The sequence below is a fragment of the Lactuca saligna genome, chromosome 6 (assembly GCF_052625555.1).
Source record: "Lactuca saligna cultivar CGN05327 chromosome 6, ASM5262555v1, whole genome shotgun sequence".
Lineage (NCBI taxonomy): Eukaryota > Viridiplantae > Streptophyta > Magnoliopsida > Asterales > Asteraceae > Lactuca > Lactuca saligna.
In genome coordinates this window covers 93,810,794-93,882,882 of record NC_136422.1, presented here as the reverse complement: position 1 = coordinate 93,882,882, position 72,089 = coordinate 93,810,794, and the positions used below count along the sequence as shown (strand labels likewise).

At 38.8% G+C, this 72,089-nt stretch overlaps 1 protein-coding gene across 1 annotated transcript; it reads left to right on the top strand.

Annotated features, from left to right (window-relative positions):
- Positions 1-50,768: 50,768 nt before the first annotated feature.
- Positions 50,769-62,951, top strand: LOC145001484 (regulator of nonsense transcripts 1 homolog). The gene is made up of 29 exons (XM_078960857.1): positions 50,769-51,463; positions 52,627-52,878; positions 53,048-53,218; positions 53,357-53,407; positions 53,533-53,625; positions 53,710-53,805; positions 53,943-53,993; positions 54,067-54,185; positions 54,480-54,588; positions 55,304-55,426; positions 55,514-55,585; positions 55,825-55,896; positions 55,990-56,056; positions 56,967-57,109; positions 57,205-57,276; positions 57,449-57,577; positions 57,704-57,859; positions 58,113-58,226; positions 58,299-58,397; positions 58,477-58,554; positions 59,461-59,595; positions 59,829-59,903; positions 59,990-60,122; positions 60,487-60,869; positions 61,026-61,085; positions 61,244-61,315; positions 61,395-61,526; positions 61,912-62,031; positions 62,166-62,951. Exons 1-29 carry the CDS (start codon positions 50,927-50,929, stop codon positions 62,286-62,288), a joined length of 3,837 nt encoding a protein of 1,278 aa, XP_078816983.1. The 5' UTR covers positions 50,769-50,926; the 3' UTR covers positions 62,289-62,951.
- Positions 62,952-72,089: the final 9,138 nt, after the last annotated feature.

The window sequence follows — 72,089 nt, the reverse complement described above, 5'->3', positions numbered from 1 at the left end:
CTCAGATCTGAAAGTAGAACTCCATGAATCACATCACAAATCCGAAAATGGCGTAGAAAGCCATAAATGCACCCAAAATCTGAGCCCTAAAGATGAACAACCAAAATAAAGACCAAAACAGGGGCATTTACCTTGCTTGAGCTAAAGATGGAATAAGATCTCTAGATCTACAAGCCCCCACTCGAATTTGTAAGCTTCTTCCTACCTTTCAAGCTTCACAAACCAACCACAAGCACTAAAATGGCCTTAGATCACACAAACAATTATGGTTTTGGTTATAGAGAGTTCTGAGGGAAATAGAGACGAAGGGGGGCGAATGAGATGTTTAAATGGGGTGCAAACCCCCTTAAATTAGGGTTTTATCAAGACAGTGCAGACTCGTCGAGTCCAGTTGTCGACTCGTCGAGTCGCTCACTTAACTCTCGTGTCCAATTCGCTTCTAGTCGACGAGTTGGGTCACCAACTCGCCGAGTCCCAGGTCAAAATAAGAAATATATTTGAGTAAAATACATACCAGGAATCGGGTGCTACACACCTGGCACTAGGTCGATCCTAAACTTGACCTGCCTCTCCGGAGGCACTCCGGGTAACTCCGGAAACACATGAGCGAACTCCCTAACTACTGGAACCTCTGAAACCGAGGGCTGATCCCTATCCCGCGTATCCACCACATATGCTAAATAACCCGCACACCTGTACTAAATATACTCCCAAGCCCTGGCAGTTGAACAAAACCTTGAACCCAACCCGGTGCCTTCACCATATACAACCAATTCTCCCCTACTTAGGGTTCGAACTACCAGTCCCTGACCCTCGCAGTCGATCATGACATTGAAGCGACTAAGCTAATCCATACCCACGATCACACACACATCCCCCATGGGAATCGGAATCAAGACTATCGGGAAAGATACCCCGAAGATCTCCAACACGCAACCCCGATAGACTGAAGAAGCGGAAATCCCATGTTCGTTGACGATAACAACTTGCAACGGACAATCTAGCTCTGTGACAACCCGATATTTCAACTCTTTATAATGGCCTAATAGGTCAAGTATTGTAAACATTTTTGAGTTAATAAAATTAACTTTGAAAATAAAATCTCCAAAAAGTTTCTATTTAAATTCTTCTATGTTTAAATATCATTAAACCATGATCGTACGTAAAAAGAACGCCCAAATCCGACTTCGTATATTGAAGTTATGATTTTTCCAAGTTCAGCTTAGCAACAGATAGCTAAAAACTCGAAACGGAGATCGAGCGACATTTGGCCGAAATGACCTAAACGAGAATCGAAGGTCTCGACAATGGTATTCCAACGGTAAAAAGTCTGGCAAAAACCGACGTCAGATAAAGAAGTAATGAATTTTTAAAGAAATTCCTTAATCACGTCATTTTAATAAATAAATAATAAAAATAATTTCTGAGTTTGCCAACGGAATCTAAACGAAAGTTGTAGATCGTAGTCTCACCTTCGTGGGGATATAAAGAACGTCGAAAACGGAGTTCGTATGAAGGAGATATGAATTTTTGAAGTTTGATAAATAATTTATATATAATTTTTATTAAAAATTTGGTATTATCCGAAGAGGAGTCAGCCTAGGGCCGAGGTACACGCCGCGTACCCTCGTACGCCCTGCATACTCGAGGCCACAGCCTCGGATCGTCCACGTCGCCCTATGCGAAGCTACCCGACCCGTCGTCCCATCCGAAATACGTAAGCGATGACGTACGGGTACACGCTGCTTACGCCCGTACGCCCCGCGTATGGAGGCAGTTCAGCCCCCTATAAAAGGGATGCTAGCCTTTCCAAAAAATTTGTTCATTTTCTCTCTTTCTCTCACGATCTTGCCTCGATTTCCATGCCCGTTCAAACCCGAAGCTCTGGTCTTTTTGCTCAAGTCCCGAGAGTCGATTTTACTCCCAAGAATCCCGAGAAAAATCCGTTTCCCGAGACGAAACTCTGCCGGGTTTTCGATCTCTCTATCTTCAAGCTTCCAAGTGAGTTCATACCCCTTTATTCAACCTTTGAAATGCTTTTAAATGTTTTAAATACTTTATGGGGGGAATACAAGTTAAACACTTATAGTTATTGCTTCGATCACATGTGATTGCATTAATCACATGTGATTAATAACTAGGAAACCAATGATTTTATCACTGTTCAAACTGTTTTACTTCAAAATGTTTTACAAACTCTTTTACTTATCAAATGCTTTATTGTAAACTTTGTTTTACTACTTATAAATTTGCATGCCCATATATGTATAGATGTATAAATAATGTTTAAAGGGCTTAGGAAAGCCACCTGTCCTATTTCCTTTTCCTCGATTTGGATGTGGTCTGGTGGAATTTCGGGTGACCATCCGAGGGTCGTTTCAATATTAGTTATATATCATATATACATGTATAGACATAAAAGTACTTCCATATTCATACTTATTAGTACATCATTAGTAAGTTACCATCGGGGTAACACAGGATCATACTACTACGATTTCTAGATCAACGAGTCAGTTCATTCAGGAGTCAATACTTATTACTAAGAGAACATATACAACGATACTAGAACAAGTAACATTATATTACATATACACAAATACGTTAACAATTGTGATCCACTGTATGGGAGCATGTCTTAATTGTCATGACCCGAGTTGTAGCCAGAGTCTCTTGGAGGGAGAGTGTGAGTTTGCGTATAGATCTATACTGGATTGACTATCCTACACCTCGCTGCTAGCTACAGCGGGACCGACAGGTCTGCGGGTGCCAAACGTCATACCTTATTTTTCGACTATACGTTGTCGTTGTTACCAGTCGATAGTATGGTGCAATTTATCACATGATACCTTAATATAAACCCCGTTTAAGGTAGTTAGTACAACAGTAGTTCCTATAAAACAAAACTACCGTACTACAATAATTTACCCATTACATTTTGGTGATAACCTCACTTAAACTTTAATGTACAAACTATATTTGTTAAATGATAGTTACACTTGGGAAATTACACACTTTTACATCAAACGAGCATACAAAACAGTTAAGCCTTGGTAGAGGGCTACTTTAACAGGAAATATAGGTTTTTCTGAGAGATTCAAACTTTTACAAACACTTACATACATTTACAACTCATACTTGCGACAGGTTCAAACGTTTTGATAACAAACCTCGACACTAAAATACTTATGAATTCACCAGCTTAATGCTGATAAACTCTTTCAAAATAACTTGTATTCTCAGGTCATCAGTAGACAGGTACCGATGCTAGCTTTTGAGAAGATGGAGCGCATTCAAGACTCATCATACTATTTTGATTTACATTATATTTTTGGTGTCTAAAACTGTACGGAACACGCTTGTATTAAAATTTTATATTTAATGCAGTGGATGATGTTGTTTGCTTATTTACATTTACTGTGTTGTGATACTTTACATGACGTCCTCCGCCCTAGAACGTTTCCGACATTCTTGGTTTTGGGGTGTGACAGATTGGTATCAGAGCATTGTTTATAGTGAAGCAAGTATATCAACCCATAAAAGATATACTAAACTATAAACCCATTTGGGATTAAAACACTCTGACCAAGAGTCTATACTTTAAATACTAAAATAGTTAATTAAGTATACTAGTCTGCATTCATACTAAAACCAGTGTCACAACGACAAGAACAAAAGTATTGTGATTGTTAAATATCACAGGTAATCTAGGGGATGTATGGTCAGTCCTGGGAATGGCATAGCCTGATCAACTATGCTGGTCCGAGGAGTGATTAGCATATGCCCTAGAATGGTTGTGATAGGTTAACAAGTCTAAAAACTTACCAACAATACCACAGGAAGATTAATAGAACTTAAACTTTAAAATACTATAGGTGTATTTTGTACTACTAGTTACACGTATACTATATTCCTATACCTCTCTTCTCGCGTAGATTTAAATGGCTAGATTCCATCACGACGACCCGTACTTTCCAAATGAAGGCAACATAGGAATGCTCGAAGTAGAGTCTGACGATGAACACCAAATTCCGTTAGATGATGTCTAGTACATCATTATCTTTAGGATTAAGGATTAGCCTTTAACATCTGTGCTCTAGGTAGCACTTGTCTGTAAAATATTCCTAACTTTCAGTACTCTAATAAGGAATCTAAGAACTGTCAAACTTTTCTATATGGTATGATGTAAGACCTACTGTTAGGTCGATTTTTCCTTGAACTTATTACATCAGTAATACCAGTATTATTGAAATCTATCTAAATTGTGGGAAAAATCTATACACTTGTGTTTTCCTACTAATATTTCTTGTTGTGATTTCAAACACTCATTCAACTGTTGGGCTATGGTTAGTTAGTCCATGTATCACTCTCACGTTGCTTACAAAATGATTCTTACCATTTTTCTTACCTTTATAAACTTATAGCTGAAAGATGCCTCCTCGCAAATCTCCCAGGAATAATCCTGCACCACCACCTCCTCCGCCTCCGGTCATCGATACCGTAGCACTGAATGCTGCCGTAACTGCAGCAGTGGCAACTGCCATGGCACAGTATCACTCTTCTGATGCCTGCAGAGGTGGAACCCCTGTGGAATCAATCCCGGTTGAAACCCCTGTGCGCTCGAGAGAGTGCTCTTACAAGGATTTCACCAACTTCAAGCCGAAGTCCTTTCATGGGACCGGCGGAGTCATTGCTCTCTCGCAATGGTTCGAGAAGACTGAAGCGGTCTTCGAAATTTTTTCATGCCCTGCTGCGAGCAAAGTGAAATACGCCGCATACACCTTTGAAGGAAAGGCCCTAACGTGGTGGAACGGCCACGTTAAATCTCTAACTCTCGTCGTAGCCAACGACATAGGCTGGGAAACGATGAAAGACCTCATGATTGAGGAATACTGCCCGAGGGGTGAGATCCAGAAATTAGAGCAGGAGCTTTGGAGCCTGACCATGAAGGGCACCAATATTGTTGCTTATACCGCCAGATTCAGCGAACTGGTGGCCCTCTGCCCTAATATGGTTCCCACTGAAGGGAAAAAGATCGAAAGGTACATATGGGGGCTAGTGCCTCCGTATCAGGGGAACGTCCTATCATCAAACCCCGCTACCTTCGACAGTGCCAAACGACTGGCACAACGACTCATTGACCATGGGGACAAAACCCCTACAACAACAACAATGCTAGCCATCTCAGAACCCTCCAAACCCGCTGACACAAAGCGGAAACTCTGGGAGGAAAGGAAGAAGACAAATCATGCTTCCAAAAAGCAGCAAATTGTGGCAGTGCATGCTGCAATAACCCCTGTTGCTGCTGCTACTACTGTTCCGATAGGACAATATGCTGGAGGTTTGCCCAAGTGCAACAAATGCAACTACCACCACAATGGCCACTGCCATGAAATGCAGTGCTCTAACTGCCACAGGAGAGGACACACAGTCCGTTTCTGTAAATCTCCGGCGAGACCGATCGCCCAAGTCCCCGGCTCTGGCGCGAGCCCGACCTGCTATGGATGTGGCGAAACAGGCCACTATAAGAGGGACTGCCCCAAGGCGAAAAATGATGGCGGAGCAGGGAGGGTACTAGCGATAGGCCACGGGGAAGCAGTTGCTGACCCGACAGTGGTGACTAGTACGTTCCTCCTCGATGACTCCTATGCATGCATTCTATTCGATAGTGGAGCGGAGCGAAGCTTCATTAACCATAAATTTACTCGCATGCTTAATCAACCACCGCACGCACTCAAAGAACTATTCACAGTAGAAATGGCTAATGGAAAAACTGAAAGTACAAGTAGCATATATTTAGGTTGTACCCCAACTCTAGATAACCATTCATTCCCAATCGACCTCATGCCAGTCTCAATAAAAAGTTTCGACGTCATCATTGGCATGGATTGGTTAAGCCTTCATCGTGCCGACATCATGTGCTATGAGAAAGCAGTCCGTCTAAACCTTCCGTCTAACGAAACTCTTATAGTCTATGGCGACAAACCCGGTGCAAGTCTTTGCATCATATCAAGTATTCAAGCACAGAAGTATCTGCGTAAGGAATACCATGCATTCCTTGCTCACGTCGTCGACACGAGCCTCGAAACGAAAGAACTAAAGAACATCCCTGTAGTGAGCGACTTCCCCGACATTTTTCCAGAAGAACTACCCGGGTTACCTCCGCAATGACAGGTCGAGTTCAGAATCGACTTAATCCCAAGAGCTACCCCAGTAGCCAAGTCGCCCTACCGTTTAGCACCAGCTGAGATGCAGGAACTCTCTGGTCAACTTAACGAACTGCTCAGCAAGGGCTTCATAAGACCAAGCTTCTCACCTTGGGGAGCACCGGTCTTGTTCGTTAAGAAGAAAGACGGATCATTCCGTATGTGTATTGACTACAGAGAACTCAACAAACTGACGGTCAAGAATCGTTACCCTCTGCCTCGCATAGATGATCTATTCGACCAACTACAAGGGGCGAACTACTTTTCTAAGATTGATCTGAGATTCGGATATCACCAGTTACGGGTACTAGAGGAGGATGTTCCAAAGACAGCCTTCCGAACTCGTTACGGACACTACGAGTTCGTGGTGATGCCATTCAGATTGACCAATGCGCCAGCAGTCTTCATGGATATGATGAATAGAGTATCTCGACCTTATTTGGATCAGTTCGTCATCGTTTTCATTGACAACATCCTGATCTACTCCCGAAGTAAGAAAGAGCATGGCGATCACCTGCGACAAGTTCTAGAGACATTACGAAAAGAGAAGCTTTATGCGAAGTTCAAGAAATGTGAATTTTGGATCCGGAGAGTCGAATTCTTGGGACACGTGGTAAGCGAAGAGGGAATCCACGTGGACCCATCCAAAATTAAAGCCATTGAGAATTGGTCAGCACCTAAGACGCCTACAGAAATTCGCCAATTTCTAGGTCTCGCTGGCTACTACCGCAGATTCATTCAGAACTTTTCTCGAATAGCGAAACCTCTTACAACCCTAACCCAGAAAGGTGTGGTCTTTGACTGGGAAGAGAAACAAGAAAGAGCGTTCCAAACACTCAAACGAGCCTTGTGCACTGCACCAATACTATCCCTTCCCGAAGGAATAGAAGACTTCGTAGTCTATTGCGATGCATCGAACCAAGGGCTCGGGTGTGTCCTGATGCAGCGAGGTAAGGTCATCGCCTACGCCTCGAGACAGTTAAAGACACATGAGGTTAACTACACGACCCACGATCTTGAACTAGGAGCAATGGTGTTTACTCTGAAGATCTGGAGACATTACTTGTATGGAACGAAGAGCACTATCTTTACCGACCACAAGAGTTTACAACACATTTTCGATCAAAAGGAGCTCAACATGAGACAACGACGGTGGGTCGAACTACTCAGTGATTACGAATGTGATATTCGTTATCATCCGGGTAAAGCCAACGTAGTAGCAGACGCCCTAAGTTGGAAGGAATATTCTGGTCGCAAAATCAAGTCATTGTCAATAACCATCCATTCACACTTGTCTAATCAAATTCAGACGGCCCAACTTGAAGCCATGAAACCTGAAAATGTGACGAGTGAATCCCTCAGAGGAATGGACAAGAATTTAGAAGCCAAGGGTGACGGAGCCTTATATTTCATGGATCGGATATGGACACCGAGACACGGTGGTTTCCAAGACTTGGTCATGACCGAGGTGCACAACTCTCGGTATTCCGTCCACCCAGGTTCAGATAAGATGTATCTGGATCTTAAAAAGCTATACTGGTGGCCTAATATGAAAGCAGAGATTGCAACCTTCGTGAGTAAATGCCTTACTTGCGCAAAGGTTAAGGTCGAGTACCAGAAGCCCTCTGGTTTATTGCAACAACCAGAGATCCCGGAATGGAAGTGGGAGTGGATCACTATGGATTTCATAACCAAGTTGCCCAAGACAACGGATGGACTTGACACCATATGGGTCATCGTTGATAGATTAACCAAGTCTGCACACTTCCTGCCTATCAAAGAAACCGACAAGATGGAGAAACTTACGAGAACATACATTAGGGAAATCGTACGGCTACATGGTGTACCTATGTCCATTATCTCTGATAGAGATAGTAGGTTCACCTCCAAATTTTGGCAATCACTACAACATTCCCTAGGAACAAGGCTGGACATGAGCACAACCTACCATCCACAGACCGACGAACAGAGTGAGAGGACCATCCAAACTCTGGAAGATATTTTGCGAGCCTGCATGATTGACTTTGGGAAGGCATGGGATACTCACTTACCCCTTGTCGAGTTTTCCTATAATAACAGTTATCACACGAGCATCAAGGCTGCTCCATTTGAAGCCCTCTACGGCCGAAAATGCAGATCCCCTCTGTGCTGGGCTGAGGTGGGTGATACCCAATTAGCCAGGGGGCAAGCTTCCGACAGTACTTTCACCGGTCCGGAGATCATTCGGGAAACGACAGAGAAAATCGTTCAAATCCGTGAACAATTGAAAGCCTCTAGAGACCAACAGAAGACCTACGCAGATAAACGAAGGAAACCTTTGGAATTTCAGGTGGGAGACCGAGTCCTTCTCAAAGTCTCACCCTGGAAAGGCTTGATACGCTTCGGCAAGCGTGGGAAGTTTAATCCAAGGTACATAGGGCCTTTCGAAATTCTTGTAAGAGTCGGCCCCGTAGCTTACAAACTCGATCTACCAGTTGCAATTCGTAACGTACATTCTACATTCCACATATCTAACTTGAAAAAGTGTCTATCCGACGAGACTCTCGTAATCCCACTCGAAGAGATCGAGATCAACGAGAGCCTCAATTTTGTGGAAGAAGCAGTAGAAATCATGGACCGAGAGGTCAAGCAAACAAAACAAAGTTGCATACCCATCGTGAAGGTTCGCTGGAACGCTAAGCGGGGACCTGAATTCACATGGGAACGCGAAGATCAGATGCAACGCAAGTACCCACATCTGTTTCCCTAATCCACGAGTGTTCTCTTACTTTGAATTTCGGGACGAAATTCCCTCTAACGGGGGGATGATGTGACAACCCGATATTTCAACTCTTTATAATGGCCTAATAGGTCAAGTATTGTAAACATTTTTGAGTTAATAAAATTAACTTTGATAATAAAATGTCCAAAAAGTTTCTATTTAAATTCTTCTATGTTTAAATATCATTAAACCATGATCGTACGTAAAAAGAACGCCCAAATCCGACTTCGTATATTGAAGTTATGATTTTTCCAAGTTCAGCTTAGCAACAGATAGCTAAAAACTCGAAACGGAGATCGAGCGACATTTGGCCGAAATGACCTAAACGAGAATCGAAGGTCTCGACAATGGTATTCCAACGGTAAAACGTCTGGCAAAAACCGACGTCAGATAAAGAAGTAATGAATTTTTAAAGAAATTCCTTAATCACGTCATTTTAATAAATAAATAATAAAAATAATTTCTGAGTTTGCCAACGGAATCTAAACGAAAGTTGTAGATCGTAGTCTCACCTTCGTGGGGATATAAAGAACGTCGAAAACGGAGTTCGTATGAAGGAGATATGAATTTTTGAAGTTTGATAAATAATTTATATATAATTTTTATTAAAAATTCGGTATTATCCGAAGAGGAGTCAGCCTAGGGCCGAGGTACGCGCCGCGTACCCTCGTACGCCCTGCATATTCGAGGCCACGGCCTCGGATCGTCCACGTCGCCCTATGCGAAGCTACCCGACCCGTCGTCCCATCCGACCCGCCCCATCCGAAATACGTAAGCGATGACGTACGGGTACGCGCTGCGTACGCCCGTACGCCCCGCGTATGGAGGCAGTTCAGCCCCCTATAAAAGGGATGCGAGCCTTTCCGAAAAATTTGTTCATTTTCTCTCTTTCTCTCACGATCTTGCCTCGATTTCCGTGCCCGTTCAAACCCGAAGCTCTGGTCTTTTTGCTCAAGTCCCGAGAGTCGATTTTACTCCCAAGAATCCCGAGAAAAATCTGTTTCCCGAGACGAAACTCTGCTTGGTTTTCGATCTCTCTATCTTCAAGCTTCCAAGTGAGTTCATACCCCTTTATTCAACCTTTGAAATGCTTTTAAATGTTTTAAATACTTTATGGGGGGAATACAAGTTAAACACTTATAGTTATTGCTTCGATCACATGTGATTGCATTAATCACATGTGATTAATAACTAGGAAACCAATGATTTTATCACTGTTCAAACTGTTTTACTTCAAAATGTTTTACAAACTCTTTTACTTATCAAATGCTTTATTGTAAACTTTGTTTTACTACTTATAAATTTGCATGCCCATATATGTATAGATGTATAAATAATGTTTAAAGGGCTTAGGAAAGCCACCTGTCCTATTTCCTTTTCCTCGATTTGGATGTGGTCTGGTGGAATTTCGGGTGACCATCCGAGGGTCGTTTCAATATTAGTTATATATCATATATACATGTATAGACATAAAAGTACTTCCATATTCATACTTATTAGTACATCATTAGTAAGTTACCATCGGGGTAACACAGGATCATACTACTACGATTTCTAGATCAACGAGTCAGTTCATTCAGGAGTCAATACTTATTACTAAGAGAACATATACAACGATACTAGAACAAGTAACATTATATTACATATACACAAATACGTTAACAATTGTGATCCACTGTATGGGAGCATGTCTTAATTGTCATGACCCGAGTTGTAGCCAGAGTCTCTTGGAGGGAGAGCGTGAGTTTGCGTATAGATCTATACTGGATTGACTATCCTACACCTCGCTGCTAGCTACAGCGGGACCGACAGGTCTGCGGGTGCCAAACGTCATACCTTATTTTTCGACTATACGTTGTCGTTGTTACCAGTCGATAGTATGGTGCAATTTATCACATGATACCTTAATATAAACCCCGTTTAAGGTAGTTAGTACAACAGTAGTTCCTATAAAACAAAACTACCGTACTACAATAATTTACCCATTACATTTTGGTGATAACCTCACTTAAACTTTAATGTACAAACTATATTTGTTAAATGATAGTTACACGTGGGAAATTACACACTTTTACATCAAACGAGCATACAAAACAGTTAAGCCTTGGTAGAGGGCTACTTTAACAGGAAATATAGGTTTTTCTGAGAGATTCAAACTTTTACAAACACTTACATACATTTACAACTCATACTTGCGACAGGTTCAAACGTTTTGATAACAAACCTCGACACTAAAATACTTATGAATTCACCAGCTTAATGCTGATAAACTCTTTCAAAATAACTTGTATTCTCAGGTCATCAGTAGACAGGTACCGATGCTAGCTTTTGAGAAGATGGAGCGCATTCAAGACTCATCATACTATTTTGATTTACATTATATTTTTGGTGTCTAAAACTGTACGGAACACGCTTGTATTAAAATTTTATATTTAATGCAATGGATGATGTTGTTTGCTTATTTACATTTACTGTGTTGTGATACTTTACATGACGTCCTCCGCCCTAGAACCTTTCCGCTATTCTTGGTTTTGGGGTGTGACAAGCTCTCCTACTGGCAAACTGAACTCCCTACTAAATCTATGAGAGACTAACGACCGACTCGCCCCCAGAGTCGAATAATACCAAAGCAGGTAAGGAGTTCACTAAGAATGTACCTAACATGGTACAACACACATAAGCATAAAACAAATGTAATAAGTAAGATAAAGGATAGAAACATACCACCAACCACGTCTGATGTTGCCCTGCCCTCCTCTGCTGTAAGCAGGAAGGCACGTCCCTGACCCCTCAAATGCGCTGCTCTACCCTGACTCCCATCAATGATCCTCAATGTAGGCGGCACTGGAGCCTACACCGACCTGGTAGTGAGCTATGGACAGTTGGTCTTCACGTGACTAACCTGATGGCAGTGTTAGCAAATCCTCATATCCTGAGTCGGGGCTGGCTGCTGGAAATCCTTTGCAAAAATGCCCCTCCTTGCCACATTTGCGTCACGTACTACCAGCTCTACAAACCACCGAGTAACCCTTCCTGTACTGGCCACAAGTGCGGCTATGTTGGCCTCCCGACTGATAATCAGTGGTCTTGGACCGCTTTGGCGCCAGCTGTGACTACACCAGAGCCTGCCTCTGCTCTCTCAGTTGTAACTCAATCTCAAGCTCCTGCCGCCTAGCGGCCTCTTATATTCCAACAAAGTATCGCATCGTTGGGTAGCAACAAACTGATGAATGTCAGTCTTGAGCATGCTCAGATAACGTGTCATCTGATCCATCTCAGTAGCAAACTCCGGGCAAAACATCACCCTCTTAATAAACATACGGGTGAACTCCATCACTGTCTCAACATCCTGTATCAACTCTAAGAATTACTGAGCTAATCGGCTCTTGCTCAACCTGTGGAATGTAATGAGCGCCCAACATATCCTTGAATTGCTCCCAAGTAATTGCAGCTCTCTGATCATCAGTATACGACCCATTCACCAACCTCTACCAGTCATTTGCCCTAGACCTCAGCAAGTTCAGGGCACATCTGACCTTCTGGTCAGCAGGACATGAGCACATGAAGAAACATCGCCCCACGTCAGACAACCACCTTATGGCTATGATCCTGATAATCCCGACTGGCTCCTCCCCCTGCCGCTGTTATAGTTGTTGTAGCTGCTGCGGCTGCCGTCTCAGCAAGGGCTACATATTTGTCATTAAAATACTCCATCATGGTTGTCTTAATCGACCCAAACATCTCTGGAATCTGACCCTGGACAATATCGAACACCTCCTCGCGGATGATCTCCCTGACATGATCCTCTGTCAACACTGGCCCATCTTGGCTAATAGTCTCGGGCGTTGTCGGTGCATCCTGACCTCCCTGCCCTGATCCAGATCCGGATCCAGTCATAAATCACCTCGTAACCACCATATTGAAAATACACCAGGAATATATCAGATAATCCACATAAATAATAGGGGAACCAACTCCCAACTAAACCCTAGGGGTAGTGACTTCCTTGATACGCGTATGGGTCCTGTGCTTTCAGTGGTACAGGCCCATACTACCTTCCACGCCTATCCATATTTGTATCAAGTATCACCACAACACCCTAATATATATATATATATATATATATATATATATATATATATATATATATATATATACACACACACACATGGTGAGCGCTCAATCCTCATTCCTAGAGGAAGGCTAAATATCTCACAACTGGCCTACTGACCCTTCACAACTCACCCATAAAACTTCCAACAACCCCGCAACACTCGTGCATGCTAGCCATACATAATGCTGGACCCTATAGACTTGGGAATACCCAATCCTACCCTAAGCCCTTCATCAAACAAGAACATGAAATAAGGCCAAATCAAACATTCTCAGGCTAGAAGATCTTAATTATATATAGCCGTGATGCATACACTAAGCAACTACAGTAATGATGTCAAATTCATAAAAGGAAAACCCTAGGCTATCAAGCATCATATAACCAGGCAATTGTATCATGCAATTCATGAAGATCCCTAGCCTAGTACTAGCATGTTGTTCCAATCATATCACAAAATCAAATAATCTGTAAGGTATTTTAGGGTCTACTTACTGGCTCCGCATGATCGTACACTTGCATCATCCCTTAGTATTTTGAAAACCATTTGAAAATCATTTTAAAATCTTATCATTAGTTTGATACTATAGACACACGAGTGTTTCCTCCAATTCACTTTAACCAAGGCTTTGATACCAACTTATAACATCCATAAAATTCAGGCCAATTTAAAACTTTTTAAAACATTCATAAACCAATAATTATTACAAATTTGTTTTCAAAATGGTTTCATGTCAGAGTATCCCCATAATCAAATCATAAAAACATAAGGAGGTGGACGATCACGCCTTCACCTTGCCACAATCATCAGAAGTACCTGAAACATAATCAACAACTGTAATCCCGAAACTTACCGAGTTCCCCCAAAATATCAACGTCGTACAAATATAACCATATCATAACAAACAAACATCATGCATATAGAGACTACATCACGATTGGACCGCACGCACCGAGCCTACAATATATCTGACCCACTCTCAGAACCTTCAACATGTATGGACCACCTCTCTGGGCATTCAGCCTGTCTGGACCATTCTCTGGGCCTTTGGTCTGACTAGTTAGCCCTCATGAGCCTGCAGTCTATCCGGTTCGCCCTGGGTATGTTTTACTTCAACACTAAGCAAGTTAGCCTCAACCCAACCCCTAATCAAACAATCACGTCCACATAAATATCATACGCTAGCATAGTTAAACCGATATAACATATCACTAATCATAACAACATCGTATAACTAATACCGACCTAACTGATCACTAACATAGCATTATCCTACATACCAGAATACCGGCCTACCAGGTCAATAAACATATCACCATCCTAACTACCAGGATGCAAATCAATAAGCATAACATGCGATAAAACTAGATATAAACCCGAAAAGGGCCGACATTGGTGCCTTCGACCCTTTTAGTATAGTGAGGACAACTCACCTCACAAGTAGCTCAAGATAATAATGTCAAACTCCTCCAAATACAGCTCCAATTCAAACACCTACATCCACCAATGATCCACTTCCATAAATTCATAAATTACTAAAAATACTCCTAGAAGTCAAACTGGTTAACCCTTGGTCAAAGTCAAAGTCAACGATCAAGGTCTGTCACACCCCTAATCCAGAATGGCGGAAACGTTCGGGGGTTTGGGTGACTTCATCTTTTAATACCATCACAGTGTATATAATTGAATCAAGACAACATCATCATCACACATACAATATTACAACCGTCATTGTTTACATCAGTGTTTTGGTTTACAAATTACATTCCCAAAATATAAGTGTACGATGATAGCAAAAATACATCAAAATCCATGAGTTCTTAAAGGCCAACATGCTTAACGATTTCTTGAGAATACAAGTTATTTTGAAAATGGACAACATATACAATGTTGGTGAGTTCATAAGCATATTCGTATGAAAAGTTTGTACCACTTTGTAAACACCAGCAAATCCGATATTTTCTATGAAAGAAATAAATGGTTTGAATGCTTTGTATCAACTCTTGTATTAAAGTATGTGTGTTTTTGTTTTGAAAATGTATAAAGAGTGTATTCCAGAATTCCTATGTTTTCTGTTGTAAGTAGAAGGTAATGTATAATTGTGTGTTTTCCCATAAAATCCGATATTTTCTGTTTATAAAAGTGTTGTGGTCTTAAAACCCTAAAACCATAGAATGGTGTTTGTATAGTATCGCAACTGCAGAATTGTTTATGTATTCCGTAAATTTTACAGTGGATTTAATTTCTATGTTTTATGTTATAAGTAGAAGGTAATGTATAATTGTGTGTTTTCCCAGAAAATCCAATATTTTCTATTTATAAAAGTGTTGTGGTCTTAAAACCCTAAGACCGTTGAATGGTGTTTGTATAGTATCGCAACTGTAGAATTGTTTATGTATTCCGTAAATTTTACAGTGGAGTTAATTTCTATGTGAGTCGTTATAACCATACTTGATATGACTGATCTACCTGTCATGATGTTTTTCAGGCGTTGCTTGTTTAAGGTAAGACGTTTGTCACCCTAGACTGACCTAGTCTAGTTGTAGCGAACAGCTCGGGCGCAGGGTTGTCAACCCCGTATAGATCAATACACAAATTCTTACTCTCTCTCTCTCTCTCTTTCTCTCTCTCTCTCCAGGAGACTCTAGTTATAACTATAGGACTTAAGGGTACTAGGTAGGCACGAATGAAAGAACGTCTCACAAGAACCTTAACTAAATTTACGTGAACAGTGTATCACATTGTTTACCGTTTCAAAATAATGTTTCTGTGTATGTATTTAGGTTATAAGGTCCAATAAACATGAAATAAATATACAAGACCTATCAAGCATGTAAATGGATCACTAAGGCCCAATGACATGTGATGAAAGTATCAGGCCCAATAAGCATTTAACTGGATCATTGAGGCCCAAAAACATGTAATGTATATTCGAGGCCTATTAAGCATGTCAATGGACCACTAAGGCCCAATAAACATGTAAGGTATATTTCAGGCCCAATAAGCATGCAAATGCACCACTAAGGCCCAATAAACATGTAAGGTATATTTCAGGCCCAATAAGCACGTAAATGGACCACTAAGGCCCAATAAACATGTAAGGTATATTCCAGGCCCAATAAAAGTGAAAGTGACGTATTTAGTCCGTTTGTTATTACGTTGTTTATTTTAGTTCAATTGTTTAACAAAATGACATAAAAGGATCACTTTTTGAAATGATGACATTTTTTGTCCATTAAGCGGAAAATTTACAATTAAGGCACATTTTTGGTAAAAATGACACTTTGGGTCCCATAGGACCAAAAGTTTACATTTAAGAGATTATTTTAAATAAAATAACATTTTATCCCACTTTTGTTAGAAATAACATTTTCCGCCCAATCTTTGATGAAAACTGACAATTGCGACCTACATGTATAGAAATTTACCTTTCGGCCCAAGTTTAATAAAATTTACATTTCCAACCATTTTAATCGAAAATTTACATTTTTGGCTGAAATTTATTTAAAATGACAATTTAATCCACAAAAGTCAAAAGTTTACAAATTAAGACCATGAAACCGTGAAGGCCCAAATTTAAGCCTATTTTGTGAATATTAACACTTTTGGCCCTTTTAAAATCATGAATATCATAAGTATCCATTTTTATTTAAAACGACTCTTTTGGTCCCTTAAAATCATGAATTAACATAAAGGTTTTACTTTTTGTATTTTTTGTCAAATAAGGCCCCTATTACGGTTTTGTTTAGCTTATAACATTCTTAACATGTTTTATCCTTACAATCTCATGGTATGTGCATAAGTTATTTAGTTTGCAAAGATCACCAAGTTTTGGTAGTAATTTCGAGTTTCATGAAGTTTCAACACAAAATCAGAACATATAATATGAAAAACACACATAAAATGCACAAATACATAGATCTAACACAAAAGCAACTTGTATCCTCCCCTAAAAACAATATAAAACCGAAAACAAGGGGTATGAACTCACTTTGGGAGATGGATTCGGTTTTGGTGAAGAGATGAAAGGAAATGATGTTGTTTTCGGTCTAGCAAGCTCCTTGAAGAGATTTTTTAATCTTGATGGTTCTAGAGAGCTAGAACACAAAGTGAAGCTAGGTAAAGAAGATTTCTTAGCATATAATGGAAGATAACAATTTGTATAAGATGACAACTTACTAAGAGGTAGAAACCTTGGTGAAAAGCCCTTGGTAGCACACCCAAGATCACGAAACTAGCAAGTGACGGAGGAAGGAAATCTTCTTGTGTTTGAGAGGTTAGGAAAACTAAGTGAGAAATTTTGAATGGAGAGTGGTGGTGGTGTATTCTTGGCTATGAATAAGAAGTGAGAACAAAGAAGGGTTTTATAACACCCATAAAAATCATGCCAAATTTAAACTTTTTCAAAACATGTAAAACCATTTAACAAACCATTTAACATTACATAGTTTGTTTTCAAAATAATTAATATTAGAGAATCCCAGTATCAAATCATAAAATCATAACAGCAGGAGGAGCAGTATGATCATGCCTTCGCCTTCCCGTGATCTCCAGAAGTACCTGAAACAACAAAATGAAGCTGTAAGCCCAAAATCTAAGTAAGTTCCCCTAAAATACTGTCACACCCCGAAAACCGAAGGCGAAAACATTTCCGGGGTTGACTCCACATTGAGTATCAAATCCAATGCACATAGTAAGTAAAGTAAAGCAACCATACATTACATAATAAAGTTTTACAGTTGTTTCAAAAGTAAAGTTTGTACAGTTGTGATACATAGTATATATAAACAAAAGAAACGGGTCTTCATGTACTCCATCTTCTGATCAAAAAGGAATCTTCGGGTACCTGTTCTAACACTGACCTGAGAACACAAGCGATTTGAAAATCAGCATAAAGCTGGTGAGTTCATAAGCGGTTTTTGTTTGTGAAAATGTTGCGAGTTTCCTTTCTGTTTCTGAAATGTTATATGCACCAAGAAAATCCCATATTTTCTTAATAGTTGGTTATTGTTTCACAATTGTAAAGTATAGTAAGTTTGTACACTGAAAACATGTCTACTCATGTGAAAATGTATAGTTGGTTATCTGACTGGTTAAACTGTTCTGTTTACTTATCATGTGTTACCAGGAAAGTCCCATACTTTCCTTATTGTATGTTACAAATTATAAAAGATGTAATGTTATCCAGTTTGTTACTCTTTCTAGTTATGTAAGTGTTACCCAGGAAAGCCCCATGCTTTCCTGCATGTTGGTTTCTAATGTAAACGATGTTAAAGATGTAAAAGATGTAATCATGTTTATGTTCCATGTTTTCCCCAGGAAAGTCCCGTACTTTCCTGCTTAATAGTTACTATAAGTGAAAGATGTAAAAGATGTAAAAGATGGTTCATTATTACTATAAGTAAATCTCTGTTATCCTAATTGCGAGTTCCATAACCATACATTAGACTAAAACCTGTGGCAATAAGTAGTCCACATGTGGCAATAAGTCGTCCACATACTTATAACTTTCATCACCCTTGAACCATTTCGGTTCGGCTGTAGCTAGCAGCCAGGTGTGGGGTAGTCAGCCCCGTATAGATCTATACACTCAAGTTACGCTCTCTAAATACCAGAGATTCTGGTTATGGGTGTAGTCCTCCACTCGCGTATCTCGGTGGAGTGTTCTCCGAGGACGTGTCTCCAATCATACAGGATTAACAAATTTACTAGTAATAATATGATAGTCCTCCACTCGCGTATGTGTGTGGAGTGTTACCGAGGACAAAACAGTGTACAGGTATTATGTTCAAATGTTTAATGTCATGCTTTTAACTGATAAAATGTGGAAAACCATTTGTGAAATATATGTAAAATATAACAGTTTAAAGACCTATTTCACAAATATATGTTACTTGATCTGCATGTTCAAATGATTATCAGTTGTGGTAATCAGTTATAAAAGCATATGAAATATGAAACACACATTTGAAAACATGTTTTGAGTACAAGAATTCCCTTGTATTTTGCTTGTGTTCCCACCCCCCTGAAAACAGTGAAAACAGTGAAAAAGGGTAGGGGTATGAACTCACCGGACTCGGAAACGTGTTGGTTTTGAATACTAGACGTTGGTTTGGGGTTTGATTACTCACGATGTTCCTATGTAAAATGAAATAATGTCCGTATATATACAATTAGGGATACATTCACTAATCATATGGAACATTACACTCCAATGAGGTTAAACACCTCGAAACGAGCGTTTGGAGTGACCCGGGTGACATCTTCGGACGTGTAATGGCACTAGGGACTTGGGACTTGAGTTTACTCCCCAAGAGTAAACATTTTAAAGAGTTTACAGCCATTGAACACACACATACATGAGTTTACGGCCGTAAACTCATGTGGGTGTGATTTTGGTTGTTTAATGGCTTAAATGGACATGGGGATTGTTGGAATGGATTTCTACAATGCCTTGGAATGGATTGCATGATATTATAACACTTAAAAGGGAGTTTACGGCCATACCATAGGAGTTTACGGCCGTAAACTCACCTATGGCCAAGGAAAATTGATTTGAGCTTCAAAGGACAATCACATGTAATTCTAGTTAATTTTTCCAAGCTTTGTCATGAATTTAAACATCATTTTGCATACATTTTGGAGTTTACGGCCTAGAGTCATGTTCTAAGGCCCTAAACTCTATTATACCCAAGAAAAGTTAGTTTTTGATGCTTAAAACAATCACATGTGATTCTAGAAATTTGAACAAGCCATTTGGGGTGGTTTAATGCATCATTTGACAAAGTTTCATGAGTTTACGGCCAAGGTTATGCTCCTAGGTCGTAAACTCTTATAAGTGATATTTTTTTGTGTTTCAAACCTTTAAACCATTTTTAGATGCATCTAGATTTTACCACAAGGCCATTGGTTGAGTTTCAAGGCATTTGGACAAGTTTTAAGGCTTTAAATCCCCAATTAAGAGGAGTTTACGGCCCAAGAATATGTCTTGGCCGTAAACTCTCTTTTGTCCCCCAAAAATCATGTTTAAGGTGTTTAAATGCTAAAACCAATGTCCCACAAGTCATATATAAGTCCCAACAATGCTAAGGAGGGGTTTTAGGGCTTAAAAACCCCATTGATAGGAGTTTACGGCCCAAGCTAGTTCCTTGGCCGTAAACTCATGTTCTTGGTCCCAAAAAACAAATTAAACACAAAATTGAAGGCTAAAGAGGTTGAATAACAAGTTAGGGGTGTTACCTCTTTGATTTCAAGCCTTAATTCTTTGTTTTGGACCTTGATTTTGGGTTGAGGAGAGAGGTTGTGAGTGTTAATTGAGAAATTGACCAAAGGCTTCAAATGGAGTCTTAAACACATTTATATAGTGTTTAAGTTTTGGACAGGGTGGAATTCTACCCGATACCGACGTTAGACGAGGCTTTTGGTCGTACCCGATTGAGTTACCGTAACCCGGTACGGTAATTTCTAGAAATATTCCGATCACTAAAGTTGGGTGTTAAAATGATTTCTAAATGTATTAAGACACCCATTAAGTCATTTTGAATGTGTACTAATTAATGACTTAATTATCCGAAAGATCGGAAATCGAATTTGGAATGACGATTGGTTGCGCGAATTGTACTACGAAAGAGTTACAATAAATGATACGAAAATTTCGGGTTGTTACAAATACTTATACCCACAACAATACACATATAATCATAAACAACATACTATGGGTCCAGTCAACCATCGGGTTGGAATACCCCAGGCCCTCAACCAATCGGTTGGAATGCCAACATATTATGGGTCCAATCATCCTCGGGATGGAATACCCCCAGGCCCACAACCAACAGGTTGTAATGCCCACATACTATGAGTCCAATCATCCTCGAGATGGAATACTCATGACCCACAATTAATAGGTTGGAATGCCCAGGTCTATTGGCTTTTGCACAAACCAGATAAGCCTTAACCGCCAAACAAACATGTGCACATATAACAGATAATCACATAACAGTCTATAGACAACGAACTGATCAAAAAATATCATACCACATAACACATAATACCATGCTATCTATCAAGATACCAATCTAACATATCATACTAGCATATGACATAATACCATCCTATAATCAGGACACCGACCTAACCAGGTAACTAAGCATAAACATAACCTCATCCCTAACTACCAGGATGCAAACCAATAAACATACCATGCCATAACCAGATACAATCCATAAATGGCCGACCTTGGTGCCTTAGACCCTGTTGATATAGTGAGGATAACTCACATTGCTAGTAGTGTTGAAATACTGTAAATCTCTGACTGATGTCTCGCCGAGAATCCCAAACTTATAGAGATTCTTGAGCACAAGTTAACTTTAGATCTACAAGATTGATCTTCTTCTCCAACACTTTGATTCAATACCTTCCTCTTCAAGCACTCAAGAACACACCTAATAAGCTTAAACACACAAAGGAAAGGCTAGGGTTTGGGGAGGATGAATGTAATCTATGGAGGCTGAGGTAAGGGAGGTTTAATACACAACATGTTACTTATATATGCCCCAAACCCTAAATATTAGGGTTTTCACCCTGACATTAGTACGTTGTAACGCCCGCAGATCCGGGCTAGTCAATTTAGAGACAATAAGCATCAAAAATGAGTTTTTGATGGAAGATTATTTAGAATGATTAATATTAACCAAGTTTTAGTATATGTTACAAGGGTTCATTACATATAAAGAACGCCAAAATCCGAGTTATAACGAAGAAGTTATGACCTGTCGAAGTTTTTCGGCAAAACCGGCACGGCCCGGGAGACGTAAGTAGTGAATTTACGATAGATGACTTTTTTGCCTTAGAAATCTAAACAAAAGTATTAGAATATGTTAAACTAAGAGTGTCCATAAAAATAACGCCCAAATATGACTTCATATGAGGAAGTTATGAATTTTCTAACATTTGGCATAATAGTGCACGATCTGAAACTCAAATTTTAGTTCGAGCGGTTTTTGGCCTACGCCCTAAATGAGAGTTGAAGATCTCATTAATAGGAAATCAACGGTAAAAAGACAGACAAAAACGGAGTCCGTATGTAGAATTTATGAATTTACACAAATCTTTCTTAGAAAGATTCAGCGACGAAGTTCTGCCCCTGCAGAGCCCAACTCCTAGCTAAAACCCCCTTGTAAATAAGTTATGCTTACCCTATTGTAATATAGCTTATATTTTAAATTAGTATTGTTATTATGAACTTATAATAAATATTTGAGCTATTATTTATAAGTGTCATTTTAATATCTTTTTAACTACTCGCGATACGGGGAATCTTGTTTAAAGGGCCGCATAGGGTTGTTGGATTTCAGAAGTGCTATATGCCCAAATGGTCCTCCCCTCCGGTGTTTTATGTATGGCCCCTGTCTGTACATAGTGGTTGGAAAGTATCGTTTAAATGTTTATATAATAATAATAAGACTAATAATTAGTCACGATAAATATTATACTAAAATCTAGTGGTAATAATACTAGGTTTCATCGAAGGAAATTATTTTAAAGTAAACGAAGCGTTGTCCGAGTATCGAGTCACCACCTTATCAAGTGAGTGCATGGTCCCTTTCATCTTACACCTAAATATGAAGTATTTTATATAAACTACGTGCTATGTGTGCATATTATCTGTATGATTGCTATCTATGTTGGATGAACGATTTTATACAAGTTTTATATGATTTAAAATGTATATGTATTTATATCTATAATATGTTGGGTAAAACATGGGTAGACGAAATATTAGTTGGATGATGAGTTGAGAGGTGATATAAACCATGAGGTAAGGGTGAGAGGTGGACGATGTGAGAAGCCTTGTTCCTAAATATTGGCCCCATCATCTAGCAGAGTATGGATGACAACCACGGATTATTCTAGACAGTCCAGTGGAACACTAGCAGGATCGCAACATGTAGGTGTTGTGAACGATGTGTTCAGCTGATGTACTCTAAACATTGGCGATCATTGCAAACTTGATGCCTAAACCCTGGTGACTATGCAGACTTAGTGCCTAAACCTTGGCGATTATGCAGGCTTGATGCCTGAACCCTGGTGACTATGCAGACTTAGTGCCTAAACCTTGGCGATCATGCAAACTTGATGCCTAAACCCTGGTGACCATGCATACTTGGTGCCTAATCCCTGGCGACTATGCAGACTTAGTGCCTATTGTGTAAACAATGGCAATGATGGACTTCGTGTCGATTCCTTAGGATGATCCTTAGGAATAAATGAACGAGGAATAGCTGATTCTTAGGGTAGATCCTTAAGAGTAAAGAAGATAATGGGGATAGGTAATTGGCTTGATTGTTTGATGTTTAAACATAATAGTTATATTATTGTGGGTTGAAAACCCTATGTACTCACCAGGTTTCCCAACCTAACCCACTCAGTTTATTTATATCACAGGTGTTGATATGAAGTCACATTACACTGAGAGATTAAGGAGATATAAATCACTAGTGCTAATGAATGTAAGTTTTGTTTATGCTTATGTTTCTATATTGATGATAACATCCCCAATGTTTTTAAAATGAATAAAAATACATTTCTTCAGAAATGCTTTGATAAAGTATTTATCATGTTTTACTGGGAACAAATTCCGTGACATTTTTATTAAAAGAGGTACTCTAATTTTTATAAAGCATAAACAAAATCGGTATTTTCTGGCCGTGAAAATAGGGATGTTACATACGCCCAGCATACACAAGTGTACGCCCAACGTACTAAGGCGGACCTTAGTACGCTTAGCGTACTCGTATGTATGCGCAGCGTACTCCCTCTTGGCCCAAGTTTGCAAACTTGGCCCTTAAACTTATCTTGGCTCTTCACATCTAACCCCAAGGACTATAAATGACAATGTAAAGATAGAAATGGGTTCGGGAATAACTGCCAAATCTCGGGATGTTACAATTCTCCCCCACTTGACTTAGACTTTGTCCTTGAAATCTGTTACGGCAAAAAGATCCGGGTAATTCTCCCGCATCTCGGAATCGGGATCCCACGTCCACTCGAATCCCCTCTGATGCTCCCATTGTACCTTCACAAAAGATATCTCCTTGTTCCGCACGTAATTCAGACGCTCATCGACCTGAATATCACCCAACGATACCACTGCCTCCCGATCCATAACGCACTTTCGCAATTACGAAACGTGGAAAGTGTTATGGATCCGGCTAAGCTCCTCCGAGAGCTCTAGCCTATATGTCACCTTGTCAACCCTGGCAATAATCCTGAATGGTATAATGTAGTGGGGGGCCCAATTTCCCCCTCTTCCTGAAGCGGATCACACCCTTCCAGAGTGAGACCTTCAGGAGTACCATATCACCCGCGTGGAACTCTAACTCAGATCGGAGTCTATCGGCGTAACTCTTCTACCGACTCTGAGCAGTCTGCAACTGCTGCCTAATTTGCTGAATCTTCTCGGTAGTCTGCAAGACTACGTTCGTCCGTCCCATTACCCTGTTTCTGAACTCACCCTCACAAACCGGGGTGCGATATCTCCGCCCATACAATAGCTCAAAAGGCGGGGCGCTACTGCTGGAATAGTAATTGTTGTTGTAGGAAAACTTTGCAAGGGGTAGGTGGTAATCCTAACTCCCACCGAAGTCAATAACACACACCCTCAACATATCCTTGAGGGTCTGGATGGTCCACTCACTTTGACCGTCGGTCTGCGGATGAAATGTTGTACTAAAATGCAACCGTGTGCCCAGTTCCTCATGGAATTTCTGCCAGAAATGGGAGGTAAATCTAACGTCTTGGTCGGAAACAATGGAGATCGGAACCCCATGGCGAGCGAAGATCTCACGAACATACACGTCGGCCAACTTCTTGGCCGAAGAACTCTCCTTATAACTAAGAAATGGGCACTCTTGGTCAATCGATCTACGATGACCCATTTAGCATCAAACCCCTTCGTTGTCCTCGGTAGTTTAGTAATGGAATACATTGTGATCTATTCCCATTTCCACATAGGAATCTACAGGGGCTGCAGCATACCATGCGGCCTCTGATGCTCAGCCTTGACCATCCTACAGGTTAAGCACCTCTCAACGTACCAAGCGATTTCTCGCTTCATACATGGCCACCAGTAACTCAAACTCAGGTCATTGTACATCTTGGTGGCCCCCAGGTGAATAGAGAAAGGAGACTTATGATCCTCCTCCATAACTGTGTGTCTGACCCCATCAGACATTGGAACCCACACCCGACCGCATCGGGTCAATAATCCTTGACTATCATGCACAAACCGGGTGTTCTCGCTCCTGATCCTCTCCAGATTCCAGTTCTCAAGTCGCATGCCCTCAACCTGAGCATCTCTGATCAAACTCACAAGTGGAGAATCCACCGATATCCTCATATATATCGTTGTGGTGGAAGACCCAAATGACTTGCGGCTCAAGGCATCCACTACAACATTCGCTTTACAAGGGTCGTAAAGGATCTCGCAATCGTAGTCATTGACTACATCCAGCCACGTGCGTTGCCTCATGTTCAGGTTCGGCTAATCCATGATATGTCTTAAGCTCTTGTTATCCGTGTATATGGTACAACGGACCCCATATAGGTAATTTCTACATATCTTGAGAGCAAACACCACCACTTCTAACTCTAAATCATGCGTATGGTATCTTGACTCATGCGGCTTCGGTTGTTGTGATGCGTAGGCTATCACCCATCATCTCTGTATGAGGACTGCCCCAAAGCCTGTGATGGATGCATCACAGAACACCACGAAATCCTCAACTCTCTCCAGGAGAGTCAAAACTGGATTCTCGCACAAACACTGACGGAGGGTCTCAAACGCCCTTTGCTGCTCAGGGCCCCACCGGAAATCCACCCCTTTCCTCGTCAGGTTAGTAAGGGGTACTGCAATCCTGGAGAAATATCAAATGAATCTCCGGTAGTACCCTGCTAATCCCAGAAAACTACTGATATATTAGGTAGATCTCGACACCTCCCACTGCATGATTGCCTCGATTTTAGCCGGGTCGACCAAAATCCCCTCCTGATTAACAAGATGCCCAAGGAACTGGACCTCTCGTAACCAAAACTCACACTTCGAGCACTTAACATACAATCATTCTCGTCTCAGAACTCCCAATAACTCCTTTAGGTGCTCCCCGTGCTGCTCTCGAGTCTTGGAATATACCAAGATATCATCAATAAACACTATGACCGAGCGATCAAGCATCGATATGCAGACCCGATTCATCAGGTCCATGAATATTGTTGGCACGTTGGTGAGCCCAACAGCATCACCACAAACTTGTAATGACCATAACGAGTCTGAAACGCGGTCTTCTCCACGTCCTCCTCTCTGACCCGGACCTAATGATACCCCGACATCAAATCTATCATGGAGAACCAAGATGCACCTTGTAACTGATCAAAGAGATCATCTATCCTCGGGAGTGGATAACGGTTCTTTACCTGACACTTGTTCAACTCCCTATAATCAATGCACATCCGGTACGAACCGTCCTTCTTCCTGATGAAGAGGATCGGTGCTCCCCATGGAGAACTGCTAGGTCGAATGAACTGCTTGGCCAACAATTCTTGCAGCTGTGATGACAGATCCTGCATCTCGGGTGGTGCCAACCGGTATGGAGCCTTGGCGACATGGGTCGCATCAAGAACCAAGTCGATTCGAAACTCGACCTGCCTCTCCGGAGGTATCCCAGGCAACTCCTCCAGAAAAACATTAGCAAACTTCCTGACTACTGGAACCTCTGAAACTTAAATTTGATCCGTGGCTCGAGTATCCACAACATACACCAGATAACCCGCACACCCGTGCTGAATATACTACCGAGCCCTGGCAGCTGAATAGAACCCTGGTCCCACTCTGGTGCCCTCGCCATATACAATCAGTTCTCCCCCACTTGGGGTTCGAACTACCACTCACTGGCCCTCGCAATCTATCATGGCACAAAATCGACTAAGCTACTCCATCCCCACAATCACGCATACTTCCCCCAAGGGAATCATAATCAAATCTATCAGAAAGGACACTCCGAAGATCTCCAACTCGCATCCTCGGTAGACCGAAGAAGCAGAAACTCCATGTTCGTTAGTGATAGAGACTCGCAACAGACACTCTAGCTCGCCTACTGGTACACTGAACTCCCTACTAAATGTCTGAGATACAAAAGACCGACTCGCCCCCGAGTCAAATAAAACCAATGCATGCAAGGAGTTCACTAAAAACGTACCTAAACACAGGTACAACAGATAAGCATAACAAAAATATAATAAATGAGATAAAGGATAGAAACATACCAGCAACCACATTCGGTGCTACCCTGGCCTCCTCAACCGTAAGCCGGAAGGCACGCCCCTGAGCCTTTGGAGGCTCTACCTTAACTGGCCTCCCATCTTCAATCCTTAATGTAGCCAGCGCCGAAGCCTGCACCAGCTTGGCAGCTAGAATAGGACATTGGGCCTTCATATGGCCCACCTGCTCACAGTGATAATAAAGTTTGACTTCGGAAGCTGGAGTCTGCTGCCTGCAATCCATGGCCAGATGGCCCTTCTTGTCACATCGGTGGCACCAACTCCTTGATCGGTACGTCCCTAAATGAGGCTTTCCGCACTTCCAACAAGTATGGCCTGGCTGTCCCCCAATCATGGTACTAGCGGTCTTAGACCGCTTCGGCACCAGCTGCGATTGTGTCGGGGTCTGCCGCTGCTCCCTTAACTGCAGCTCGATCTCCATTTCATGCCGCCTCGCGGCCTCCTGTAGCTCCAGCAGGGTATCACATCGCTGAGTAGACACAAATTGTGGAATGTCGGCCTTGAGCATGCTCATATAACGAGTCATCTGAATTTGCTCGGAAGTAAACTCTGGGCATAACATCGCCCTCTCTGTGAACATACAAGTGATCTCCGTCACCAACTCCCCATCCTGTCTCAAACTCATAAACTCCTGAGCCAGTAGTTCCGGCTCAACCCGTGGAATGTATCGAGTGAGGAACATATCCCAGAACTGCTCCCAAGTAACAACTATCTGATCATCAGTGTACGACTTTGTCGTCAACTTCCACCAGTCCTTGGCTCCAGACCTAAGCAGGTTCAGAGCACACCTGACCTTCTAGTCAGTAGGATATCAACAAGTAAAGAAACATCCATCCATATTGGAAACCCACCTCATAGCCTTGACGGGGTCTTGAGTCCTATCAAAAGTAGGGGCTTCGTGTTATCGAAGTCCCTGTACTGGAAGCCTCGACTGGTAAAAAGACAGATAAAAACGGACGTCGGATGAAGAAGTTATGAATTTATAACAGAGTTTCTTATCCTGGCCTACTAAAAATAAATAATAAAAATAAAGTCAAAATTATCCAACGGAGTCTAAACGAAAGTTGTAGAGCATAGTCTCACCTACGCGTGGATATAAAGAACGTCGAAAACGAACTTCGTATAAGGAAGATATGAATTTTTGAAGTTTATTAAATAATTAAAATATTAAATTTAATTTAAAATTTTGATATTATCCAAAGGAGGGGGGGAGTCAGCGACCTTATCCAGGTTACGCCCAACGTAACTAAAGATTACGCCCAACGTAATTCGGGGTTTCAGCCCCTATAAATAGATGTTGAGTGCAGCCGAGTTTTGGTGCTCCATTCTTCCCTTCTCTCACGTTTTTACCTCGTTTTGCATGCAAGAAATACCCCGAAGCCCGGGTATCATTCCCGAGACCCGAAGCAAGTCCCAAAGCCTCGAAGATCCCGAGAAGTGAAATTCCTGAGCCAAAGCTCTGCCCGTGAGAAGCTAATTTTTGTGAAGATCTTCCAGATCTACCAAAGAATACTACTTATACAAGCCGTAGTGCTGTCCGATCATCTTCTGATCAAGTGAGTGTATAGTTTCTTTCTTCTAACACATAAATATAAAGTATTAGCTATGAAATACGTGCTATGTGTTATATATTATTTGTCTACTTGAGATGGGCTTGGAATTGATGTTTTTATATGGGTGTTAAATAATTTAAACTGCGTTTGTATTTATATCTACAAAAATGTTGGGTAGAACATGGGTAGATGGAATAGTTGGTGACGATGCAACTTCGTGCCTATTGAGTAAGCCTTGGTGACGATGCGACTTCGTGCCTATTTGATAAACCTTGGTGACGATGTGACTTCGTGCCTATTGTGTAAACCCTGGTAACTATGAGATGTAGTGTCTATCGTATGAACCCTGGTGACTATGTGACATAGTGCCTGTTATATAAAGCGTGGTAGTAAATGGACTTTGTGCCAGTTCCTTAGGTAAATCCTTAGGAATGAATGAATGAAGAATAGTTGGTTATTAGGGTAAACCCTTGAGAAAATAAAGGAGATATGGGGATGAGTATGTGGGTTGATTGTTTGATAATTGAATATAATAAATTTATTATTGTGGGTTGAAAACCCTATATGCTCACCAGGCTCCCAAGCCTGACCCACTCAGTTTTCTTTGCATTACAGGTAATGGCACAAGAGTATAAATTGTTGGACTTGACGAGAGATTTTGGATTATAGATGAGTAGTTACAAATAACTGTTGTAAGGTTTGTATTGTACTGTTTATGATTTTGGTATCTATCGGAACATGACATCCCGAGTTTTTATTATTTAATGAAAATACACTTTCTTTAATAAATGCTTATGATAAATTCTTATCATATTTTGTTTTTGGAACAAATTCCGCAACCGTTTTCTTTAAAAGATTTAACTGATTTTAAAAACAAAGCATAAACAAATCGGTCTTTTCTAACCTTGAAATTGGGGATGTCACAATTAGTATCAGAGCATTAGTTTAAGCGAACTAGGAATCTGTAGGATTTCTAGACTTAAACTTAGGATTCTAAGCGATGACTGTGAGTTGAATGTGTCTTTTATATTTTAGGTAGTACACCTAAATTGACATAAGCACTAGTTTTTTTAGGAATGATGCCTAAAATGGTTTTATGTGCTAAATGTTATATGTTTGCCATATATACTATTATTTGTTTGGATCTATGGTTTGTTGCCAACCGGATCTGGAAATCTTATGTGTTTAGGATTCTAAGAGTACGACTGTGATATTAGAACTAGCATGTAAACGTTTCGGAGTGATAAGGAGATTTATACGTGTATCGTAAGTAAAGCTTTCTTATCTTAAATTCTTGCCCGGTACACCGAACGTCTGCTTGGGTGTCTGAAAGGTCATGGTGAAGACTCATAGAGAATTGAGTAAATGGAGGAAATGAAAATGCTTATGATAGTGAATGACACCTATCGGAAGATATCGTATGAGTGGTATCTTGCCTTTAGAATATGTCTGATATAATAACGGAACAATTAGAGGAGTACGTTACGTTTGAAGTACACCTTCGATTGACAGGATGATGGAACGGTTGGTTTAATTCTCGAAGTTGTCCCATCGTCTGGAATTTCCATCACCAACTGAGTTGGAGTAGAATTGATGAGTGAAGATGCGCATGGAAGAAGTCCTAGTAGAGTCTAGGAAAATTTGTATGATTAATTGGACACACTCGTATGTGTTAAATTGTTTTGTGATTTTAGGACTTGGGGATTGCGAGACAATACTTGGGACGAGTATGAATAGGTGTGAATAGTAGTAGAGATCTATACTACTAGAAGCACAGGACTCACGCTTGAATAAGGGAAAGTCACAAGGTTACCAAGAAGCTTGTAATTGAGCTCGTTTTTATTCAAGTATGTCGTTACTATCGTTTAAGTAATGACTAAGAAGATGATTGATATTCTGACCCTAGTGGTCATATTAAATTGAGTCCGACTACGACGAGTTTGTTACGTGGTTCAGAGAACCTAGTTCGATGTAGTATTTGATTTAAGCTAGAAGATTGAAATCAATGCGATCGATGGCATCGCACTAGTTGTTAAGGAAGCTTGTAGCTAGAAATGCTACACACAAAAATGCAATTATATCACATTAGAATATGAAGGAAGGTATATTCCATTCCGGAATTTGACTCTAAGAGACTTGAGTCTAAGCGTTACATCATACGATGAGAGGTAATTAGAACATGACCCATTGGTCTGTTACAATAGATAAAGGAACGTATTTATCCTAAGAAGAAGAAGGAGTCCTCAATAAGGATTTATTTTGTAACTCGAAGGTTACGATTGAAAGTCGAACATAGTACGAAGAGCAGGTGCAAGATTGAGCATCACAGTGATTACTTAGGATGGAAGGATGACGTATGGAATCATTATACCAACCCTATTTCGTTGATGATTATGGGACGTAATCATCCCAAGGGGGAGATAATTATAACGTCCGTAGATTAGGGCTAGTCAATTTACAGACGATAAGCGTCAAAAATGAATTTTTGATGAAATATTATTTAGAATGAATAATATTAACTAAATTATAGTATATGTTACAAGGATTTCGTACATATAAAGAATGCCAAAATCCAAGTTATAAGGAAGAAGTTATGACCTGTCGAAGTTTCACGACAAAACCGGCACGATACAGCGCGGCGTAAATAGTGAAGTTACGTTAGAGCAATATTTAGCCTTAGTGATCTAAACGAAAGTCGTAGAGTTCTTTAAACCGTGAGCGTGCATTAAAAGAACGTCAAAATCTGACTTCGTATGAGGAAGTTATGATTTTTCTAAGTTTCGACTTAGCGGTATGCAGCCCAAATACTCGATTTGAGATCGGGCGGTTTTTAGTCAAAACAATTTAAACAAGAATAGATCTTGTTGATAGTAGTGCAACGGTAAAAAGACAGACGAAAACGGACACCGGATGAAGAAGTTATGAATTTATAACAGAGTTTCTTATCCCGGCCTACTAAAAATAAATAATAAAAATAAAGTCAAAATTAGCCAACGGAGTCTAAACGAAAGTTGTAGAGCGTAGTCTCACCTACGTGTGGATATAAAGAACGTCGAAAACGGAGTTCGTATGAGGAAGATATGAAATATTGAAGTTTATTAAATAATTAAAATATTAAATTTAATTATAAATTTCGATATTATCCAAAGGGGTGGGGGAGTCAGCGACCTTAACCAGGTTACGCCCAGCGTAACTAAAGATTACGCGCAACATAATTCGGGGCTTCAGCCCCTATAAATAGATGTCGAGTGCAGCCGAGTTTTGGTGCTCCATTCTTCCCTTTCTCTCGCGTTTTTACATCGTTTTGTGTGCAAGAAATACCCCGAAGCCCCGGTATCATTCCCGAGACCCGAAGCAAGTCCTAAAGCCCCAAAGATCCCGAGAAATGAAATTCCCGAGCCGAAGCTCTGCCCGCGAGAAGCCAATTTTTGTGAAGATCTTCCAGATCTACCGAAGAATACTACTTCTACAAGCCGTAGTGTTGTCCGATCATCTTATGATCAAGTGAGTGTATAGTTTCTTTCTTCTAACACATAAATATAAAGTATTAGCTATGAAATACGTGCTATGTGTTATACATTATTTGTCTATTTGAGATTGGCTTGGAATTGATGTTTTTATATGGGTGTTAAATGATTTAAATTGCGTTTGTATTTATATCTACAAAAATGTTGGGTAGAACATGGGTAGATGGAATAGTTGGTGACGATGCGACTTCGTGCCTATTGAGTAAGCCTTGGTGACGATGCGACTTCATGTCTGTTGTGTAAACCCTGGTGAGTATGAGACGTAGTGCCTATCGTGTGAACCCTGGTGACCATGTGACATAGTGCCTGTTGTATAAACCGTGGTAGCAAATGGACTTTATGCCAGTTCCTTAGGTAAATCCTTAGGAATGAATGAATGAAGAATGGTTGGTTATTAGGGTAAACCCTTGAGAAAATAAAGGAGATATGAGGATGAGTATTTGGGTTGATTGTTTGATAATTGAATATAATAAATTTATTATTGTGGGTTGAAAACCCTATATGCTCACCAGACTTCCAAGCCTGACCCACTCAGTTTTCTTTGCATTACATGTAATGGCACAAGAGTATAAATTGTTGGATTTGGCGAGAGATTTTGGATTATAGATGAGTAGTTACAAATAACTGTTGTAAGGTCTGTATTGTACTGTTTATGCTTTTGGTATGCATCAGAACATGACATCCCGAGGTTTTATTATTTAATGAAAATACATTTTCTTTATTAAATGCTTATGATAAAATCTTATCATATTTTGTTTTGGGAACAAATTCCGCAACCGTTTTCTTTAAAAGATTTATCTGATTTTAAAAACAAAGCATAAATCGTTCTTTTTTGGCCGTGAAATTGGGGATGTCACATTCAAACATATCACATAATCAAATAACTATATGGTGTTTTGGGGTTTACTTATTGTCTCCGGCTGATTGAACACCCTGTATCCTCCTTTACTTATTTTGAAAATCATTTAAAACCATTTTGAAAATCTTTACTCGATTTAAGACTGGATTCACACGGATGTTCCTCCAATTCACTCAAACCAAGGCTCTGATACCAACTTATAACACCCATAAAAATCTTGCCAATTTTAAACCTTTTCAAAACATGTAAAACCATTTAACATTACATAGTTTGTTTTCAAAATATTAAATATCAGAGTATCCAATATTAAATCATAAAATCATAACAGCAGGAGCGGTAGGATCATGCCTTCGCATTCCCGCGATCTCCAGAAGTACCTGAAACAACAAACTGAAACTGTAAGTGTGACAACCCGAAATTTTTATGTGTATAAATTCCACATTTAAGCATTTCAAAAATTAGTCAAGTTCATCTCAAAACATTTTTGTCCGGATTTAATCCCATTGGAATATTTTAAATAATATTCGTCAAGCGAACCAAAAATAAGGAAATATAAATTTAGAGTTGCCGCGTTTAACGTAAGTCGTGAAACTCCAAAAATTTGGAGTTTACGGACGTAAACTTTGAGTTTACGACCGCAAACCCCTGAGAGTATAAATATGACACTTAGTCATTTTCTCTCATTTTTCCAACTTTCGCCTCAAGAACACTCAAGAAATCCTCTCAAGTATCATATTTCTTTTTCGTCAAATCCGCAAAAACGCAAGTGTTTCTTGCCTAGATTTGTTCATATAACACTTAATCTAGTGTTTTTACAACACTTCATCCATGGATTTTCGATTTTGCTTAGATCATCTAGTGTTCATCAAGAACACCAAGAACACACTAGTGTTTTTGGGTCCTAAAACACCCTTGCAAGCTTCCTCTAAGTAAGTATACCATTCCTAGCTAGTTATCTTCTTATTGTGCTTACAAATCCATGAAATAAACCCAAGAACATGTGTTTACGGTTTGGGAATCCCAAAACCGTAAACACCCCAAAAAGGGGTTTTGATGCCCCAAACTCCTCCCAATGCTTGCCTAATGAACTAGGGACTTGTATAAATGATCTAAGGACCCTGAAACACGAAATGGATGGGTTAACCATGAGTTTACTGCCGTAAACTCATGGGTTTGCGATAGTAAACTCCCATTGAATGTTCAAAAACCGTAAACACCCTCCAAAGGGTGTTTAAGTGCCCTTGACACCTTCCTATGCTCGTATAAGTGACTAGAACCTTGCATGCATGAGTTAGAACCACCTAAACACAAGAGAAATGGACAAACATGAGTTTACGGCTGTAAACCCACGTGTTTACGACCGTAAACTCCCAAGGAAGTGGTCCAAAGACCGTAAACTCCAAAAAGTACCCATTTTGAGCCCTAGTCCCTTAGCCCTTGATTCGAGTCTAGCATAATTCCTTGAGTGAGATAAGACCTTTAAACACCCCATGGCACCACTACCATGAGTTTACGGCCGTAAACTCATGGGGTTTATGGTCCAGAAACCATAAACACCCATAAGGGCCACCATTTGAGGAGTAAACTCCAATGTGAGGCCATACTCTATTTATATGCAACCCTCGGTACTCCTAACACTTGTGGTAAAGTGTTTCATTAAACAGCGTGGACTCGTCGAGTTCAACGTGAACCCAGATGATAATCCGCGACCTTACTCGGCGAGTCTAAGCACCAACTCGCCAAGTTCCTTCACAAATTCCAAAAATAAAAAATTAGAATAATATACCGGGGATTTCAGATGTTACAAAATTATTATTCATAAGTTTTCCAAAGGTTTTTACTAAATTTTCTTTTATGCTTCTATATTATAAAATGCATTCCCGTTTATGTATAGTTATATGAGTAATGTTTAAAGGACTTGGGAAGGCCAGCTCGCCCTACCTCTTTTTCCTTGTTTGGATGTGGCTCTAGGGTATCGGTTATCCGTCCGAAGGTTGTTTAAATATTAGTTATATATCATGTATACATGTATGGTCATAAAAGATCTTTCAGCCAATTCATCTCCTTTGGGTAGCAAAGGCATCCTTCCATTATTCATATTTCTAGAACACTAGTAACTATTATAGGAATAGTTAGGAGATTCTATTTACTCGCTCACTCTCTCTATCTCTCTCTCACTCACTTTCTCTCTCTCTCTCTCTCTCTAGTACGAAAAATTACTCTGGAGTCAGTTCATTCGTGAGTCTATACTATTATTATAATATTTTAAATGGAATGTGACGCACTATTTCTCGATACGACGCTTCATAGCGCCATCGCCGTGTAACCAGAGTCTCCTGGAGGGAGAGCGGACATCATGTGTATAGATCTATACGGGACAGACACTCCCGCATCCTAACTGCTAGTTATAGTCCGAGTCGGTAAGGCCCATGGGTGACATAATGTTACTAACTCTACGCGTGACCTGGAGGGTCATCAAGGATTCGATCGTCAATCAGCATGGTTACATACGAGTTCACATTCACCCTTTTATTCTCTTTTAGACTGAGTCAGGCGTATTGTGTTGGATAAGGTGTCTAAGTCCATAACTTATTTGGTATATACTTGACCCGACCGGCATGGTCCATTTGGGTTGCATCTCATCCAAACTATTATGGATAATTTTATGAGAGTTATACACATATGTTTATTAATATATTATGAGTTATAATATATTAATATGAAGTTACGTTATTTAATTAGTTTTAGTCTTAAATTAATCATGGATTAATTTAGAGATTAAAAGGAATACTAATTAAATTATGGGCTATTTGTTTTATATAGTGTGGGCTAATACTCATTTGTTAATGGGCTAGGCTTATGTGGAAGTCCATGGATGATCCATGGAGCTTTTAACCCATGGATCCTTGGAAAAGGAAAAGACATGGGTTATTAGGGTTTCACCCTAACCATGCATACCATATAAGCATGCTTATGGAGCATGAAAGAAAGCCTAAGATAGCCTAAGAGAAAGCTAGTGATCTAGTGTGTGTGTGCATGTGTGTGGCCGATTTATACAAGGTGTATATACTCTCTCAAAGTTTTCCAAGAGTTTGTGGTGTTTGTGATTCCATTTGAGGCATTCACACTATTGGTGCTTGGCCCTCAAACTCCTAAGAACCCAACACACCAAAAGGTATGTAATCTCTTCTAACTCTTTTATGTTGAAATGTTCCCCATGCCATGTTAGATAGGTTATAAACCTTGGAAAATTATTATTTTGCATGTATTTAGACAAACATAGATCCAAGGTTTATTAGGGTTGCATGCACACTTAGGAAGTGTTAGATTGCTCAAAACCCAACAGTGGTATCAGAGCCTAGGCTTGCTTGTTTGATACTTGATGCAAAATAGTGAAAAAAGTCGAAATCGTTGCTGTCTGCATGCTAGACTCGCCGAGTCCATTGGGGGGACTCGCCGAGTCCAAGGCAAACTTCAACCTACTCGACGAGTCCGTTCGTGCACTCGGCGAGTAGGATCGAAAGAATGCAGAATCTCGACTTTTGCTGCTGGAAATGGACTAGAAACATTACCCTAAATTGTTTTGGTGTTGTAAAACTTATTTAGTTGGTGTAATGGTTGTTCTAATCCATTTACAATAGCATATATCAAAATTCCATGATTTTATGTGTTCATATATTTCTTGAATTTTGATGATCATGTTCATGTTCTTATGAATTTAGAAAATGATAGGAATTATTTGCTGAATTGTTTAGGATTAATTCTTTATCATTTATGTGTTTTAATGGAGTCCATAATTTGTCCTCAAGTTATGGATTACCAAAGGTCACTTTCATTTAACACACACTTAAAACACATAAGTTACATGAAAATGAAGAGTCTTCATTTTTATGAACCTTTAATTCATAAGTTATGAAATGAAGAGTTTTGCAAAGTTACAAAACTTGCCCTCAAGTTTTGAATTTGTAAAGTTTCACACACTTTAATAAACTTTAATTCCAAACCTTAGAGTTTTAATAGTTAAAATTCAACCCTTATACTATTTATAACATTAATGGTTAATTATTATATATATGTATAAGAATAAGTCGTTTTACCATTAGTAGGCCTCATTCACGAAGCCGGTCTATAAGGTGGGTATAAGGTTGTTGCCTATAAAATGGCGACTTAATGGGTGTATACTCTCACCCACCGCTTGCTTGACTGGTGGAGGGTCGTTAGCCGAACGGGTAGGACAATGACTTTAAATTCTCCCTTCATTAAAAGTATTAATGATAAATACTAAAGTAACTAAAATCTTAATAATTCCCAATCTTAGTTACTTTAGGAAAAATGTGAATTTGGTGCTAACCCATGGAATTCACACTTTGTACCTTACCAAGTCGTTGGTGGAGCGTGTGTGGTTAACCGGCACACTAACTTGGACTAGTAAGGACCACGAAGGGTGACTTAATGTTTTTCATAGATCAATGGAGCGTGTGTGGTTAACCGGCACATTGATTAGGTGATAATATTAAGGGTACCAAGTGAATTGGTATGGTTATTCACACCTTGTTTTGTGATCCTCGGCATCCCAGTCACAAAATTTGAGAGGGCACACTCGAGATTGAAACATGCCATTGAAAAGTTCAATGAATCTCAAAAGATCTAGGAATTTCAAATCCAATTAAAACCTAATAAATTATTTCGTTTTTCATGGTGGAAATTGGTGAATCGTCATTCGCCTACCTTCAAATATTTTATAGCTTGGATTACGGCATCCCTCTTCTAAGTTATAAAATAGTTTGTTGGGTCCTAGCCTTAATATTTCATATTGGGTGTCATATTAAGGACTTTAAATCAACTATCTTGAATATCTCCCAAAACATGTCTGGTTTAGACATTTATGATCTTCCCAAATCTCTTGAAGATGATGTTCCTCAACATCATGCTTCACTTCCTCTATCTCCTCCAATTATTCTCCCTCACCCACAAGTTCTTGAAAAGTTTAAAGTCACTCAAGCCCTATTGGCAAGTTAAGGTCTTGGTGTGGTCACATCTTGGAGATGTAGTCACATATTGACAAGACGGGAGAGTTGGGTGTCAAAGTCTCGTGAAAGTTGGATGTTCAATCACTTTCTTAGTAACATAGCGGGTCACTTTGGGACTACTATGAGACAGACTATGACACGAGCCTTAATGATCTTATCTATTTGCTTTGTGCTGTGGAATCAGAAATGATTTGGAACACTAGTAAAGCAAATTTTGTTAGAAGATCAACTTCCCAAACCTTAAAAGGACATTGGCAATGGTAGCATTGGATATCTAGAAAAGCATTTCTCTTCCCAATGGAAAGGGATCGGCCATAGTCAACTCGGTTGACCAAATGGTAAAGAGAAAGGCTAAGTCTGAGATAGTCTCATGTGCCATTATCAAAGGGTCTACATGTGTTTTGTTGCCAAAGGAAGGGGCATTGGTTGCAAAGCTGCCATAATTTACCTAAGGATGTTAAAGTTGATAAGATTGACTCTACTTCAGGTAAAATCCACTGTCTAACTCTATTAAGTTTCTATTATGAGATTCTTGATACATGATGTGACTGGGTCACATGGTGATGTTTTAAGAATCAAAAGAAAAGATAGGAAGCTTAAAGAAGTATATGCTGATTTTGATTGCGAAGATGGGTTTCGATCGCATGGTTCGGTAATCAGAATTTTGAGCTGTTGCTTAAGAATTATAATATATTGCTTATGAATAGATAACAACAAGTTTTTCATGTGGATTGTAAGGATAAGTTTTTCCGCAAAGTTTTAAAATAAAAGAAAAAAAGGTTTTAATTTTATTTATTTTAAAAATATCCTTACAATGGCATCGGTGGAAAATTGTTGCTTATATGTTTCCAGTAATAGCAATATTGGAAAGTGGATTTGATTCTTTCATTTGTGGTAGTGTCTGAATTTACCAAAAGAAGAAAGTTTTTCATCACCCAAGTTTCAATTGGACAGAAACTTGGAATCATACAAGTTGTATTGTATGATGAATGAGAATTTTCATCTTTGAAAAAATTAAGACTAATTCTTTGATCACATGTATATGTGAGTCAATTGAAGGACTAAGGAATTAGGTACACTGGGTGTGCGTTGGTCAAGGTCCACCACAAAGATTGATTTGTCATGATTTACTAAAGATTAGTAAATATGATTATACTTATAAGGTTAAGTATAATTTTGTAACATTGGAAAGGATACAATGTATGACAAAACGAATAAGAAGAATCAAATTAGGCAGAAAGATAAAAGTTTCTCAAATCTGAAAAGACGGGAGAGTACTTTAGTATCAGTTTTATGATCATCTTAATGATTTAGAAACCATATCACAAATTCATACTCCAAGGTTGCCTTAGTGCATTGTTATGGCTAAGAAGAGAAATCATGAATTGTTGGATTGGTTAAGATCAAGAAGATGAGTCATACTTCGTTCCAAAACAATTCTTAGAGTCATACTCCAAGATTGTAACATTGAGTGACATAAAGTAAGGTTTAAAACACTTATCAAATGTAGTGTGAAATGTTTCTACTCTTGTACATTTGAGATTGGTAAGTTGTGATGTCTTGGATGAGACAAAGACCAACTAAGACCAATTGTGTGAAGTGTTAGTCTTGATAAGAATCCGCACTATCCCTTGAATATTTGTTTTGTCAAGGAATGGTTCTTGACTAGGAAAACTTATATGTCAAGAGGACAGTGGGAGCCTTAAAGATCCTGAAAGAGTTTCAAGATTTAATCAAGAGTGAAACCTGTAATTTATCACTAGCACACGACTTAAGGTTTGCAACCTATCGTGTTGACATAATTCTTATTTCTGTACTTACTTCAAATAAGTTGAATTTACATGTGAGTTATCAGAGTTCAACTTGGAAGCATTGGTGGGCCTTGTGTTACCAAGGTGACAAGAAACTAAGATTGAATAAGTTTAATCCATGTAGGGCTGAATTTGTCACTAACCTTATCTTGTGATTATGGTTTTGACAAATTCGCATGGATAGGAACTCATACACTATAAAATCTAAGTGTCATAAGGTTTCTCTCCGATTCATGAAAATGATGGTGAGGAAACGCTTTCACTAAATAGATTTTAAGTAGATATCAATTGTGTCATTTGCATTTTCAAAAGTCATTAGTGGAGCGCGTGTGGTTAACCGGCACACTAACATGGACTTGTGAGAAATGGCAAATGCCTAAGCAATTGAGACTATGATTACGGCATCCCTTTTCATAGTTCTGAAAATTGTTTAGACACACATGTGAGCTATCTAAGAAAGGGTGTATGAATCTAAATTTCAGAAGTCCAGCAGATTTCTGAAAATATGTCAGAGCTAGTGGGAGCATAAGTGTTATGCTGATAATCATCATGTTAGTGGGAGCATGATTATTATGATTAGTATTGCAAGCTAGCAATGTTAATTATAGAAAACAAACTTTCAATCCGTGAAGTTGCAGGGGTTGAAAAGTTGTTTTGCTATAATTAAGGGAGAGGAAATTATACTTCATTTCAATTCTAAAGCTTAGATTGAGATTTTAATCAAGAATATATATAAGAATTTTATGTCTGAATGGTTCGACTTAAGAAAATTCTATATATATTGCGTTTTCAAAGTTCGGTTATGATTACGGCATCCCTCTTCATAGTTAAATTTTGAAAACATGGCAAATGAAAAATATTGTAGCAAAAGACTGGTCTAGTATCATGTCTTTATGTGTATCATGTCTTTATTTCAAACATCATGAATCGTGTCCCATATGCTTCGGATATAGGATCGATTTCACGTGCTATAATATTCATCCTTTCTAAATTTTCCAAATGCTTAAGGCATATAGAAGGGAAAAGTCTAGAACTGGATATGACTAAAGTGATTAAGCAATTGTCGAGGACAATCTGAGGTTCGCCAAAGATTGGTTGCTCAGGGACATTTGGAAGTCTAGTGTTAATTTTGATAGGACCATATTGACATTTTCTGAAAAGAGGTAACTCTTGTTCGGAAGTGATAGTCAAATGGGACTATGGAAATGTCTCCATAGGTGGAAGTTATTCAATTTATGTAAGATTAGGAAACTTAATGCAAGAAGGATGTTCCCAAGGAGCTGATCTCCTTTGGAATGCTCTGTAATGGTTGATGTCAAGTCTTTCTGACTTCGTGCATAATCATTACAAGAGGATCAATGCATATAAGTTTAGAATCTAACAGATTTCAGTAAATGACATGAATTTGGAATTCTTGCATTTACAATAAGGATTTGGGATTGTGAAATGTGTATCATTGGAATCATGTTCAATTGATCTACATCACAATGTAAGGATCATAGACAAACATAGTGTGCATACTTGGGGTATGGCATAACTATTGTTTAGAAAACAAAGTGTACATGCTAGGAGCATGGGACGACTGTTGTTTTTATTCAAGTCTTAAGTTGATTATTTGAAACATTGAATAATGTGTAATCAATATGGTGATAAATAAAAGGTGGTTTTATTTATATTCAAAAGGGTTCTGAGACCATATTAGATTCGATTATTATTGTGTTTCACTTTGCATGTTTTGACTTCCAAAATAGCTAGGTTATTCTTTTCGAATGACTAAGTTATTTAAACAATCCACAGTCGTTCATATGTTGGAAGTAGGTATGAATCAAGACTGTCATGAATCGGGTTTGTAGATGGCTAAATGAGTTTAGACATGGCAATGGTTGCTGCAACATTCATGAGTACTCATAAGTTATGAGTATTGGTATAAACCCACGCTCACTTGTATCACTTCATGGAATTTATCTCGAGTGATCGTGAGACGATAACATCATATAAATCTTTAAACCTAGAGATATGAGTTGTTACCTATGAGTTGGTTGTGCATTGATTGCACGTAAACGCATCAGTAACTTGATGTTATAAAACATGCCTTTGTGTACAATTCAATAAGTAGTAGAACAAGCATATGAGTCGAAGTTTATCTGTTCCTTCTAGAAATAGAAGCGATATCTGGGCCCCTCGATGATTTTGTTGTGACCTCTGTACCGGCCGGTCAGAACTGAATTGATGTGTTCGATTAAGTTCTTTGTCAAACAAATCGAAAATCGGGAAACAAACTGCTGGACAATAAGTACGACGTTGTTCCATGTATTTGTCCGGCTGATATCATGAGAACAGAGGATTATGTGATCACTTATCTAAAATGGCGCTTCATAGTTCGACAGAGTCTTCACTGTTCGAGGGAGTTTTCGAGAGCTACGATTGTTGGTTGGTTCCTGAAGTTATAGGCAAATATAGTTATTAGACTTATCCAAATGGGAGTCTGTTGGATAAGGTGTCTAAGTCCATAACTTATTTGGTATATACTTGACCCGACCGGCATGGTCCATTTGGGTTGCATCTCATCCAAACTATTATGGATAATTTTATGAGAGTTATACACATATGTTTATTAATATATTATGAGGTATAATATATTAATATGAAGTTACGTTATTTAATTAGTTTTAGTCTTAAATTAATCATGGATTAATTTAGAGATTAAAAGGAATACTAATTAAATTATGGGCTATTTGTTTTATATAGTGTGGGCTAATACTCATTTGTTAATGGGCTAGGCTTATGTGGAAGTCCATGGATGATCCATGGAGCTTTTAACCCATGGATCCTTGGAAAAGGAAAAGACATGGGTTATTAGGGTTTCACCCTAACCATGCATACTATATAAGCATGCTTATGGAGCATGAAAGAAAGCCTAAGATAGCCTAAGAGAAAGCTAGTGATCTAGTGTGTGTGTGCATGTGTGTGGCCGATTTATACAAGGTGTATATACTCTCTCAAAGTTTTCCAAGAGTTTGTGGTGTTTGTGATTCCATTTGAGGCATTCACACTATTGGTGCTTGGCCCTCAAACTCCTAAGAACCCAACACACCAAAAGGTATGTAATCTCTTCTAACTCTTTTATGTTGAAATGTTCCCCATGCCATGTTAGATAGGTTATAAACCTTGGAAAATTATTATTTTGCATGTATTTAGACAAACATAGATCCAAGGTTTATTAGGGTTGCATGCACACTTAGGAAGTGTTAGATTGCTCAAAACCCAACATATTGTTCATTCGATACTCTCCTGGAGTCTATGTATTATTCTCTTTTAGACTGGACCAGGCGTATTGTCCATTCGATACTTTCCTGGAGTCTATGTATTTATTCACCTTTTTTAGACTTTGCAAGGCATCCCGCCTAAAGTCTATGATTTATTTACCTTTAAGCTTTGCGAGGCGTCCTGCCTGGAGTCTAGGTTTTAATTACTTTTGGCTAGCAGTGTTTCTGTTGAGGTAAAATATTATTTTTCCTTATTATTTTTACTTGTGACTTTTCTCACAATTCCTTTAAAGTAAAAACTATATTTTGATAATGATAGTACTTTTGGGGAAATTACTCCGTAAACATAAAACCGTCGAGTCTTGTTAGAAGATTGCTTTTAATAGAGATACTCCTTGGTTTAAACACAAAACAATTGGGTCTTGGTAGAAGACTACTTTTATTTAGAAAATATAGGATTTTCTGGAAAGAATTCTAATACTCTGTAGATTCTAAACTACCATCTTTCATGATGTTATTTTGAATAAAAATGTGTATCTATACTAATGTCATTAAATACTTATGAATTCACCAACATTATAAAAATGTTGATACTCGCTTTCAAAATAACTTGTATTCTCAGGTCATCGATAGACAGGTACATCCCGGGAGCTATTGCGAAGTCAACCTAGAACCAAGTTGCATCTATGTTATGTTCTATATTTACTTTGACGTTATTTTATAATGTAACCTATGTAAAATTATTACTATTAATGCAATGGTTGTTGTACTTTGATTACTATACTGCATATGTTGTGATACTTGACATGACGTCCTCCACCCCATAACGTATTTCGCCGTTCTCGGTTTTGGGATGTGACAGTAAGCCCGAAAGCTTAGTGAGTTCCCCAAAATACTCATACCCACGACAATACACATATAATCATAAACAACATACTATGTGTTCAGTCAACCATCGGGTTGGAATACCCCAAGCCCTCAACCAGTCGGTTGGAATGCCAACATACTATGGGTCCAATCATCCTTGGGATGGAATACCCCCAGGCTCATAACCAACAGGTTGGAATGCCCACATACTATGAGTCTAATCATCCTCGAGATGGAATACTCACGGCCCATAACCAATAGGTTGGAATGCCCAAGTCTATTGGCTTTCGCACAAAGCAGATAAGCCTCAACTGCCAAACAAACATGTGTACATATAACAGATAATCACATGACAGTCTATAGACAACAACTGATCAAAACAGATCACACCACATAAGACATAATACCATACTATCTATTAGGATACCAATCTAACAGATCATACTAGTATATCACATAATATCATCTTATAACCAGGACACCGACCTAACCAGGTCACTAAGCATAAACATAACCTCATCCTAACTACCAGGATGTAAACCAATAAACATATCATGCCATAATGAGATACAATCCATAGAGGGTTGACCTTGGTGCCTTAGAACCTTTTGATATAGTGAGGATAACTCACATCGCTAGTAGTGTTGAAATACTGTAAATCTCTGACTACTCTCTCGCCGGGAATCCCATACTTCTGGAGCTTCTTAAGCACAAGTTAACTTCAGATCTACAAGCTTGATCTTCTTCTCCAACACTTTGATGCAATACCTTCCTCTTAAAGCACTCAAGAACACACTTAATAAGCTTAAATACAAAAAGGAAAGGCTAGGGTTTGGAGAGGACGAATGTAATATGTGGAGGCTGAGGTAAGGGAGGTTTGATGCTCAACATGTTACTTATATAGGCCCCAAACCCTAAATATTAGGGCTTTCACCCTAACAGTAGTACGCCCAGAGTACACAAGTGTACGCCCAACATATTAAGGCGGACCTTAGTACGCTTAGCGTGCTCATATGTACGCGCAACGTACTCCCTCTTTGGCCCAAGTTTGCAAACTTCGCCCTTAAACTTATCTTTGCTCTTCACTTCCAACCCCATGGACTATAAATAACAAGGTAAAGATAGAAGAGGGTTCGGGAATACCTGCCAAATCTCGGGATGTTACATGTTTGTTGGTTAATACATGATGGATTAGGGTGTCCTAGCTTATATATATATATATATATATATATATATATATATATATATATATATATATATATATATATATATATGAGGCATAATACCTAGATTACCACTAAATAATAATTAGGTGTCAAGCATTTAAATTACTTCGATTTTTTTTACTAATATATAAAACCGAGAATGAGAAGGAAAATGAGAGAATATGGACCATTTAGGCTCACCATAATTTTTTACGGCCCATTAAGGCCCATGAAGGGTTTTGTGGCCGAAAAATCAATTACTTAGTGAATGTTGGTCCAATTAGGGCCTAAATGAGGTTTCTTAACCCAAAATAATCAAATCGAGATTTTATTGGCCAATTAGGCCCAATAAGAGGGTCCTGGTCCAATAAAAGTTTGAACCAGAAAATTAGGGTTACAACCCAAAGTCGAGTGTATGAAATGCATTGAATTAGGTTTTGGGCTTCTCGCGTGAGTTTTGATTTGAGCAGTTGCTTTTGAATTGAATAACATGAATAACTTCAAGATTCACCAAGAGTTAATCATACATAGATAGAATTTCATAGCCAAAAATGCTAGTTGTGACAAAGTCAATAGTCCATGTTGACCAAACTCGTCGAGTACATCTCATTGACTTATCGAGCCCTTCCAAAACTCGAGAAATCGTGAAAACCCTAGTTGACTCACTGAGTTTCCAGACAACTCGTCGAGTCCATGCGAGTCCAAATGTCGGGAAAACCCTAACTGACTCGTTGAGTCATCTCGCTGACTCATCGAGTCCATGCAGAAACCAACAACGACCAATCTTCATTTGACTCGACCAGTTGGACCATGCAACTCGTCGAGTCCTTTTAGTCTATTTCTCATTCAGACGTTTTTAAGCTACCCCAAAGCTCAAAATTACAAATCTAACCTCCTTAGGCATGGTTTCCACGTAAAGTTGCAAACTTTAGGTACATGCAAGGTCCTAAATGGCAAAACCAAGCTAAGGGAGAGGTTTTAAATAAGGGGAAGGCCATAACTTGCCAAAGACTGGAACTTTATGATTGTAAGGGCTTAAAGGAGTCCAGATCTAAAGTTACAACTTCAAAGCATGCTCAATACCCGAAATAACCCACAACTAACTAGAAAATGGCTCTAAACCTTTTCATGAAGAGATCTAGCTAAAGATAAGTCAAGGTAATGACTTGTTACCTCCAAGATGATGCCAAGATGAAGTAGAAATCAGATCCACAAGCTTCTCCTTGCTCCAATCTCCTTAGACTTCAAGCTTTCTTCACAAATCCACTTTCCAAGCTTCTTTACACACAAAAATGGAGAGTAGGAATGATTAGGGTTTTTTTAGCTCAATTGGGACGGTAAGGGAGGTAGAGGGAGGTTAATGGCCCTTTAAATAGGATGTAAAACCCTGGAAATTAGGGTTTCATTTTCCAGCTCCTACTCGTCGAGCTGGGGTACTCCAACTCGTCAAGTAGACCCCTTAAATCCATACGGCCTGAATCGTTTCTACACGACGATTTGGGGCATCCAACTCGTCGATTAGGTCCAAGAACATGACTATAAGCTTTAGATTTTTATACCTGGGAGTCGGGATGTTACATGCCCTATCAATGTGAATATAAACTAATTAAATTTATTCGTGGGAGTCGGGATGTTACAAAACTGAATAACACACTGCTCTAAAATCAACTATACAAGTCTCATTTATAAGTTTAGTGAGATGATCTCATAATACATATCAAAATACCCAAAATATCCCTAGGCCAAATATAGGTCAAAGTCAACCGAGTCAACCTGGTGAGTAAGCTAGGCGTACTCAACACGTACGCGGGGCGTGCTACATACTTGACCAAAGTCGAGGAGTTGACCACATACACGCAACGTATCCTTTGGTGCACCCAACGTACGTAGCTGCCACCCATCCATTTCATCAAGAGCTTAATCCTTAAGCTATTTTGTCCAAACTCCAAATCTAGCCGTAAAAAGACATCCTTAATAATAAAGTTTCAACTTTGTGATATTGCATGGCTATTAAGTGCTCAACACCACAAACCCTAACTTATTAACTCATTAAGACAACCTAGATCATGCATGGAAAAAAACTAATGCCCAAGATCATATTTTTATGGCTTTAACATGCCATATAACATCTGAAATGACAACTCAAACGTCTTGGAGTACTCCATACTCACAAGGATCAAGATTGGGACAAAAATGTGCCAGCTTTAAGCTAAAACTATATTTAAATGAAATACGCATCAAGGTTGGAGCTTTATACCTCTAAAAGGTGCATAAGGGAATGCGAGTGCTGGATCCAAGGCCTTGAGTGAAAACACTACAACTTAAAAGCTCTTCCTTCCTCTCCAAAAGCTCCAAAATGGCATTAAAAGACTCTCCGAGCTTCAAAATGCACTCACACGCTTTAGAGTTTCGAAATGAGGGAGAAGGTTGGAGTTAAGAGAGTGTATAAGGCCATAAAGATGTTTAAATAGGGTTTAAACCCTAAAGATTAGGGTTTGTACCCTTGCTACCCCAACGTACGTCCAACATGGCTAATAATTACAAAACGCCATTAGGGACAAACTTTGCAATACAATCACCAACCAAAGGGTCAAAAAGGAAAATACCAGAAAATCAAGATGTTTCATTTGTTGTTCCATTTGTTTCTATAATTGTATAAATATAATTGTTTGCACTCAAATTTGCAGTTCATCTTTGATGATCACAAACTTTTAATTTCTTTGTTTTTTTTAGTTTGGATATCATATAATGTTTAATTTGGATGTTAAACTTTATGTTTAATTTGAATTTTATACGACGTTTTATATTTTATTTATAATTATTTATAAATTCAATATCATTCAACACTAAATAACCAAGGGGGTTAAAATGACAATTTTCACTCGATTTCTAAATACAAATTCATGCCAAAAATACCGTTAGCACATATGCTATGTTTGACGCACTAACTGAAAAGCTATAGCTGAAAAATTAGCTGTTAAATAAAAAGCTAGCTGATAAAAAATGACGTTTGGTAACACCAAACTAGCTGAAAAATATGAAATAACATAAAAAGACATTTAAACAAATGTGTTTTTATAATTAATTAAGTATATAAAAAAGTTTTTAAAAAGCTAGTCTAAAGGGGTGTTTGATTTATTTTTTTGAAAGATAAAAGTTTTTTTTTTTGAAAAAGTCACAAAAAGTCAACTTTTCTAAAAAATCAGTTCTCCTTCTATCTAAAATCCAAAAATAGCTTTTTAAAGTGCCAAACACTTTTTTAGCTTTTATATTTTCCAAAAGGGATAATGACTTGAAAGGGTAACGAACTTTCGACTTTTGTTACATTTAGTCACTAAACTTTTTTTCGTTATCAATTTGCCATTGAACTATTGAAACTGTTCACATTTTACCCTTATGACCGGTTGTTGCCGGTCATAAGGGTAAAATGTGAACCGTTTCAATAGTTCAATGACAAATAGATAACGAAAAAAAGTTTAGTGACTAAATATGAACAAAATCGAAAGTTCGTTTCCCTCTAAAAAGTTCAATGACTAAATGTGAACAAACTTCCTCTTGTATTATGTTTTAGCAAGTTATTTATTTTTGTTAAATTGTAGCAACATTTGTTGATGAAGAAATCTATGAAATAAAAACAAAACAAAACCCTGAAAATATATTTAAAAAGAAAACAAAAAACCAAAACCGAAATAAAAAACCAATGGTTTGACATTTTCCAAAATAAAAAATCAAAATTTCCAATCTGATTTTGGTTTTACAAAAAAATGAACCATTCTCATTGATGTGAATTATGACCATTGGTTTGACATGCGAAATTTGTGACATCCCATGAATATGTAGTTACAACATCGTCTGAACTCGTAATTCATAGTAAGGGGTTAGAGTATCATCACATGAATACGTAGTTACAACATCGCCTGAACTCGTAATTCATCACCTACAGGTTATGGGCCTGCTGGTGTTTCCGTTGGGTTGTCTAGAATAGTCCGTGGTCGCCATCTATACTCCGGTAGATGACTACATCGCCACATTGCTGGTTAAGGTTATGGTATCTCCTTTCATCTTACATCACATATTCATCATCATCTATTTACCTAATTATCACAACCTTTCTATAATCACCTATCTCTCATCATTTTATTTCATCACACACCAACTATTTCATCTACCCATGTTTCATCCGCAACATATTTGTAGATATAAAATAAATATACCGTTTAAATCTTTTAAAACATGTATAAAATCGTTCATCCAACATAGACAGCAAGTATTCAAACAATATGCACACATAGTACGTAATTTATATAAAATACATCATATCTATGTGTAAGATGAAAGTAACTATATATACCATAAATGCTTCCTAACTTTGAACCCTAAGGTTTACTCTACTAAAGCTTCATATTCTCGGCTCTCTGAACCTAGAAGGGTCCAGATCTATCACACCAAAAAGCTCAAGATAGCTCTTCCTCTCACTCTACACACTCAAGCTCGCTAGGGTTCTCACTTATGGGAAAGGTAGTCGCAATTGAAGGCCATACGTGCCTTTAAATATGGCTCGAGCCCAAAGATTTAGGGTTTCTGCCAACAGCGCGGACTCGTCGAGTCACCTCACCGACTCGTTGAGTCCATTCATTAATCCGAGTCATCAGTCACGATCTTACTCGACGAGTTGAGGCATCAACTCGTCGAGTCTCTCTTCTTAACTCAAGAGAAAAATACTTAAATGATAATACCTGAAAATCCGGATGTTACATTTTGTTTTTTTTATTTCTTAGATTTCTTCATCAACAAATGTTGCTACAATTAAACAAAAATAAATAATTTTGCTAAAACATAATACAATAGGAAGTTTGTTCACATTTAGTTATTGAACTTTTTAGAGGGAAACGAACTTTCTATTTTGTTCACATTTAATCACTAAACTTTTTTTCATTATTTATTTGCCACTAAACTATTGAAACTATTCACATTTTACCCTTATGACCGGTAACAGCCGGTCATAAGGGTAAAATGTGAAAAGTTTCAATAGTTCAATGGCAAATAGATAACGAAAAAAAATTTAATGACTAAATATGATAAAAATCGAAAATTTATTACCCTTTTAATTCATTATCCTTTCCAAAAATGACTTTTATTTTTTTTATCATGCAAAAACACGACAATTTACGAAAGCTCGAAAGCTATTTTTTCGGTTACCTTTAGCCCGTGTCAACTCGTTACGTCTTAACCCACATATTATTATACAACCCTTGTATCTCCCCTCTTCTGCCATTTTATCAAACCCTAGCAAACATTTAACCTCTTATCAACAAATTTTCAATCATAATCACTTTCGTTTTGTAAGAAGCCCCTGATTCGTCAACCTAACTTCTTTGATTTTCCTCAGCAAACTATGGATTCTCAACCCAACAACTTATACGAAACGGCGTCTCAACCCGATACCGGCAACGATGACGCCTACACGTTCCTGGAATTCAACACGCAAGGCGAAGAAGACTTCAATTACCCGGAGTTTCAAGAGCTCTCACAGCCCAATGCCGTTCGATCTTCACCCTCGTCATCAGTATGGCCCACACCGTCCGACTCTATATCCGTCGACACCTCCGCCGCCGTCGACCACCGCTCTGACAGCAACGCCTCCCCTGGTTCGGCAACTTCGGGAAAGGGTGGTGGTGGTAGGGGGAATAATAATGTTAATCAGCCGTCGGCGGTCGATGCCCTTGCTGCGGGGATGAGCGGATTGAATTTTGAAGAGACTGGGGATGATGAGAGTTATGAGTATGGTAAGGGGGATTTTATGGAGCATGCTTGTAAGTATTGCGGGGTGCAGAATCCGGCGTGTGTCGTCAGGTGTAACGTGCCATCTTGTCGGAAATGGTTCTGTAATTCAAGGGGGAACACTTCTGGTTCTCACATTGTTAACCATCTGGTAAGTGTAAATTGACTTTGTTTATTACGTCGTTTGTTTTCATATTGGAATTACTTTTATTAAACTGGCAATGACTTTCTGTAATTGTAATAAACACAAGGATCGAAACATAGAACATGTTATGTAAGATTTTCAAAAGTCGACCATGGTCTTTGGATACAATTTCGTGAAGGGCTTTTTGCAGAGCGAATTCTAATAGGAGAGGCAGGGTTAAGTAATTACTGTCCTATGTTATTCTTATAAGATAGATTCTTGTGGCGTAATGAAGCTTGAGTCATAGTTATATGAAACTTTATGTCTGCAGATTTGTGCAGTCTTTCAACTGATGACTTTAGGGTTTTTGACAAAGGCCTTGTGCCTAGGCATCATGATGCCATTTCGTTTGGTTGAAACTTAGTCGAGTCTTAACATGTATATGTAAAGTTGTATTTGGGCCATGGCCAAGCCAGCCATGTCTGAGGTAGCAGACTCCCATTAGCATTTTGCTATTATTTTCTGCTATAGATTAGGACATTGATGTTTCTGGTTTGCTATTTTTTCCCAAACAACTGAGGGTTATAGTTAAGCTGTTAAGGATGTAAAGGGTACGTTAACTATATCTCTGATCTTTAGTAGTTATTATTCGTTTTCCGTAATGAGTTCTGTGGGTGTCAGGATAAGGTGGGAGGAGTTTGAGGCTGTTTGATACTAAAATTTAGGTAGCATAGGGTGATTGCTATATAGGAACAATTTAGGGTTTATTCTGGGTATTAATTGTAACATCATGTTAAAGTCAAGAGTGATTGGATGCGTAGTGTTTTAAGTTAATACCAAAGATGATGTGAGGTTTCTTCATTGTCTGGGTACTTCTGTGAAGTGGTTCACTATTCTCTTTACTTTTTCTCCGAGGTTGGAAGGTATAGCAAAGTGGCGTTAAAGCTCTGGATTCACTTTTGGTTAGGCATATCACCTTAGTCGCAGCATCCGCATGTACTGATGTACATCAGATTGGTACAAGATAATCATGAAGTATCTATTCCTAACTATCATCAGTATATATTTGGTTAACAAGTGAAGGGATAATGGATGATTGATTTTCTAACTAAGGCATGAAAAAAATTTATGGCTCAGTTTACTATACCCATGATTGCTTTTTTCAGGCTAATTTGTTGGCCTTTTTGCAGGTTCGAGCTAAACATAAAGAAGTGTGCCTTCATAAAGACAGTCCTTTGGGAGAAACAATTCTTGAATGCTATAACTGTGGATGTCGAAATGTTTTCCTTCTGGGATTTATTTCAGCCAAGACCGAGAGTGTGGTTGTTCTACTTTGCAGGGAACCATGTCTAAATGTGAATGCACTCAAAGACATGAATTGGGACTTGAGTCAGTGGTGTCCACTTATCGATGATAGATGTTTCTTGCAGTGGCTTGTTAAGGTTAGCTGTTAGCATAGACACACACACACATATACAGATCTATTTTCTGTGTTTTCATGATTGTCCGACACATAGAGTTGAAGAAAACTTGTTAGTATCTAAAAAGGGTTGTTAAGGTTAGCCTTGTGTTGTTTTTGGTTTGAAACTGGTTACATTTGTGACATTGCAGGTTCCATCTGAACAGGAGCAGCTTCGGGCACGTCATATTAGTGCTCAGCAGATTAATAAGGTGGAAGAACTTTGGAAGACAAATCCTGATGCTACCTTGGAGGATCTTGAGAAGCCTGGTGTAGATGATGAACCCCAGCCTGTAGCCTTGAAATATGAAGATGCCTATCAGGTTTAAATGCTTGTAGTTGGTTATTCCCTTGGAACACTGTTAAATATCTAGTTTCTTATAATAATAATAATGTCTTTGGCATCAGATATCATTTGTATTTGTAATAGTAATATTGTAACATGGACTTTGTGGATGCAGTATCAAAATGTGTTTGCCCCACTCATCAAACTTGAAGCTGATTATGATAAAGTAAGCAATGCTTCCACTTGTTTTCTTTCTAATTAATATCCTTTTCTTCAGACGAAGAGAAGTTAATATGTGGTGGTTGAAAATTTGTCTCTGATCTGAAGCATGTTTGTTGTTTTGTTTGATAGATGATGAAAGAATCTCAAAGCAAAGACAACCTGACGATTCGGTGGGATATTGGTCTTAACAAGAAGCGTATTGCATATTTTGTTTTCCCGAAGGTGATATAGAGAGTGTTACGTTTATTTTGTTTTTTGATTTCCAAATTGGTTTTATGTTAAAAACGATGAGTAATACTAATGCAGGAAGATAATGAGTTACGTCTTGTACCTGGCGATGAGTTACGACTGCGGTACTCTGGGGATGCTGCTCATCCAGCTTGGCAGTCAGTTGGACATGTGGTGCGTCCCTGTTCCTTTAGCATGTATTTGCATAGTTGCATGCTTAAATGGTTATTACATGTTATGTGTTAAAGCTTGTTTGAGTTGTTAGTGCTTCTGTTTATTTATTAATTAGTTTCTCATTTTCTTCTTTCCAGATAAAACTCACTGCACAAGAGGAGGTGGCTCTCGAGCTTCGTGCGAGTCAGGTGGTACTATCATGATTTCTGATGCCTTATTTGTCCTACTGGTTTCAGTGCTTACTGGTGATGATGTTTGCAGGGAGTACCTGTTGATGTGAACCATGGTTTTAGTGTTGACTTTGTGTGGAAGAGCACAAGTTTTGACAGGATGCAGGGTGCAATGAAAACCTTTGCAGTGGATGAAACAAGTGTCAGCGGGTGGGTTGGATATTAATTAATATTATCATCTTAAATTAAATTCAGTGTGCTGGTGATTATTTTGTTATTTTGGTGTTGAAAGAGGATAAGATGTTATTTTCTTAATATTTATAAAGAATAAGGAAAACAAAGTGTAGACTGTTAAGGCAATCTTTCTTTGTTTATGATTTATGAGATTTTGGCTTTGCGGGTGATTATAGTTAGGTGTGAGTGTGCACTATATTCTTTAGGTTAGGGTTACTGCTTTTAATAATAATAATAATAACACACAGTGATGCCATTGATGTAATGCAGGTATATTTACCATCATTTGTTAGGCCATGAGGTTGAGTTTCAAATGGTCCGCAATGCATTACCCCGCCGTTTCGGTGCACCTGGTCTTCCGGAGCTTAATGCATCTCAAGTAGGTTTTTCTTACCATATATTTATCGTATGCTTAAATGATTGTAGTATTTGATTTTGATATCACACAATAAGGACAGGAATACACAGCATTTCTTCCTGGCATCATGGCCTTCTGTTTCTTGGTCATTTGATCATCTAAAAATTAAAATAGTCTCGGTCTATAGAACCTTTAGAGTGGACATGATATCATCTTCTATTTATCCATCCTTGGGCTACTTTGGGCCGTATAGGTTAAGCAATATTGATTTTTCATACATTCTCTATAGGGCTAAAGGCAAAAGAAGTAAAGATGCACTCTTTCTTGTTTTTTTTTTTTTTTTTATTTATTTATTTATTTATTTATTTATTGTGTACTAGTATAGCATCGTGCTTTTGATCTTTTTTCTTAATAAGCATTCTATTTATAAGCGTTATGATGACATCCTACTTCCATTTGTTTTTCTTGTTAGGACATTGTACTTTGATAAATCTATCCAATTATATCACTGGAAATTGCTTTGTTTTTTGGACGACATTGCTGTAGTTAGGTAGATTTCTCAAAGTACAATGCTATATTAGGAAGAATGAAAGTAAGATGCTACAATAAACAAATAAACAAATGCTCCCTGCTACCAACTTTTCCCTAGTAGTTGTATGATGTCTAAGCTTGTTGTATTGTTTCTATCACACGAATCTTTTATGTGGATGGCCTGACTTGCTGCATTAATGGGTAGGTTTTTGCTGTAAAAAGTGTCCTCCAGAAACCAATAAGCTTGATTCAAGGGCCACCGGGCACTGGGAAAACAGTCACTTCGGCAGCAATTGTTTATCACATGGCCAAACAAGGCCAAGGACAGGTATTATTACTGCCATCATTTTTAATATTTTAAAGAATACAAGTCAATTTTATGACAGATTATGACGGTTATTTCAACTAAAAATAGGTTCTGGTATGTGCACCTAGCAATGTGGCTGTAGACCAACTTGCAGAGAAGATAAGTGCCACTGGCTTAAAGGTAGCCACATTTATCAAGTCTTTCTTTCTGCATCAAGTAAAACTGTAAAAAAGAAACACCCATAGGCATACATATATCTTACCGGATTAAGTCCATTAAGTTAAACAGAAACAATACCCAAGAGATGTTCTTGGTAACAGTTTTTTTTAATAGGTTGTTCTATGCAACCAACATCTAAAATAGTTGCATTTTAGAGATTTGTTGCTTCTATTGTTTACGTCGGTATTTATCATAACCAGGTTGTACGACTGTGTGCTAAATCAAGGGAAGCTGTTAGTTCACCCGTTGAGCATTTAACCCTCCATTATCAGGTTTGTTTGTTTTTCATAGCATCTTAGTTATGCATAGTTGCATTTCAACTCTCATCTAAAAGATCTGTTCAATTTCAATTGGTTTCTTTGAAGGTCCGTCATCTTGATACTTCTGAAAAGAGTGAACTTCACAAGCTGCAACAATTGAAAGATGAACAAGGTGAGAGCGTAGCCCAACACATTTTCTTTTTTTGTTTTTCCCCAAATATAGGGCCAAATGCAAGAAATATCAACATACTATCATTAACTTGTGTGTTTTATATCATCCCATTTTCAGTTGTTTCTATTACAAGATTCTACTTCCAGTTTATTTTTTTGGCAAGGCATTGTAGCTTGAAAAATCTACCAATTATAACATTTCACTTTAAATATTTTTCTTATTAGGACAATATACTTTAAAAAAAATATTTTTCTTTTATTCCTTTGTCATCTTTTTTGTCTTTGTTGCTTCTTATTTCTCCTTCTTGTATACAGTTCTGCTTTGTGCTTATTATGATTTCATTTACTTGCTTTTCTAGATCTATATGCAGGCTACTGCATACCGAGTTACTAACAAGTTCACTTTGTTTATAATAGTGCTAAATACATCTCTTATTGCATACTACTTCCATTTGTTTCTGTTACAACATTGTGCTTTGAAAAAATCTACCCAATTATAGCAATGCCATTTAGATAAAAAGCAAAATTTCATTGTTATATTTGTGTAGATTTTTCAATGTACAATGCCTAATAATTTTTTTTTTTGAAACTACAATGCTTTAACTGGGTAGATTTATGAGAGTAGAATGTCTTGATAAAAAATAAAATTGGAAGTAGAAGGATGTAATGTAAGTAAGAAAGATGCTGTATTAAACAAATTAATGAAAGTAAGGTGCCATTTTGTTGCATTTAGTTGTTTACAGTTTTAGAAAAAGTAGAATCAGCTGACCTCAAGAAGATTTTCTTTTCCTAGCACCATTAATGCCATTTATACACCTGAGCTGATCTTACTGACTTGTTTGAGGGTACTTTTCAAAATTATGGTTGTAGCCTGCCCTTGAGGTGACAGATTTATTTGCTAACTTACGCAGGGGAACTGTCCAGCAGTGATGAGAAAAAGTATAAAGCACTGAAGCGCGCTACAGAACGAGAGATATCTCAGAGTGCTGATGTCATCTGTTGCACATGTGTTGGCGCTGGAGATCCTCGGTTGGCCAATTTTAGATTTCGTCAGGTTAACATTTTTATTTTTAGTTTATGGGAAACATGGTTATTATTTCTCATGTTATGAATTTTACAGTTTATTTTCTTTATCAATATTATTTTTAGGTGCTTATTGACGAATCTACTCAATCAACTGAGCCTGAGTGTCTTATTCCTCTTGTTCTCGGGGCAAAGCAGGTACATATATATATATATATATATATATATATATATATATATATATATATATATATATATATAGCTTGTATTGCATGGTTATTGTTTGTATCACACATCACAGTTGTACTTTCTATTCTATCCATGTGCTAGGGATTATCACAGTTATTCTAATGGAATGTTTTTGTATTAGGTTGTTCTTGTTGGTGATCATTGTCAGCTCGGTCCGGTTATCATGTGCAAAAAAGCAGCTCGTGCAGGGTTAGCTCAATCACTATTTGAGCGACTTGTGATGCTTAGTGTCAAACCAATTAGATTGCAGGTCTCTCTCTTGACCGATTCCCATTTCTTTGAAAACATTTTGCCAAGAATCCCTCCCTCTTCAATGCATCATGTTTGTGAAGCTAGGCCTTACATGCCTTTTTTTTGTTTACCTCTACATTTACAGGTTCAGTATCGGATGCATCCATCACTTTCAGAGTTTCCTTCCAATAGTTTTTACGAAGGTACCCTCCAAAATGGAGTGACAATCAATGAGAGGCAATCACCAGGAATTGATTTTCCCTGGCCTGTGCCAAACCGTCCGATGTTCTTTTATGTCCAGGTATCTACAACTAATCTCTGCATGCTTTTCATTCACATGCGACATGGCATATATTTCCTTTACAAGTGTGACAATGTCATATTGACCTCAAGCATCAGCATCAGGTTGTTACTGCTTTGGAATTTTGCCATGTCTTCAGTATACTCTCGCGTCGTCAATCAGCAATATACTTTAATAATATATACCAAAATAGGCAACACACATTGCAACCTTTGATTAACCTTTACTTGTGGTTCCTCTAATATTTTTGTAGATGGGACAAGAAGAAATTAGTGCTAGTGGAACCTCCTATCTTAACAGGACTGAGGCTGCAAATGTTGAAAAAATAGTCACCACTTTCTTAAGGAGCGGTGTAGTTCCAAGTCAGGTAAGTACATTATTCTTTACTTTTTGGCCTTTGATGGGTGATTATAAATATAAATGAATTTAATTTATGCAGATAGGGGTTATAACACCGTATGAAGGGCAGCGTGCGTACATTGTTAACTACATGTCAAGAAATGGTGCACTTAGGCAGCAACTTTACAAGGAAATTGAGGTAACATATGCATCTTTTTGTAATCTGTAAAGCCTAAAAGTTTATCAAAACAAATGCACTTAGAACTAACTGTTTGTAGGTTGCAAGTGTCGATTCGTTTCAAGGACGGGAAAAAGACTACATCATTTTGTCATGTGTGAGAAGTAATGAACATCAGGTTGGTTGGTGTAGTTATGGTCGTTGTATTTGTGTCCTTTTAATTACTTTACTGCCGAATGCTGATCCTTTTATCTATACAATGATTCCTACAAGTTATATTTCATCTATAATCCTTAGAATGATAGCTTCATTAGGCAGCATGTCCAAGTGACTTCACTATTAGGCTAACCTTTTGGGTTATTTCTTCTTGGTATGATAGATAATGGACTATGGTGAGAAAGAATTGATTGATGTTTTATTTCTCTCTTGCTGATCCATGAGAATCTTATAATTATTGTAGTAGTGGAGGTCGGTCATTGTGGTTGGATTTTATCTTTCGGTCATGTTTGTTAAATATTGAAAGCTAGAAGAATGGTCAGGAAGGGTAAAATCCATATGTATATATATATATATATATATATATATATATATATATATATATATATATATATATATATATAAATTGCAAGAAATAGCAACATACTTTCACTTATACTTTCATTTATATTTACTACATCATTCTATTTTTTATTTTCTTTTCAAGGCACTGTACTTTGACAAAATTCACCTGCTATAGAATTGCACTTCAATTTTCTTTTGCTTTCCAAAGTCTACCCAATATCATTTGCTTTGTATTTGGATGTTATTGCTATGTTTGGGTATACATTTTTTTTAAAGTATGGTGCTGTAATAGGAAGAAATGAAAGTTAGATGATATAGTAAATAAATCAATGAGACTTGCTATTTCTTACATTTAACCTTATAAATAAAAGCATGGCTTCTGTAATTGTAACAAGGAGATTGGATGCAATGTTCTCTCCTCAGTAGTGCTCCAACTTAGACCACCTTATTATTTGAATTTTTACTCTTGGCTTTGAATAGCAATTCATATGTCACTCTTATTTTTTGTTTGTTTTGTGATCAGGGTATTGGATTTCTTAATGATCCACGCAGGCTTAATGTTGCACTTACACGTGCTCGTTATGGTATTGTCATTCTTGGAAATCCGAAAGTTCTCAGTAAACAACCATTATGGAATGGTTTACTCACACATTATAAGGTACCCTACCCTTTCTTTACTGCAGTTATCTTAAGCTGGGATAGGGATAGTTATTCTGTTTCTTTTCCCTTTAAAAATAATCAAACCCAAAATAGTGCAAAAATATCTTTAAAAGTATGTATGCTTTGAATTTAAGCACAAAAGACCCAGAAACACTTTGATTTTGCAAGTTGGTCTTTTTATGTGTAATGTGAAGACATTCCCACAACATAGTGATAGTGTAATGTGGACAGGAGCATGAATGTTTAGTGGAAGGTCCTTTGAACAACTTAAAGCAGAGTATGGTGCAATTTCAGAAGCCAAAGAAGGTATCATGATTGTTGTGATGTGATGCTTAAGCTTAAGCCCTAGTGGAAGCAAGCTTATTTATTGGTTTGTGGTTTACATGAGTCAGATATACAACGACAGGAGGCTTTTCTATGGTGGTGGACCTGGTATTTCAGCTAATGATAACTTTGGTTCTGCTGCTGCTGCTGCTGCTTCAGGAAATCCTGGTGCTGATGGAAGAAACAGTCGTTCCAGGGGTGGTACGCTACTTTTTTTTAAAAATTTATTTTATATAATTTTCGTGATTCTTAAACCTTGTGGAAGAGTGACAACTGACATTGTAGTTTTGTGTTACATTTCTCCTGTTAGAGTTTAGAGTTAAATGTAAGAAATAGCAACGTACAATGAAAAATCCAGCCAGTTTTATAGCAAAATATCTAACATCCAGATACAAAACAACTGGGTAGGGTAGGTTTTGCAAAGAAAAGAAAATGTTTATTTATTACAAGATAAGTGAAAGTAGAAGAAAGAATGGAAAGTATGTTGGTGTTGGTTACATTTAGCCCCTATAATATAATGTATAGTGTGGATAAGTAGTAAAGTATATATGTATATATGTTACAGGTCCATACATGGGGGGAGGTGGAGCAGGTAATGGGAGTCATAAAGGTAGTCTTCATCCTGCTGCATACCCAATGCCTCGGGTGGCTCTTCCACCATATCATGGTGGTCCGCAGCCGTATGCTATTCCAAGCCGTGGAGTACATGGACCGGTTGGCGCTGTTCCTCATGTTCCGCAGCCAGGTAGTCGGGGGTTCACTGCTGGTCGGGGGAATGCCGGTGGTGGTCCTATTCCTATTGGCAGCCATCTCTCACACCAACACCAGCAGCAGCAACCTATCGGGGTGGGGGGATCTAATTTCAACAATTTTCCTTCACTAGAAAATCCAACTAGCCAGTCATCAGTGGGTGGTGGTCCATTATCTCAGCCCGGATATGTTTCTAATGTTAGTGTTTTCTTCTCCCTCCATTCCCACTAAAAATGGTTGTCAAGTCCTGCCCCATATAAATATAACAAATGCAGCCTGCCTGCCTGCCTCTTCTAGATTTTGTTGGTTGAGTTGTAAATTTAATTTATGAGGACTTGTGTTTGTTTGTGATAGATGACTCAAGGGCCAGCACAAACATTCCGTGATGGCTTCTCGGTTGGAGGCATGTCACAGGTAATCTCAATCTCAACTAACGATTCTTAGTTTCTTTTATATCTGCCCAATAATTTCTTCAATAAGAACATGAGTGACTCAAAACAAATACAAACACTACTCATCTCGTGTATAGTAAAAAAGAAACAGCAACTTATTGTCTTAGAAACAACATGCAGGATTTCTTGGGTGATGATTTTAAAAGCCAAGGCTCACATGTCGCATATAATGTTGCTGAATTTTCAACACAGGTAAATAAATCTTCTCAACTCTCAACTTGTTTTTACTTGTATATATATATATATATATATATATTGTTCATTTTTTCAGGCTTCTCAAGGTGGATATACTGTTGACTATGGTAATCCGGCTACCCAGGGAGGGTTTCCTGGAAGCTACTTGAACCAGAATTCTCAAGCTGGATATTCTCGTTTTGGTACAGGGAACGATTTTATGTCTCAGGTTTGTTCAAATATCTCCACCAACTAACTAACTGCACTCAATATGTATGCTATGTTATTATAGGCAAATGAAATGATTTGCTCATTTCATGCACAGCATTGCTCAAACATAAAAGTGTGACAAGGTGAAGGTGGTTCATAAATCATAACTTACTCAACCCTACTCGTTTGGTAAAATGCAAGAAACAGCAACACAATTTGGTTTCTAACTTCCTATCAGTGTATAAGATTAATTAAACTTGGAATTGTAACTAAGAATGAAACACTGCTATAAAATATGCCTGCTTTAATTGGGTTTGGTTTGGGGTTTGATGGAATGGAAGTATGTTGGTTGGTGATGGTTTTTTGGAAGTAGAAAACATGACATGTGTGCTTGACATTGGCAGGACTACATGGGGATGGGGGGGCATGGTTCTCAAGGATTGTTTACACAAGTAGGGTTCACCGATCCATCACAAGATGAAAACCACTTTGGTGTGGCCCCCAACAATTCTCTTCAGACACAGGTTGCTTCATATTCTTATTCTATTTTACTTTTTCAAAATCCAATCCAAGGCCTTGTTTTGTTTGTTAATGCTCTCCTCAAGATTTCTATTGGTTGGTTATTTGAAAGAAAATTGTGTGAATTTGGGTTTTGCAGAATATGATGAATCCATTATACTCGCAGCCGTTTGGTCACTATAACTCTCAACCTGTAAACATGCAGCAACCACCTCCTCCTCCTCCTCCTCAAGGGCAAGGGCAGGGACACTACAATGGTTGAGGAATGAACAGGATTCCTGCCAAGGGTTGTAGTCGTCCGGCCGCTTGACTTTTGCTGCCACTATGTTTGACCAAACTGTATATCTTCTTCTACCCCTAAAATACGATTTAAGTTTGACCAATAAAAGAGATGTATATCAATGAACAACAGAGGATATGATGATGATTTTTGATGGGAAGACATGTGGTGGCAAATAATGGGTTGAGTTGAGGAAGACACAGAAAAGAAAAGAAAAGAAAAACCTCGAAAGGAAAGAAAGAGTGGGTAAAATGAATGTCATATGGCCTGGTTTTGTTGTGTGGAGGGTTTGTATTTTTGTTGAGGAGAGGAGAGCAAAGTCGATTGATTGCACACATATATAAAAATAATACACAACAGAAGAGAAAAAAGCAGGTGGTGGTGGTATTGTATTGTAAGGATTTTGTACAGGCTTTCGGCTTTCGTGTTTCATCATCTATCTAACCCTTGTGCGTAACAACAACCGGGACATGTACATGTGTCATTACTTATTTTATCAAACAACCAATATTGCGCTATGTTTTTTGTTTGTTGTGGGATGGATTTAGGTACATGACTCTTGTGTTTTGATTGATATCATCTTAATTCTGAGGAATATTGTGTACTATATATATATATTTCATCCTTCATATGATTGGTTTCTTAGGCTGTGATGTGCAAACTTTTTTTTTTTGATGATGATTAGAGCATTATGTCTTTTTCATACATGACAGATTACAACATCTTGTACTTCCTTTGATCAATACATCCTTAATGCAAAATATGGTGTCTAATGTTTGTTACGCAAGATAGAACATGTTTGTTGTGTTGGGGATGTGTTGGGTTGACACCGAGATTGATAATGGCAAAACATGTCAGACATCGATTTGGTGATCTTAACTTTTTTTGTCTATGCAAAAAAAGTGTCGTTTTTTATCCTCTTCATAAAAGTTAGCTTTACGAAGCCTTTACATACTAAGAATTGTGGCGATTAAAATAGAGAGAAATTCCATTAAAGAGTTTATTAGGATGAATGTATTGTTTAAGCTCAATATAGATCTGTTGAATCATGAATGTTCTTTGGTTGTTCATGTTTAAAATTGTGATGTGTAGCTATTTTGTTCCATGTAATTTCTATAAGTATTTATTAAATATTGATTGTTTGAGTTGTAAAATTAGTTTTTAGATGTTGAATGTTCTTGGTTGTTTATGTTTAAACCATATGTTTATTCTTCCAAAAATAGCAAACATGCTTTCATCACAAACCATTAAAAAACTGTAAAAACCATAGAAGTATATAGAAAAAATATTTGATATATATATATATATATATATATATATATATATATATATATATATATATATATATATATAAAACATTTTTATAATGCAAAATAATTGAAAATTTTTGAAATTTTCAAAAATTTTTGAAATTTTTGATATATATATATATATATATATATATATATATATATATATATATATATATATATATATATATATATATATATATTACAAAATTAAAAATTGCTATTTTTTTTATATATAATCATTGAAAAAAATTATATAAAAACATTTTTATAATGCAAAATAATTGAAAATTTTTGAAATTTTTTTTTCAAATATTATTTTCGGAATTTATATTTTCCATAAAAAAAAACAAAAAAATATAAAAAAAATTCATTGTTTTACATATTCTAGTAGAATAAATAGACTATTTTACATATCTGAGAAATCTAGTATAATATTCTAACATTCTAAAAATCACATTAGAATATTTACAGTATAATATTATATTAGAATATTTCACGTATTTTTCAAAAAAAAAAACGGTAACTATTATTATTATTTTTTAATTTTTTACGTAATTAAAGTTCCGAAAATAATAATTAAAAAAAGAATTTTTGGATTTTTCCTTTTATTTTGCATTTTAAAATTATATGCATTTTAAAATTATATTTAGATTTGGTCTCACGGTCTCACAAAATTAGCATGGTCTCAAATGAACCTGAACACACACACATACACACACACACACACACATATATATATATATATATATATATATATATATATATATATATATATATATATATATATATATATATATAGTTTTCCATTGAGAGTCAAAATAAAATAGAGATGTTGAGATTTAGGTGCTGTTTGTTTTTTTGAAGTTAAAATGTCTGCAGTCTGCGGACCACATCTGCAAGCCTCTGCGGCAGAAGAGATGAACCAAATGTCTGTAGTCTGCAATAAGAAGACTGTTTGTTTTTAACGTCTGCGGGCCGTTAAAATAAATTGAATTTTTAAACTTAATTTAATGTTATAAACATTAAAAATGCATTTTTAACAAAAAAATGAAAGAAAAAAAAAACTGCATGATGGCCATTTTTTTTTTTTTTTTTGGTTTAGGTTAAAATAAGGTAGACCTTTGAAGACACTGGCCCATGTCTGCGCCAGGAAGACCTCGCGCAGACGTTTTCTGATCTGCGCACTTCCAAAAAACAAACAATCTGCGAGGGCATACGTCTGCGCGTTGTCTGCGTGGCGCAGACAAAAGTGGTTGCGCAGATCTTCACACAAAAAACAAACAGCCCCTTAACCTCCGCTACATAATTTACATCTGCCGCTCTAACCCTCCAACGTACCGGTGCGGTGGGTCAGTTATAATCATAAATGATTATGTAGTGTCACTCGTTCTTTTCACCTCCACCACCTTCCCCACCATCACAATCGCTACCGCCACCACCACCACCACCACCACTACCGACATCTCTGCTACCAGTCGACCCCACCACTGCAACCCCCGTCTCTTATACCATCGTCACCTCTTCCACCACCACCTCTTCCGCCACCAACCATTATAATCATATACAATTGCTAAATATGTGAACATACATATATGTATAATCTTTTATGATTAGGTATATACATATAAACATGTATAATCATATATGATTATACATCTCTGCCATACAATCACTTATGGTTAGGCATACTCTGCTTATACCGGTACGCTGGAGCGTTAGAGCGATAAATTGGAAATATGTGGTTGATGTTGAATCTCAAGATCTCTATTTTTGTTAATATATATATATATATATATATATATATATATATATATATATATATATATATATATATATATATATATATATATATTGTTTTGATCGAAAACCGATCAGGTGCAATTCGACCAAGTTGTACGAGAGGTTGTTGTTTTGGTTAAAAAAAAATTGAACTAAAATGGACCAAAGTGTATGAGAGGTTGTGATGTTCAATATAAAGCAAATTTGTAAAGTGAATTAAAGCAACACAAATCGTTTACAAGGAAAGTCCTTGATCATTGTTAGGATCTCCAACATAAAATCTTGGGAGATGATAACGATCACTTGACTTGATGTTTTTATTGATTGCAATGGAAATTATAGAGAAAAATGGAATGAGTATGAGTACAAGTGATAGTATTCTACTAAGTCTCGTGTGTAGCGTGATGAATACAAGTGTTTTTGTAACACCCCAAAAATCATGATATAAAATTTTTTGTTGTTGGATTAATAAATCGTTAATACATGTCTTTCCCATAAAAACTAGAGTAATTAAGTTTTAACAAAACATTGATAAATCAGAGTAATTCACCAAAAACAGAAACATGTGGTGTGTGCTCTGCAATCATCCCGAGTCCTTCCATTTGAAAACCAGAATACCTGAAACATAAATTGAAAACCGTAAGCACAAAGCTTACTAGTTCCCAAGAATACCATATAACATACTACCACATAATATCATGCAACATACATACAATTTCCATGGGCTCCCCCATTGTCTTGACCATAAAATATCATGCAACATACATACAGTTGCCATGGGCTCTCCCATGGTCTTGACCACAGATTATCATGCAACATACATAAAGTTGCCATGGGCTCCCCCACATGGTATGATATCCAAGTGCCATGGGCTCCCCTATGGTCTTTACCTGAAATGCTATGGGCTCCCCCACATGGTCTGACATCCAAGTGCCACGAGCTTCCCCTGGGTTCTTCCATGCAAGTATCACAGAGACAACTAGCATACCACATAACACGTAATAGGCCAACATTGGTACCTTCGACCCATGAATATAGTGAGGAGACTCATCTCACACTGCCGAATCATACAGACAAACCCCGACTGCTGGCTGACAGATCCCCGAACTGTTAATCATCAAAATAACACCCAATTAACAGTTGGGTGCCAAAGCAAAACCATAAACCCATACTTAGGGTAAAAGACTATTTTATCCCTAACCTAGATTGGTCCAAAACCATGGCCTAAACTCAAACTCAGGAGGCTCAAAAGCCAATTAACCAACCAAGGCCCAAATATGGCCTAATTTTCCAAATTAGGACCAAACCCCTTACATGGGTCTTACCCTAAAGCCCATCCAAATATCCTAGTCCATACACTTGTTCTCAGATGGTCCAACAAGAATCCAAACACCTAAGCTCAAAAGAAAGGCCCAAATCGAAGCCCAAACATGGTTAGTAGAGTTAAGTAAAAACACTTAACTCATTAAGGACTTAATCCATTAAGTCCATCGCTTCGATAAGTCAATCATACAATATGGTCGGGTACAAGTCATAATTCCAATCCAACGGTCCAAAACGCGGGTCCTAAAAAATCTCATGCTAAAGTCTTCAAAATTAGGGTTTTCTAAACCCTAATTAGAGTTTCCAACCCAAGCGCATGGCACAAGGTCCAAAGTTAAGTTTTTAGTCAATTAGGGTTTCACTAGGACGGACACCACCCACTGCCACCTCAGGCAGTGGTAGTTGACGGTGGCTCATGGAGGCAGACACCACCTCGCGGCGGTGGTGGTGGTTTTTGAGTTAAAATCCGGCATCAAGCAACCAACACGTTAATTTATGCAGAAAATCACACACACACACACATTAGCTCATGCACACAACCACCCAACATGACGGCTGGTGGGGTGGTAGAAAAAGTAAAAATGGTGGCAGCCACCATGGTTGGCTGTTATGGTGGTCCTCTTGCTTTCCATCGACACAAAACACCCATACATACATACAATATTACTGGATTCTGTAGAGTACATACACATACGAGACGCATAACCAAATAAAGACTTCCACACGCAAACAGAGCCCCAACAGCGGCAGGGAGACGGCCGAAACAACGGACCGATTAGCAACCTAAGGAAACAACGCCATTTACGGTGTAACGTCATAAATTCCGAAACCAAAAATTTTTCATTTTTACAATCATCAAAACATTGAGTAATAAGTTTAGGTTCCAATGTAACAATTTAGTCACGACCGATTACATAACAAAAGATCACAAAATGGTTTCCCCGAGTGTGTGTACGATCACGCCGGCGCCTTCCCACGGTCCTCGCTAGTACCTGAAACACATAACACAACCACTGTAAGCATAAATGCTTAGTGAGTTCCCCAAAATACAACCTACGCACGTATGCCTTTCCAGGCCTTGACCTTCCGGTCCATGTGTCTTAGGGGACTTCCGTCCCGACTGGGTAAACCTTCCGGTCCTACCCACGTCAACCTTACGGTCCATATGACCACGCGTTCCGGCCCATAACATGTTGCCTTCCGGCCCAAATCAAGCATATCATACATGGCACATATAACGAATAACTTATCACACGTAAGACATATATCTCATATCATATTCGACCTTCCGGTCACACAGTCAAACCCTTCCGGGTACAGTATAGTGAGAAGACTCACCTCGTATGCCTCGCTAATCGTGAACCCTGGAATCACTCGTGCTCGAACCCTCGAGCTGTAATCCTCCTATGATATCATGAATCTATAATTATTACTTGTACCACTAAGGTTGACCATCCATATCAAGTCAACACAGGTTGACTTGGTCAACAATCTTTGGTCAATTGGACCGGACTCGGCGAGTGCACTATAGTGACTCAGCGAGTCTACGCGTTTTAACCAACTCACAAGGATTTTCCCTTTGAATCGTCGAGTACTCCCCCGACTCGACGAGTTCCACCTGGGCCTGAATCACGGGGCCACCGCGACTCAACTCGCCGAGTCGCAAGGACAACTCGGCGAGTCCCAACTTGACTCGGTCCACCTGTCAAAACCTTTCTAACTCTCTGCGACTCACTGAGTCACCCACAACTCGGCAGGACTACACACTGGGTGGTCTCAAGGATAATCTTCAAGCGACTCGTCGAGTCTGTTCTTCAGACTCGGCGAGTCCATGCCATGCATCAGCTAAAACTGGCTTTTGCGGTCAGATCCGTTCCATACACACATAGATTTGGCCTTCCCAAGCTTACTTATCACGTAAAGTCTCAGTCTTGGTCACCATGCAACGCATACAAGGCTCATTTCGGAGAAATAACCTCTAATATGGCAACCCTAGCTTCTAACTCAAAAGAATGGACATAAAGCTTGTCATATAGGGCCTCCTGGACCTGCTAAGGTCCAGATCTAGGTTCCATATCTCCATGGGACCTTTCATACTTCCAATTTAAGCCAAATAAGGCAAGAAGAAACCCTAGATTTGACACATCAACCCAAAATACGAAGTTTAGCTCTGAAAGTTACCTCAAGAAGGTTCCCTTGATGAAATAGAAGCAGATCCAAGCTCCCTAACTCTTCAAGCTTGATCTTCTCCCTCCTTTCTTGCAATAATACACAAAATGATGAACAAATGGCCTCTTATCACACTCACAAGGGCTCACAGTCGTATGGGTGCACTTTGGGTTCAAGGTGGCCGCAAATGAAGGCCATAAGGTCCTTTAAATAGGGCTTAGGGCCGGGAAATTAGGGTTTCATTAAACAGCGCGGACTCGCCGAGTCCATCCCTTGGACTCGCCGAGTCCGGATGCGAACCTCCGCCCAAAACCGCGACCCGACTCGGCGAGTTCGACCACCAACTCGCCGAGTCCCCTCACAGAATATCAAAAATATGAAAGTAAAGATACCTGGGGACCCGGGCTGTTACAATTCTCCTCCACTAGAATAAGACTTCGCCCTCGAAGTCCCGCTAGGCAAATAGCTCCAGATGCTGCTCCCGCATCTCACGTTCCGGCTCCCAGGTCATCTCTGATCCCTTCCGATGCTGCCAATGAACCAATACCAGGGGTACCTCCTTGTTCCTCAAAACCTTAATCTTCCGATCTCTGATGGCTACTGGTCTTTCAGCATAATTCAGGCTTGCATCCACCTGAATATCCCCTAATGGAACCACCGTCGATTCGTCGGCTATACACTTCCTTAACTACGACACATGGAAAGTGTCGTGAATCTGTCCCAACTCTGCTGGCAAGTCTAAACGGTAGGCTACCCGGCCCACCCTCGCGATCACACGTAAAGGACCAATATATCGGGGCCCCAACTTGCCCCTCTTCCTGAACCGAATCACTCCTTTCCAAGGAGAGACCTTCAGGAGTACAAGATCATCAACTTGAAACTCAAGCTCGGACCGTCGTCTGTCTGCATAACTCTTCTGTCGGCTCTGAGCGGTCAACAACCTCTGCCTGACCAACTGAATTTGCTCGGTCGTCTGAAGCACGATCTCCGTGCTACCCATAACCTGCTGTCCTACCTCACCCCAACAGATGGGAGTGCGACACCTCCGCCCATACAACAACCCAAAGGGTGGCATACCAATGCTCGAATGATGGCTGTTGTTATACGAGAACTCTGGTAAAGGTAGATAGGTGTCCCAGCTTCCTCCAAAGTCCAACACACATGCCCGAAGCATGTCCTCGAGTTTTTGAATCATCCGCTCACTCTAACCGTCTATCTGGGGATGATATGCAGTACTGAAATGTAACCTAGTACCCAACTCCTCATGAAACTTCTTCCAGAACCTGGAAGTGAAACGCACGTCACGGTTCGAAATAATCGAGATCGGCACCCCATGCCGAGATACTACTTCCCTCACAGATAACTCGGCCAACTTCTCCACAGAAGAGCTCTCGCTGATGGCTAGAAAATGAGCGCTCTTCGTCAGCCGATCCACGATCACCCAAATCGCATCGACTCCCCTTGCAGTTCGCAGTAACTTGGTGATGAAATCCATAGTGATTTGTTCCCACTTCCATTCGGGAATCTCTAGCGGTTGCAGCTTACCGTGCGGTCGCTGGTGCTCGGCCTTGACCGGCCGACAAGTCAAGCACCTCTCGACAAACCAAGCGACATCCTTTTTCATACAGGGCCACTAGTACCCCTTCTTGAGATCCAAATACATTTTCGTAGCACCAGGATGAATCGAGAATTTCGATCGATGTGCTTCCTCCATCAAAATAGTACGCGCACCGCCCACAAACGACACCCAAATCCGACCCTGAAAAGTCATAAGCCCTTGACCATCCGTGACAAATCCTGATACCTGACCTACAGCCCGCTCCTTCTTCTGATGTTCTGGCTTTGCAGCCTCCACCTGAGCTCCTCGAATAATATCCAGAATCGGGGTCAATACCGTCAATCTCATACAAATATCTCGGATCGGGGTGCTATCCGCCCTACGGCTCAACGCATCGGCTACCACATTAGCCTTGCCTGGGTGGTACAGGATCTCACAATCGTAATCCTTCACCACATCCAACCACCTTCTCTGTCGCATATTCAGATTTAGCTGATCCATCAAGTACTTCAAGCTCTTATGGTCCGTGTATATCGTACACCGAACCCCATACAAATAGTGTCGCCAGATCTTGAGGGAAAACACCACCGCCCCCAATTCCAGGTCGTGCGTGGGATATCTCGACTCATGAGGCTTCAACTGTCTCGAAGCGTATGCTATCACATGACCCCTCTGCATAAGCACCGGCCCCAAACCCGATATAAAGGCATCACAGTATACCACAAAATCCTCCATCCCTTCCGGGAGTGCAAGCACTGGAGCCTCGCACAATTTCTGACGAAGAGTCTCGAATGAGGACTGCTGCTCCGGTCCCCATGAAAATGTAACACCCTTCCGGGTCATCCTAGTGAGCGGAACAACGATCTTGGAGAAATCCTTGATAAACCTACGATAATATCCAGCCAAACCCAGAAAACTCCTGATCTCGGTGGGCGATCTCGGCACCTCCCACCTCAACACCGCCTCAATCTTGGCCGGGTCGACCAATATCCCTTTCTGGTTAACAAGATGCCCGAGGAACTGGACCTCTCGTAACTAGAAATCACACTTGGAGAACTTGGCATACAGTCTCTTCGATCTCAAAACCCCAAGAATCTCCCTCAAATGTTCCTCATGCTGATCCCTAGTTCTTGAATACACCAAAATGTCATCGATGAATACGATCACCGACCGATCCAACATCGGTCGACACACCCGGTTCATGAGATCCATGAATGCGGCCGGGGCATTGGTGAGCCCAAAAGGCATCACCACAAACTCATAATGTCCGTAACGAGTCCTGAAAGCAGTCTTTTGGATATCTTCCTCGCGAACCCTCATCTGATGATACCCCGACCTCAAGTCAATCTTGGAAAACCAAGATGCCCCCTGCAACTGATTGAACAGATCGTCGATCCTAGGTAACGGATATCGGTTCTTAACCATCAACATGTTCAACTCCCGATAATCGATACACATCCGGTGTGAACCATCCTTTTTCTTGACGAACAAAATCGGTGCTCCCCAAGGCGAGCTACTCGGTCGAATGAATCCCTTTCCCAACAGCTCCTGAAGCTGCGAGGATAATTCCTGCATTTCCGGCGGAGCGAGACGATAAGGCGCCTTGGCAATGGGCGCCGCTCCCGGAACCAAATCGATACGAAACTCCACTTGCCTCTCCGG

Bases quoted from the DNA above. Each gene is read 5' to 3' on its own strand.
- LOC145001484 (XM_078960857.1), top strand. From the start codon at position 50,927: ATGGATTCTCAACCCAACAACTTATACGAAACGGCGTCTCAACCCGAT. The intron at 55,897-55,989 runs GTTTGTTTGTTT...GTTTCTTTGAAG, and splicing joins ATTTAACCCTCCATTATCAG to GTCCGTCATCTTGATACTTC. The intron at 58,555-59,460 runs GTTGGTTGGTGT...TTTTGTGATCAG, and splicing joins TGAGAAGTAATGAACATCAG to GGTATTGGATTTCTTAATGA.